This window comes from Solanum dulcamara, chromosome 9 (genome assembly GCF_947179165.1).
Source record: "Solanum dulcamara chromosome 9, daSolDulc1.2, whole genome shotgun sequence".
NCBI classification, from domain to species: domain Eukaryota; kingdom Viridiplantae; phylum Streptophyta; class Magnoliopsida; order Solanales; family Solanaceae; genus Solanum; species Solanum dulcamara.
The window spans coordinates 12,606,359-12,678,447 of NC_077245.1; the positions used below are offsets into that span (position 1 = coordinate 12,606,359).

At 31.7% G+C, this 72,089-nt stretch overlaps 4 protein-coding genes across 6 annotated transcripts; 1 reads left to right on the forward strand and 3 right to left on the reverse strand.

The window, feature by feature from the left end:
* Window positions 1-9,643: 9,643 nt before the first annotated feature.
* On the forward strand, window positions 9,644-12,968 carry LOC129902971 (uncharacterized). The gene is made up of 4 exons (XM_055978440.1): window positions 9,644-9,975; window positions 10,094-10,209; window positions 10,542-10,937; window positions 12,626-12,968. Exons 1-4 carry the CDS (start codon window positions 9,837-9,839, stop codon window positions 12,686-12,688), a joined length of 714 nt encoding a protein of 237 aa, XP_055834415.1. The 5' UTR covers window positions 9,644-9,836; the 3' UTR covers window positions 12,689-12,968.
* Window positions 12,969-14,174: 1,206 nt separating this feature from the next.
* Window positions 14,175-15,378, reverse strand: LOC129903316 (uncharacterized). Its single transcript, XM_055978838.1, has 2 exons — window positions 15,189-15,378; window positions 14,175-15,101 (listed from the first exon to the last, which is right to left on the reverse strand). Exons 1-2 carry the CDS (start codon window positions 15,331-15,333, stop codon window positions 14,353-14,355), a joined length of 894 nt encoding a protein of 297 aa, XP_055834813.1. The 5' UTR covers window positions 15,334-15,378; the 3' UTR covers window positions 14,175-14,352.
* A 6,292-nt stretch (window positions 15,379-21,670) lies between these two features.
* Window positions 21,671-23,548, reverse strand: LOC129903860 (protein ROH1-like). The gene has a single exon (XM_055979376.1). It carries the CDS (start codon window positions 23,153-23,155, stop codon window positions 21,989-21,991), a length of 1,167 nt encoding a protein of 388 aa, XP_055835351.1. The 5' UTR covers window positions 23,156-23,548; the 3' UTR covers window positions 21,671-21,988.
* Window positions 23,549-44,058: 20,510 nt separating this feature from the next.
* Window positions 44,059-54,974, reverse strand: LOC129903727 (uncharacterized). Of its 3 annotated transcripts, XM_055979269.1 has the most exons (13): window positions 54,725-54,972; window positions 54,571-54,636; window positions 53,832-53,897; window positions 53,679-53,754; window positions 53,131-53,208; window positions 52,585-52,682; window positions 51,920-51,993; window positions 48,366-48,453; window positions 48,138-48,295; window positions 47,737-47,779; window positions 47,334-47,399; window positions 44,691-44,768; window positions 44,059-44,466 (listed from the first exon to the last, which is right to left on the reverse strand). In XM_055979269.1, the coding sequence occupies exons 1-13, from the start codon at window positions 54,824-54,826 to the stop codon at window positions 44,371-44,373; spliced, it is 1,089 nt and encodes a 362-aa protein (XP_055835244.1). In that variant the 5' UTR covers window positions 54,827-54,972; the 3' UTR covers window positions 44,059-44,370. The 3 variants fall into 3 exon arrangements, with proteins under 3 accessions (XP_055835244.1, XP_055835245.1, XP_055835246.1); XM_055979270.1 differs by lacking the exon at window positions 47,334-47,399 and having other exon boundaries at window positions 54,725-54,974; XM_055979271.1 differs by lacking the exons at window positions 44,059-44,466; window positions 44,691-44,768; window positions 47,334-47,399 and adding an exon at window positions 47,406-47,639 and having other exon boundaries at window positions 54,725-54,974.
* Between the last annotated feature and the right edge of the window lie 17,115 nt (window positions 54,975-72,089).

Below are 72,089 nucleotides of genomic sequence, written 5' to 3' on the forward strand. Positions count from 1 at the left end.
AGACGAGTAAAAGTCCCGAAAGTGGACCGAACATATATATACAACAACTGGCTAGTCTTAAAAAAAAGCAAAGAAGGGTCATCCATACTGAAGGAGACAGAAATGATCCAAAAACGCCAACTGCTCACCCTAGTCACCAAAGTTTACTACAACAGGTTCGATCTATCCACAACGGTAGCTGGTGCTCGGTCCTGTATCACAAAAGTAGATACAGAGTGTAGTATGAGTACCAAGACAACAGGTACCCAGTAGGCATCATAGGTCGATTGAGCAGAAAAGGTGAAAACAATATGAAAAAGAGGAATATGCCTAAATAGGAATCAATATAAGCATCTAAAGTGAAAATAGTACTATCTACGAGAGCTACAACTAACTATACCCAACTGGGCTCCCATAAGTCCAGCAGGTACACTCGTGCACAAGTTAAATAAAAATCCGGATGAACCCCCATAAGCTCGCCGAGTACATAGAATAGCTATAACTACCAAGGCTGGGAACCAAGAATCTGCGATGTCAGGAACTGAAGTAATGTATCATTTCCAAACCCAGAATCTCCAAGAGTCAACGAACTAGGGATGCCTTAGGGGTGAGGCGGGACTGGACCCAGATGTTCACCCGAATGTCTAACGTGGTCAAGGCCGGGACTGGATACCCGGATGCTCTCCTTAATACATCAGTGCGGTCGAGGTCGGGATTGGGTACCCGAATGCTCGCCGTAACACATCAATATTATCGAGGTCAGGACTTGGTACCCAGATGCTCGTCATACTAGCAAGCCGACAGAGGTCGGGGCTGGGTACCCAGATGCTCTCCGATAATTCAGAACTGGGTAATCGAATGCTCACAGATAATTCATCCCCTAGTACCGAATATTCTTCTTTCCAAATAGACAATAACAGTTTCGAGAATCTCCACCCCAATATGTCAACTCATATGCCGTTAAAACTTGAACCGGAGCCGAAGCCAAATGATCAAGAAATCTAGTATTGTCGATGCATCATGAAATTATGGTTATACCGATTTATGGATGAGGGTGTTATTAAGAGCAAGAGTATCACCTAGCTAAGGCCAAACTACCAGGCAGTAGCCCGTTCACCATTCTACAAGAATCAAAGTCCACCGAAGCGACGCGGGGGCATCTAAAGAAAGTTTACATCCTATACTAAGGCCAACATACTCCAAAGTATCAACAACATGATCATTCAACTCTTCTTACAATACTAACAAATAACGACAAGATACACATGCTTCTAAATACCCGAAAAACTCGATAAAAAGCCTAAAACATGATTTCTCACACCTAAGATATACAATTAAACTAACCAACCTAAATTCCAACTATTTCAACATGTTTTCACACATTCCAGCTCAATATAAAGAAATATAAATCATAGCCTAGTGTTTAATTGTATATCTTAGGTGTTAGAAATCATACTTTAGGCTTTTTATCGAGTTTTTTGGGTATTTGGAAGTATGTGTATCTTATCGTTATTTGTTAGTATTGTAAGAAGAGTTGAATGAGTATGTTGTTGATACTGTGGAGTATGTTGGCCTTAGTATAGGATGTAAACTTTCTTTAGATGCCCCGGCATCGCTCCGATTGACTTAAATTCTTGTAGAATGGTATAGCGAGCTAATGCTTGGTAGTTTGACATTAGCTATGCGATACCCTTGCTCTTAATAAAACCCCTCATCCATAAATGGGTATAACCATGACTTTGAGAACCGTCGGCAATATTAGATTTTGTGATTGTTTGGCTTCGACTTCGATTCAAGTTTTGACGGCATATGAGTTGACACATTAGGGTGGAGATTCTCAAAACTGTTGCTGTCTAGTTGGAAATAAGAATATTCGGTACCGGGGAATGAATTATCTGTAAGCATCTAGGTACCCAGTTCTGGCCTCCGTTCTGAATTATCGGAGAGCATCCGGGTACCCAACCCTGGCCTCTATCGGCTTACTAGTATGACAAGCATCTGGATACCCAATCCTGGCTTCGATCATATTGATGTGTTACGACGAGTATCCGGGTACCCAGTCCCAACTCGATCACACCAATTATTATGGCGAGCATCAAGGTACCCAGTCCCGGCCTTGACCACGTTAGACATTTGAGCGAGCATCTGGGTCCCAGTCGTAGCCTCGACCCCTAAGGCACCCCTAGTTCGTTCACTCTTGGAGATTTTGGGTTTAGAAATGATACAGTACTTCAGTTCCTGACATCGCAGATTCTTTGTTCCCAGCCTTGATAGTTGTAGCTATTTTGTGTACTCAGTGAGATTATGGGGCTTCGTTCGGGTTTTTATTAACTTGCACACGAGTGTTCCTGCTGGAATTATGGGGGCCCAGTTGGGTATAGTTAATTTTAGTTCTCGTAGATAGTACTCTTTTCACTTTAGATGCTTATGTTGATTACTATTTAGGCATATTCCTCTTTTTCAGATTGTTTTCACCTTTTTCTGCTCAGTCGGCCTATAATGCCTACTAGGTATCTGTTGTCATGGTACTCATATTACACTCTGCATCTACTTTTGTGATGCAAGACCGAGCACCAGCTACCGTCTGGATAGATCGATCTTATTGCAGTCAGCTTCGGAGACTAGGTGAGCACTTGGCGTTTTTGGATCATTTTTGTCTCCTTCGGTATGGATGGACCGTCTTTTGCTTTTTCAAGACTATCCAATTGTTGTATATATATGTCTGGTCCATTTCGGGACTTGTACTCGTCTTTTATTTTGTAGCAGCTTTGTACTTGTGACTTCCAGGTTTTGATAGGGATCTTTAGTTGTTTATATCATGTTTTGGTTTACTTCCACTTATTCATTCTTCTTACTTTTATAATTCGCCACTCTTGTTAAGTTTTCATCCTCAAACCCATTACTTGACGTTCCGGATTTATGAATTGGCTTACCTACTAATGGGTTATAGTAGGTGTCATCATAACCTGAGAAAAATCGGATTGTGATAAGTTGGTATTAGAGCCCCAGGTTCGTTGGTCTCACTTGTACAGAGCTAATATCTAGTAGAGTCTCGCGGATGGGTGCAGAGACGTCCGTAACTTATCTTTGGGAGGCTACAGGATGTCATTAGAAATGTTCTCTATGTTGTATTATTTCATGTAGTATTGCATCTTATTGATTTTCTAAAATCTCATTTGTTCTACTCTTTTATAGGGATGGTTCGTATGGGCCGTACCACCGATCGTGATGACGCACCAAGGCCTGGCAGGCCTAGAGGCCGATCCCGTGGGATAGATAGAGGAGCAGCATCAGCTCCCGACTCGGAGATAGAGACAGAGCTGGTAGAGGAGCATCAGGATGCTCCTATTCCTACTCAGCCAGAGGGACCACCACCAGCAGCACAACCCCCACCAGTTATAACCCCAGCACTGCAAGCAGCGATTGTGCAGCTTCTCATAGTTATTAAGGTCGTACCACAGGCCCCGACCCCTATAGTGGGTATACCATCACCGCGGGATCCGCCCGCCCAGCCTGCACATGAGGTTCAGCCACCTCCACCAGTTGTTGCACCCCCGCCAGTAGTTTCGGAGTGTGTGATATCATTACAAGATCAGAAGATGTTAGGGATATTTCAGAGGTTGTCACCCTTAACATTTTCTAGAGCCATTGGCGAGGATGCCATGTAGTTCTGAGCTAAAGCTATATGTATCTGAGTTAAAATTATATGTATCTGCTTTGAATCAAAAAAATTGTATATGTTGTTGATAATCGAAAAAATTTGGAAGGGTTTCAATTTTTTTAAGGTGTTGTGATACATCAGATTCTCGAAAATAGTTATAATCGTGATCTCCTTAATTTATGATTTTCAGTTATATTTCATATTTAGATATATTTTATTTGGTGTATCTGGTTAACATGTATCTGAGGTACAAATTATGGTAGGATTGATAATATAGCAAACTCAGAGGAAGGGAGGTAATAAATTATCTCCTAAACTATTTGTGTTGTTTACCCTTTTATAAATGAGTGTCAAAATCAGCCCATAAGATCACAATCCGTTTAAATCCTTTATGTTTGAGTGGATTAATAAAGTGCTTATTTTATTAAGAAAAATAATACCTAATTTGACAAACATCTCTATAATATCTACTAAATTTCAATATATTTTAAAATGATTACATAATTTCTCGCTCTTTCTCCTCACCTTTTCCTCGCTCAACCTCTCCCTCTTTCTCTCTCCTTTTCTCCTCTTTTGGCTCCCCTTGCTCTCTTCCTCTTTCTCTGTCTCTCTCTCCTTTTTTTCTGCTACGTAATTAATACTAGATAGTCATTGAAGGAGCACTAGTTAAGGCATAACTATATTAGATACTTGTATCTGCATAATTATATCTTTATCTTCGTCTTTTTTTTAAGTATGTGTCTATACACAAATACACCAAATACATTACAAAATGATATCAAGTGAAAATCATTTTCACCCCTCAACTTTGCTTTTAAAATCAAAATCCCCCCCTCCCCCCCCCTCAATTTTGAACAATAATCAAACTCCCCCTTTATCCTAATTAAAATTTTAAAATGCCTATTATATTCTTTCATTATCAATTTTTTTTACTTCTTTAGAAATCATGATATTCTCATTTTTTAATTTAATGTAACAATTTTTCATAAAAGTATAAAAATTATTTTTTGGACAAAAAGGTGAAAAATACTAATTAAGTATATAAGTTAATGATGTTCTATAATGAAGTAAATTAGCATAATGAGAAAATTAATTTTATTAGTAATAACCAAAACTGTAATATTTATTTATACAAGTGAAAATAACAGAGAATAATAACTATACAAATATATTTCAATGTAGGAAATACAAATAATTAATTTCATTAAGGATAATTTTTTAAAGATTGTATTATTTAGATTTTAAGCTATTTTAGATTATAATTTATGTAATACTCCATCAATGTCAATCAAAACTTATTTATTTATGTAGAAGAGAATACCTACCGCCATTTATATTACTTGACTCTCATTCTAAAAATAGTTGTTTTAATTTACTTATGAAATTTAAGAAATTTTTAATATCTTTTTATTTCTACCCTTAGTATTAAATAACTGCATAAAATAGTAATAGTCAAATTTAAGGTTTCAAAATATTACTAATAATGTTAGTTTAATAAAATACACATCTAATTAATTTTTTTAAGGAGTGTCATATATATTAAGAAGAGTCAAGTAATATGAAATGCATGGAGTAAAATAGTGATTTTTTTTTAAAAAAATATACATATACATACATATACACACACTCAATGCTTACTATATTGAAATAACGGTCATAAGAATAATATTTAATTTTGTGATAAATACTTAAAAATGTTATTCTACTTAAAATGTTAAGAACTTAAAAAAAAGTTATAAATATCTATATTAAAAAGCAAATTATATATAATATAGAAAGATATTAAATAAATATAATATAACAAGAGTAAAATAAAGAAGGGAGTTTGATTATTGTTCGAAGTTGATGATGTTAATTTTAAAAGTAAAATTGAGTGCGAAAATGATTACATTGAATATATGAAAATGCCCATTCAAAACCAATCTATACGGCTATACCTATGCACATTTATACTTGATTTAATGCCTCACGCACTCAAGACAAGGGCTTTTATAACCAAAAGCCAAAACATATATACACCAAAGAATAGAGGACAAGTCATGTGTGCAGTGTGCCAAATCTTAAATTGCATGCGTAATCTCGTACTTCCCTGTTCCTGTCTTTGTTCCCTATTTTTATCTGATTTTTCTCTCAAAAAATAAAATCTTAGGTATCCACAACCCCTAAATTTGTTTAATAAATTTCATTTAAAAACATATTCTTATTGAATATCTGATTAAGTGTTATTATTACTTCTATTTCATATTTTGAAAAAGTTTTTACGTGTGTTCTTAAGTGTCATATTACATAGATAAGTACAAATATAAAAATATTGTTCCTCTGTTAATTATACATATTAACATCCATTGGAAAATGTATGAGGTTTTATGACTTATTCTTCAAATTAAAATGTGTATAATTAAAGAAGATAACATATTTTAAGTAGTTAACTTATCAACATAATGAGTGTTTGAGAATATGTGCAAAAAAAATTAAAATATTAAATTGAAAGTATCTAATAAAAATATTTTATCATGTGTTTATATATTTAAATATAATATATCATAATTTGAGCATTTAAATGAAATTTACAGTAAAACTATTTAAGAAGCTAGCTGTCAATATATTAAAGCCTAAAATCTATGTTTCTGTAATAAATTATAGGAGTATAACACAAATTAAATTAACAAAAGAAGCCCATATTCTGCCTCACTTATCTTCCTCCATTAAACCAAACAATTTAAAGTACGTATATTTCTGCCAAAAGAAATTGGAGACTTCAAAAGGTCCTAGGAGCAGTACATGTTTTTGTTTTGTAGTTATTTGTCTTGGTATATACTTAATTGACTTTTTATCCTTTTAATGTTTTTAGGCCCACAAAATTACACCCCCTCTGTATTAGTAAAACAAAGTTAAAATTAAAAGAATAGTATAATATATAATTAGTGGACATTACTAGAAACTAGCAAGTGTTTTAGAAGTAGTGCTATTGTCTCATGCGTGTGGCAGATAGAGGTTTGGATTTCTTTTCTGGACCTTATAATCCAGTCATATACCTATGTTTATAATTACTTTCTCACTGTGCTCTACATTTACGTACGTTTGACCTATTTTTTTTGACCTAGCTACTACACATTGAAAATCATTTTGGTCTAATAACTTTGTATACTATAATTTAGACGAGAGTGACTAACTCGAATGATAAACATCACACTTCTTATTTTTAATTTTAAGATTGAGAGTTCGAGTCATCAAAGGAACAAAACGTTTTTACTCACTATAATAAAAATAATTTTTAGCGGCAATAAATATGAATATTAATAAAGAATATTAAAAAATTTTAACGGCATTAGCTAATTGTCATTGAATCTAATATCGTTACAGACTGTAGAGACATTTACGAAAAAATATGAATTACTTTTAAAAAAATATATTTAATAATAAGTAAATTATTGTTATTATTAATTTTTGCTAAAGATAGTATAATAACTTGTCTATTTTGATAAATCAAAAAAAGAGTAATTGACATAGGCAATAATTAACACAGGTCAAATAATACCAAAGGGAGTACCATACTAAGCATTTGCTTGAAAGCATTAACAACCCACAACCTAGTAAAAAGGTAAAATAAACCTAGAACTCCACGAGCAAAGACTCAAATAATTACTCCCTCAACTCAACAGATTTATTATTGATTTGCACAATTTTTAAGAAATTATAAATATAAAGATAATTTTATAATATTACTCTTTGAATATAATAAATATAATAAAATAATAATAATTAATTAATAATAAAAATAAATTAAAAACTAATTTAAAATTATCTCTTAATTTCATAAATTAAACAAATATTATTAAATATTTATTTTTAATATAATGAATAAATATTATTGGATGGAGGAAGTATCATAAATTTAAAAGAATGTACTCAAAGTCTTAAACAAATGGAAATTGGGTTCCCCAGACCCCTATAATAACAAAATAATGGAGTAATAAATTCATAAGCACAAAAGCTAATCATTTTGAAATAATAAACCCCATCATCACCATCTATGCCAAAATCATCATAATTCCATGTTCCACTTTTCCTTAAAATAAAGAATCTTTCCGTTTGTTAAATTATTTATTTTCCGCAGACAAAATCATTATAACTTTTACCGTAAAAACATTAAAAGAAAAACATATTTGTTACTCTATTAACAGTGGAGATAATGGTAAAAAAAAAGAAGCAAATTTGAACTATACTATTTTTTTTATTTTTTTTTAGAGTTTCACACTTCAATCATTAATTGATTTCATTTGTACTTTGAACTATCACAAGTTGTTTCATTTTACTTAATTAAATGCTGAAATAACCATAAGAGTAAAGACAAATAATAAAGTAAAACGGTATAATCTTCGTTCTTATTTATATGATGAAGTTTGAACCATAAGAGTAAAGACAAATAATAAAATAAAGCGATATAATTATTATTTTTATTTATATGATGAAGTTTGACTTGATATGAATTTTAAGAAAAATATCGTCTAAAATAAGTCATAAACATTTGTGTGACTATAAATCATTTTATTAGGGGCAAAATGAAAATTTTAAAATTAAATTTTAACTAAATATAGCAATGTATCATTCCTTTTGAGATTAACCAAAAAGGAAAGTAAATCATATAAATTGGGATAAAATAAATTTTTATGCCATATGGCTAGGGTTGTACATGGACCGGGTTGGTTCGGATTTTTTACAAACCAAAACAAACCATTTGTGTCGGATTATTAAATCTATAAATCAAACCAAACCAATAAAAGTCGGATTTTTCGATATTAATTTTTCTCGAGTTTTTCGGGTTTTTTCAGATTTTTCGGATTTTTCATAGTATCTAATAAAAAACACAGAGCTGGACTTCTTAAAAAGAGCTCTAGTACAAAATATCAACATATAAGATGGAGTGTTTGAAGTTTTAACTTTATAATATAACTTTATAAGATGAACTTTTTTTGTATATTATTTAGATGAGCTTATAAAATCCAAATCTAAATGTAAGAAAGAAAACAAAAATTATGAAAAAAATTAAAAAAATATTTATAAATTACATTTTAATAAATATTTTTATGTATAACATAATTTAAAAGTAGTATATCTATAATCGGGTTGGTTTGGGTTCGGTTTGACTTTTTTTAGTTAAAACCAAACCAACCCTATAATGATCGGGTTTTTTTCCAAACACCAAACCAAGTCAAACCAAATCACTAATCGGGTTTTTTTTCGGTTTGGTTCGGTTTGATGCGGTTTATCGGTTTGCCCTAGTTCCAAGAACCTACTCTCAGTCTAGACGCTTCTTTAACCCATTTAATCCTCCTTACCCTCGTCTCCATCCCCGTCCCCGTCCCTGAGCGATGAGTGTGATAACAAATTTTAATTCTATTTAAAGGAGTTCAGTGAAGAAAGCAAAATTCTTGTTTGAGGGGTTACTTAAAATTTCTCATAATTTAGATGTGCATTCAATAAAATGTATTAAGTTTAAGGAGGCTTTAAACTATTAACTCATCATTTATATATATATATATGACAGTTTAGATAAAAAATGAAAATAACTTATAGTTAATCTAATCAACCTCGATATGTATTTCATATATAGATGGTGATAATTCAAATAGAAAAAAGAAATAACTAATAATTTAATTGTGAAACTTACGAAAAAAATAATTTAAATGTGTTTTTGATTATTAATTCTACACAAAGTTAATACATGTATTTTTTTTAATACACTCTATTTATTTGCTTTATTCATCAATATTAAAATTAACAATAGAAGAATCTTTTTAAAGTTTTATAATATTTATACTTTCAAAAGCATTATTTTAGGAGTACAATGAGGAACGTACATTTAATTAAAATTTTATAAATTAATAAATAATTTTAGATAAATATTTTTAGTATAGTAGATAAGTAATATGATACGGAGAGAGTAGCACATCCCCTACATTTTCAATCACAACACACATTTGTACAGAATTCAAAACAGGTCCCCGTGAAAAGCCCCAACACACTGACAACTCTCTTTAACACCTCTCTATTTTCTCCTCTTTCTTTGTGTACTCTCTTTTTCATCCATTAAATTGCCTTAAAAAGCTACTAAAGCTTACATTATTTGTTACTCTGTTTAATCCCTTTTCTTTCTTTGCTGTCCTCCACTTTGAATTTAGCACCAATTTTCAGTATGGGATTTGTCTCTATGTTTTGGGTGCTCATCTTCATTCTTGGAAGTGTAACATTTCAGCTGTCACAAAGTGCAACTGTATTAGTTGATGGAGTTTCACAATGGAAAAATCCAACAGTACAAATTGGTGATTCCATTAGTAAGTAGTCTTCTTTCTATTATGAACCATTTTCTGTTCTTGGTAGCTTTTTGACTTGACCATAATTTTTACTTGCATTTACCTTAGTTACTCATTTTTTCCATGTTCTTTTGTTCAGTTTTCCAGCATAAGTATGAGTACAATGTGTACATTTTCCAGAACCTGAATGCCTTCAATGTCTGCAATTTCACTCAAGCTACACTTCTTACTAAATCTGATTCCAAGTCCTACACTGTAAGTTCCTCTTTCACTTTCTGTTCATTTGTGTATGTTAAAAGTCTCTTCTTCTTTTTTTTTTGAAAATGCCACTAATTTCTTGAACATATCAAACTTCAATTTTGAAATTGAAAAGGATGTTAGGGAGTTCTTTCATTATCTCCATTATTTCAAGATTCAAGCTTGAATTTACTGAGTGTTAGTTTGTAAGACAAAGTCTCAAAATTCTTGTATATTCCTTCAATTTCTTCAATTTTTTTCAAGATTCACGTCTAGAATTCAAAAGGGTGTTCAAAAATCTGCAGAAAGATTTGATCTTTTTGATTATTTTTTTTCTGATGAATTTGCAGTGGCACCCATCAAGGCCAGGTGTTTTTTACTTCTCATTCAACAATGGGTCCAATGCAGCATGTTTACAAGGCCAAAAACTAGCAATTAAGGTATCTCTTTCAACTCCGGCGGCAAGTCCTGCCTCCTCGCCGGAACATCCACCGGCGGGATCTCCATCAGTGATATCCGGCGGCGTTGTTTCATCTTCTCCGGCATACCCATGGCCGTTTCAGCCACGGGAAGCCACTTCTCCGAGCCCTGCACCGAGTGCTCTGTTCCCTGCAAATGGGCCAATGGTGCCGGAAAAAGGAGGTGTAATTCCGTTTATTAACAGTAATCCGGCGGTTCCACTGCCCACCGGTGAAGTAGACTCTACCACTATCCGCCCTTTGCCAACTTCTCGTTCTAATCACCAGGTAATTCATCAAATTAATATTTTCACTTGGCTACAATTTATGTAATATTATTTGATCAGACACAGACTAAAGTAATATAACAACTTTAAAATTAAAATGTTTTTAATCATGAAAATATGATTTTTTTTGGATATGTCACGTAATTTAAACAGAAAAACTTAGATTTATTCCGTATAGTTTAATGATTTTTAAAATTCTTGATATTAAGAGATCAAGAATTCGGTTAAGTAGTGAGTCATCATGTAAAAAAAAAAAGTAAAAGGTAAAAGAAAGCAAAAGGAATAGTGGTAAAGTTGGCTTAGGATTTTCTTTTTGATGGAAGAAAGTGCTTCATTTGAATTTTGCGGTCCAGATAATATACTTTTTATAGAGGAAATTTTGGACTTTCTTCAGTATTTTATTTTCTATTTATATTTTTTAGGAAAAAATACTTCATATATTTGGTGTTGGAGACATTTAAACGATTATATAATTTTTCTTGAAAAGAGAAAAAGAAAAAACCTTGGACATGGACACCTTATTTTTGCACTCTGCGATTGTGTTTTTTTATCATTCCTTTTTTTGTTCTTTCATTTATTACTTTTATCCTCTTTTTTAACAATTTATTGTTTTTATCCTTTTGTATTCTTTATTAGAAATGACTTTTTTGCTGACATTTTTATTATTTATTTCCTTTTTTTTTATTTTGTTCCTATTTTTTTGTCTGTTTTATCTCTTAAAATTCTCCCCCCCCCCCTTTTTGAGTAGTTTATCTTCTATTTATATTTCTATTCTTTTTTTCTATTTTTGTCTTTATAAAAAAATTAGACTATAACAAAAAATTATTGAAAAAAAATACTAAAATTTAGTTTATTTATTAAATTCTAAATTAATAGAAATATATGTTTATAAATTAATTATCTTTTTTAAATGAAAACAAAATATATATCTAAAACATGACTCTATTTTTGTAATTTGTTTTATTGTAAAAGTTGTTAAAATTATATAAAAATTAAAATAGGAAAACTAAGCTTAAACTCTATTTGTTCATGTTGTAGAAAAAAAATCAATTTCTTTTTTTCATTTGAACAAATGGATATGTCCATATGATATCTTGTCAGAATATTATATATATATCATAGAAGATTGAATAATGCTTTTTAATGTGGGAATAAATTTGTAATATATGATAATACCCTATCATTAAATGATATATATCTTGTGGTATCGCATTGGATTGAGAAGTAACTTTTTCAAGAAATGAACTAGTATAGATACCATGTCAACATATAATATATTCATGTGGATCTGCCCCTAAGTACGATGTAGAAGTAAGTCTACTTATATTATCCTTTTTCATATCATTCGGAAAATTATAGTATGTTATTATTATTGTATTCTACTTATAACATATCTCAATGGGACAAAAATAAACCATTTGGTTCAAAACAAAGGCGAAAAAACATTTTTGGAGAAATATTACAATCATTTTATCAAACAGAAAAAGAGAGAGAGAGATCATTAGGAGATTGATTATTAGCAAGGAAAGTGAAAAGTGATACTTTTTCCCTAATAATGGAGGCTGATGATGATGGTGGTGCTGATTAGATTCACTATTAATTCTAATTTAATTCCTCATTAATGTTTTTAAGTACTTAATTAATTTAATTGTTTTCTAATTTGGGGCTTGTAATTTTTTGAAAATGCAGGTGGTGGGGTTTTCAGCAATTCAAAGAGGTGTGTGCTTTGCAATTTTCTTAATGCTGCTTTAGACAATGCAAAAAGAAAAAAGAGAAAAGTTTGCAATGTAAAAAGAGAAATTCCACTCTTGGGATGTAGTTTTGAATCTAAAGTAGCATTAAAAGGGGGTGATTATCATCATGATTAATAGTACTAGTACTAATATATCATGTAAAATATTGCTATCCTTTGACCCTACTTTGGAATCATTTATTAGCTTTTTCTTCTTTTAGTTTTAGTTTTGGCACCTTATCATTTTACTTCTTTCGATCTGTTTATGTTATCAATTACTACTACTTCCGTTTTAAATTATTTATCGTAATTTTAAAAAATAGTTATATTAAATTATTTCTTTTCTTAGAAGGTTGGGACTTATGGACTAGTACCCCTCGGTGCATTTTCAGTAAGCCTAACCTAAGAGATCATCTCAGGACTCGCATAATGTGAATAAATGAATTTTGGGTCTAACTCAATTTCAAAAATTAGCTCACTAGGGATAATGAAAAATAGATCTCGAACCTATTTTAACCTCGAAAAGTAACTTGTATAAGAAGATTGACAAAGCCCATATAAAGAAATCATTCATCCAATGTGAAACTCTTTGACACATAAAAAACGCTTTTAAAACACCGGTATTAATAAGGCCTAACAAGAATATGTTTGAAGATCCAAGATTGCTATCATCCTTGTAGTGAGCTAAAAGCCCAAGACCAAATGTTAAACTCTTCAAAATTTAATGTATAAAGCCCAATCACCAAGTTAAAAAGTTGATGGCATCTGTTCTTTAAGTACAATGTAGTGAGCTAAGGAGATATTTTAAGAAAAAACTACATGATTACACAAATATTTCTACCATAAATATTAATCCACTTGATAGTTTAAAATAATTACACATTGTCTCACTAACTAATAATTTTGTGCCAGATTTAAAGTTAGATACACTACTGCTTCAGATTTCAAGTCAGATACATGTATCAAAGATATAAGATACATTCCGAAATACAGATAGATAGGGAGAGAGGCGAGCGAGAGTGTCAGTGTATCACACTAGATACATGTATCTGGTATCTCAAATACATTCCAGATACATTCTAAAATACAAATATATAGGGAGAGAGGCGAGCGAGAGAGTCAGTGTATCCCAAATACATGCGAATCACACTAGATATATGTATTTAGGATACTAGATACATTTTGAAATATAAATACATAGGGAGACAAGCGAGCGGGAGAGTTAGTGTATCCTAAATACATGTGAATCACGCTTGGATATAGTGTATTTGGACCAAATTACACCTGCACGTATACGAGATAAATATATTCGAGTGCGGTAGATACATATATCTGGCAAAGTAAATGTGGTACGAAAGGTAATTTCAAAAATCAAAGTGAAGACACATAATTACGATCTAAACTAGTGAAATTTGTGTTGTTTGCTCATATTTTAAAGAGGATTGCAATTTGCAAGGCAGGCTAAAAAAAATAAGGTTTTAAAATATTAAAGGGACACACCTTAAGAAAAAGTGATACAAAGTGCTCATAATAATGATAGGCTTTTTTAGGCTCAATTACAAACTCATAACGACACAACAAATTGAACCTAGTAATCACGAAACTCTATTTTTACAATCAAATGAAAGAAGTAGAAAAAACGAGTTTTAGAAAATAACAACATTCATGCTATGTTGTTAGCCTTTTAACCTTTTCTTTTGTCAGATTGATTCTTAGTTCTGATGAGATGAATGACAAACACAACAAGTGATAATATTAAAGCTGATCCTGCAACAATAGGCACACAAATTTTTGAGCTCCTCTTAGGCACATTGTCATCTTCCTTTTTCCTTGATGTTTCACTAGCTTGATCATCTTTAGATTCATCCCTCGAACTCGATGATTCAGGTTTATCACCAACTACAGAATCTCTGCGATGCTCTCTTTTTTCTTGAATTGTATCGTTTCTATGGATGTTTGAGTCTACATTTGGCATTAATTCATCCTTAACAACGTGTTTTTCGACTACTTCACGTGGTTTTTCAAGGCTCTCTAATACATTCTCCACAATTTCTTTCTCCTTTTTTTGATTTTCCTCTGCTTTTGGCTTATCCATATCTTCTTTAAATGTGACTTTCTTAGGAATCTTGTCACCTACAAGTGGCAAATCTTCATGCTCCTTCACTTCAACTAACTCAATTCCAAGAATCCCTTTTACTTTCTTTGGCATTTTAACAGTCAATATGGATTTATCCTCATCAAATCTAGCCTCAATTTTATCCAAGATAACCCCATCTGGAATCTTGAAAGCCTTACTAAATTTTCTAATTTCTACATCTTTCTTGATCACATTCCACCCTACCATCACAGTTTCTTGAACCGATTTTTCACCCCTTATCACGATTATAGTCCCTTCCTTATTAATATCAACCTTTATGTTATCTTTCATATAACCTATATACAGAGTTTTTCCATATTAGAAGTACAAATGAACATGAAAATGAAAAAAATTACAATGTGTTAGATGAAGTAGAAATTGACCTTTCAAATGGACAGTAAGGATGAACATTGAGTCTGTTTCTATAGACTGGTAAAGAGGGCCACCTCTGTCTTTTGCAAATTGGAATTCTGTAGAGGAGAATTCATCTGCAGGTCTTGTTAGTTTGAGTCCCATTTCCATTTCCATTTTTTCGCTACAACAACTTTGATTTTGCAAGATTTTATTTAAGTCCAAAACAATGCAAATGCATATTATGCTAACATAAACATGAGAGAAAAAGAACATATACTTTGCTTCATGACAAATTATACTTTGATTCAAGGATTATAACTTGTGATAGATGAAAGTTTGTTTTAAAAGTTTTGTCAAAGTTTGATATTAACACGTGAAATTATTGAAAACAACGATAACACACTCAGTGTAATCTCGTAAATGGAGTCTGGAAAGGATGTGCTATGTCTTGTGGGATAGGCAAGCAAAAAGAAAAAAAGGCCTTGTTAAATATTTTATGGAATATATGCACATTGCTTTGGGTCACAAAGCTGAAAGATATATATCGAAGCAATCAAGATATGCAAGCAAATTAATTAAGCTTTCCACAAAATATGTAAATTACATTAAATAGTGCGCATATCTATATATATCACACACAAATTTTCATTTTACAGATATACATGAGATACACGGATCTCATGAGGATATACACTCATGAAATTGTTTTCAACCTCAAGTTTTCAGTTTTAAAACTAGCTCAGAAATTGTCACAAAATTAACATTCAAGATAGCTCCTTAACATGTTTCAAACGAAACTTGATATCAACCGATAAAAATAAACACATTACGCAGATAAAAAAAATAAAATGGAACCAAACTTCAATGGTCTTTAATAATATTTTCAAATTTTTCTTCAAACTCGAGCAATATTTTCAATGATATATTCATATTTTGAAGTTTTAGATTTCATAGTCATGATTTCAATGCTTTTAGGGGTGGGTTGGGGGAGAGGAGTAATTGATGAAGACTGAATATGATGGCAGATTGAGGGTGACTATATGATGCCAATTTTAAGACAAACTGGGATACAATATGCCAAGAAAACAAGAAATTTTTATACTATATAGTTGTTCATCAAATTAATAGCCAATAAATATATATCTTTTTTGACTAATGAGTGTAATTATTTTTGGCGGAGCGATCAAATGTGTAAAAATCCACCCACCCCACCCCCACACAAAGTGACATATGCATGCCAATTTGTCATCAAGACACACTGGCAATGCTATTGGACTTGCACATTTATCCTTAATTGGATTTGACATGCAATATAATGTTGCACACTTTCTTTAACACCAACTTTTTAATAAAACTTGTGGATACTATAAATTGAAGAATGAAGTGATAGGTAACCAACTTAGAAGTTATATCAAATATCAATAAATGACAAGACTATGGGAGTCAGTTTTGATCCATTAGGTTAGCTCAGACTTGGACATTGGTTTCCAAATCCATGTGATGTGCTTGTGTTGGATTTAACTGACTCTCATATGCTCTTGGGCCATCAATATTGTCTGTTCGACCGAGCTTTCGAGAAGGTAAAAAGTGTTTATTTTATAATAAGCGAAACAAAGTAAAAAGATTTTTCATATTGGATAATTTTTGAATCGTGAATAATAAAAAATAAAAATAAAATTGAAGAGAAAGACTGTCACCATCATAGTACTAAAGAGGGAGAAAAAAAACTAACTTTTGGTAATTAAAGCATAATAAAAACTGGTTGCAGAGTTGAAGGGGGAGGGACCTTTTCTCATTTTGGCCTCTCATATACTTTTGGTAGGTATAGAAAATGACAATTCACATTTATTGTAAGTTGGTATATACTTTTATATATCATTGCCCTAAAGGGTGGTTTGATAGAACGCATTAGAGAAAATAATATACATATTATTGATATTATTTAATCTCTTTTTTGGTAGAGTTTTCAATTTCCCGATATATATTAATTATCGTTAGACGTATTAGAGAAACTAATATATATATTATCAATATTATTTTAAAAAAATTTGGTAGAGTTTTCAATTTATCGATATGTATTAGTTATATATATATATATATCTTATTCAGTACAATTGTTATATATAGCAAATCATGACATTGATAAACAATATAGGATATTATTTTTATTCTAATACATCATATTTATTTAATACAACATAACAAGCCAAGCAATTGATGAAAAATAATATTGACATAATTAATTCAGTATTACTTATACACCCTATGTAATACTATTATTACACGCCCTACTAAATGACCCCTAAATGACTTGTCACCATAATAGCCTCTATAACATTAACCATAACAATAATACAATGTTTCTTTATGTTTGGTCAATTATATTGAGAAAGTTAATACTAATGCAACTTTTACAACTAAATCTCTATCTTTTTCTTGATGTAATTTGTCACGTAAAAATATGAATGTTGAATTGTCAAATGAATGAGTAATTGGTATGATACTTTGAATAAAAATAATTTCAAACCAAACATTTCGAATTCTTCTTGTTGGATTACATGCACGAGTTTGTACTTATGTGTAACTATATAATTTATCCCAGTAATTTTGATGATTAGAATTGTTTTGTTTTCTTTCATATCTGGTGCATCTAAAAAATATTTAAAATAATATAAATATCTTATGCTAGCATGTTTTAGTAGTAGTATATATGATGCTCATTCAAATAATAATGACAAAAACACTTCAATCTTAATAGTTCAAAGAGGAAACATTCTTTCAAATAATAATGACAAAAACACTTCTTATTAAAAGAGAAAATATTCAGAGAAATATATGTAGTCTCTTTAACTCTTGCTCTAAAAGGAAATTAAATGGATAAGAAACTTGTGTACATAAATTGAGATCAGACAAATTATTTTTGGGATTAGAATTACAACTTTAATGTTTACACTTCTACCAATTAGGTGCAAATTAAAGTCAAACCATCAACTCAGAAAAAAATATGGAAAAAACATTAAACAATTTTTAAAATAAAGAATTAAAAAAAAACCCAGTCATCGCCACAATGCTTTAGATGTTGCCAATTAGGCAACCCTCAAAAATTAAGAAATTTTACGTTCAATTTTATAAGAATTAATTTGACCAAAATCATATCAAAAGCTATGTATTATTTTATACTCTAAATAATAGGGAGGATGTGCCAACGAATTGAAGACCTTTTGGAATTTAATAAAGGATTCAATGATGTCACGGGGAGAAAAATAATAATAATATAATGTCTCTGGCGTGATTCAATCTATTGTAAATTTTGCAACTTGCAAGTAGCAGTTGAAATGTCCACATGACATTTCTATGAAACTAAAACTTTTTGGCTACTTGTTAGTAATTATGTGTTTTATCTAAATGTTTCTACCTTTTTTATAATTCAAGAAATAGACATTTGAAAACCTTATCTAATCTTACTTGACAAATACAACTCTATTTGAGGGATATAATTATTCATTTTACATGTTTTAAGAACACTTTTGATCTTTTTCCGTTATAGGTATGAATTCTAAATAATCGAGTTACTGAGTTTCAAAATAAAGAACACCAACAAATTCTCACAACTTACTATCTAATTGGTTATAAGGTTTGTGATGAGCTAGACTAGTTATATAGTAAAATTGAAATATTTATCCATTTTTTATTTATTCTAGAAGGAAAATAATTATGATAGCTCATTTATACATGTGTTGGCAATCAATCCCACAATGAGGATGCATGCACTAGTTGTTGGTATTTCGTGCAAGGTAGTTTGGTTAGGTTTCCAATTTTTCTTATACGTATACTAACTTTTGTATTCTAGTCATTCTTTATTAAATTAAGAAGAAAGAGTTTTCAAAAATGGATGAGTTTTCATTCAAAATAAGCTTTTCAAAATAATTGAAATTCAACAATAATAGCATATTCAGAATAATCCCATAAAATAGAGCCTATACTTAACCTCTACTTCAGAAATAGATAGATATATTATTTTCGATATACCATCGACTCAAGGGCAAAATAGTCTAAAACAATATAAATTATAGAAACTAAAAGAAGAGACACAAAATCTGGCATTGAGTTCAATATGGTTAAAACTTAAAATAAAGGAATAATGTCAAAAAGCAATAATTTGGTAGTTACTTCATTTTGTCCTATAGATAGAAGCCATTAATAAAGAACTTCTCCTAGATATTGGAAAAAATATTGAGGTCCACTTTCTTTGTTGCCTTTCATAATTATACATTCAGCCAGCTAATATGTATATATATTTATTTTGGCAATTAAAGCACACCTTCAAAGGACTTGTAGATTCATTCAAGGAAGGCCTCAAATATCTCTCACCACTTAGTGGCCTCTCATTATCCTATTGGTAGCTACTAGTATGTTGCATAATGTCAAATCTTGATTTTTGAACTTATTGATGATGTTAACAAACATGCCAGCCATGATCCAGTTCTCAAAATGAGCAATTAGCTGGCCACAAAGATATCAAAATCTAGAAGGGGTTTGGGGTTGGGGGTAGGGGGAGTTGAGTTCATTTTCTACCATGTTCTCAATGCTTTGACAAATTAAGCAAACATGTGAGATTAAGTTTTTTTTAAGATGGCCCTTTGTTTGTTTACTATGGTATTTGGATCATATCATCAAACTAACGGCCAGATCATGGTTGTTGGAAAAAGTTTCAGTTTTATGACTATATAGTGTAGGAAGGCGTGAAGGATGCGGATTAGGGTAGAACGTTGGTAATTTTGTTATCCATTCATATTATTAGTCATTGTATTGCTTCTGTAGTTTATTTTTGTCCTTCGATTTTTGTTACTATCTGTTGTTTTTGTACCTTGATAATCATATTATTTTGTTGTAGTTTCTGTTCTGTTACTATCTGTTGTTTTTGTTATTATCTGTTATTTCTTTTACTTCCAATACTTTCTTTTCGAAAATAATTTTCCTTGAACCGAGGATTTATCAGAAAATAGTCTCTATAGCTCGAGGTAAGATATGCGTACACCTCCCCCCCAAACTCCAAGGATATGTTGTTGTAGTGTATACAATTTTTATAATAAAAGGGTGATTTACAAGAAACAAATAACTTTGCATACCAAGTCTGATATAATTATTTGGATAATTGAATCATAACCTGTTTCCAGCACCCATTGTTCTTGACCCAAATTACACTATATTTTCATATTAAAAACTATTAGTAAATACTACTTTCCTCCATTCCACATTAAGTGAATTTTTGAGAGACTTTTCATTGTTCAAAATAATTGAATTGTTCAAGGTTCAAGATAGATGTTTGAAACTTTTTTCATATTTGCCCTTTCATTTATTGAGGTTTTATATTTTCTAGTAAATAAATCACACTACTTACAAAGTTATATTTATGATTTTATAAAGGACAATAATAACAGATATGATTCAAATTATGTCTTTTAATGTTTTTCTTAATATGAGGATCCCTGATCTTCCCAACTGTGAAAGATGGTTTCACTAATTGCCAATTTACATAGTGTACTTTTTAAGAGTTTTAACAGACCTAATATCCCTTTTAAGAATATGATTTTTCACACTAATCCCTTCCAACAAAATAGAAAAGTTGCTCTAACTTATGCACATGAATTGAAACAAAGAACAAGAAAAGAAAGTAATGTTAGTCTTACCAGACACATTTATTCACACAAAAGAATTAGCAAACGTGGCTTCCATAAATGAAAACATTGTCCAAGTCAACAAGAAAGCCAGAGTTTTGACCAAAATCACAATTGTTTAAGATTTTCATGAAAGATGAGAAAATGTAGAAAACAACTGCAAACTCAGAGAAACTATTGTCAAACAAACCTTTTAATAATAATACTAACTCATTAATCAAATAGACACACACTCCATGACAAAGCCAGCTCTAATGTCAGAACAAAAACAAAATTGAACCAACAAAGGCAACTCCAAAAGTATCAATGTATTGGGATTGCAAAAGAATTGTCTTTGATTTACGATATAATGAGACTGAATATAAAAATGACCATTCCAGAGGATGAGTGGTCAAGTGATGAACAGAGAAACAACCCTATAAAATAGAAAATGACAAACCATAAGGAAAAAAACTATTTGGAGAAAATGTCCAAACTGAACAGTCAACAATGACATTCCTTTATACTGTAAAATAACTCAATTCACTAAGCTTCATAAGAGGAGAAGGGAGAAAGTCATAAAATATAAACTTGGCATTATCATTGACATGCTTAAAAGAAAATGTCAAACAAGATGATAGAAACAGAGTGACAATGAATGATTTTAACACCTTTATCCCAGAAAAATTGTAATTAAATGGCAACAACAATGACAGTGTAATTCCACGAATGGTTTCTGGTGTATAGGCAGACTTACCCTATCTTGTGAAGTTAGAGACTATTCCGAAATGTACCAAATATATAGCAAGGTTGCAAGCAACAATAACTAAAAGAAACTGAAAAAGGAAACTCAGTTAAAGAGTTAAAAAGCAAACTTAACTCAGAAGTGATTATACAATCCCAAACAAGATGAATATCACCAAAAATGGACCAAAGATCCATTTTTTCCCCCTAATTTCTTTACATATATGAAGTGAAAATATACGATTTTTACCTCTTTAAAATACTTATTTTTCTGGCACATTGCAGCACCATTAACCAGTCTTCTCCCTCCTCTTCTCATCTAAAAAAGAAAGTCCAAAAAAGAAAAGAACAAAAGGGGAAAATCTATATATCATATTATCCTCATATTCTAAATAGATGGCTTCCCAGCAATGCAACATAATAGTTTGTCACTCATGATTTCCTCGTCCAATAGAGTCGAGGCCTTCAGTCCTGCTCCGAACGATCCTATGGAAAACTTCTCTGACCTGGCGCTCTAAAGGGTCTAATCCATTCTTTAGACCATCATAGACAAGCCCAAGTTCATGAACTCTTTGCTTCACTTCTCCATCTTTTTCCTCTGTGATTGGGAAGTGAACGGTATCGATCAATTCGTTCATGTGGTGAGCGCATTTCTCCATCTCATGAATCTCCTTCAACAATCCACAAGCATTTCTACGATCCCTCTTCTTTGATTCATCTAAAATCCTTTCGTGGAGGGATAGGATTGGGACGGCCCAAACGAATTGCCTAGCGACATAAAAATGTGTCTGCAGGCCACGGTCCTGGCAAGGTATTGCAGCCACAAGTGCCCACATTACAAAGTATAACACATAACTCATGGTGAAAACAGCCAAGGCTAATCCATTGGTAGCAATTATTTCATTACTTTTTGGAGCAACTAAATTGTTACCAATTGCTTGGAGCTGTCTAGCAGCAGACCAATTCCTAGAAACACTCCACGACAACGATCTAAAATGCCCTAAAGACTTATGATCATTCTGAGTATTGTTTCGCCCAAAGGACCTGTTTCTATGGGCAACAGATGTATTAGACTCCTTCTCATCAAGCATACCAATTGCAAAATCAATCAAGGCCTTCTTGGCACGGCGAAATTGACCTTCACCAACACACCTCTGATTTTCCAATGCACAAAGAACAATCTCCAACTGCTTTTGCCACTGCTTGATCTGCTCAATTCCATCCCTTATCGCGTTACAAACATCCAACCCCTTCACACTCCTATCGAAATATTCAGTAACGTAACGGTCCATTGGAGGTTTGTTAAAGTTAGCAGTGTTGTTGAACAAAATGGACCTGAATTGCTCCTGACAACAGAGGAACACATCCAACAGCTTACGGATCCACGGAACGGAAAGCAGTTGATCAGAATCAACAGAAGCCAATTCATTGAAACGTTCAGCTACTTGTTTTTGGTAAGCTTCAAGTTCCAGCTCTTGGCTAGTGGCTTCATGAGCAGATTCCATGGAATGCACCTGATCACGGCGCATACTCAAAAGAGACCTTCCAAAATTTGTGAAAGATGCAGATGCCCCTTGATAATCTGTAACTGGCATTTCTAAGATTACTTTTTCTTTTCACATGAAACAGTCGAAAAAAAATCAGGAAAAAATTCAAATCCCAAAAGACGGCAGATGAAAAAGAAAACCTTAAATTAAAATCCCCAAAGCACAAACCAAATAGAAATGAAACAATCCCAGGTCAAAAGATTCAAACTTTAAGAAAATTAGAGCTAACCCACTGAAAATAGGATCAAGAATTGCTGGAAATGACAAAGAAAATGGGCACAACAGAAGAAAAATCCCAATATTCTTGAAAAAGGTCGATTAAAATAAAAAACAGATGGCTAACACAGAATCAAGAATTTGAGTGGACAAGGGAGAGAAGAGACATGTAAGAAGACAAAGTCACAAAGGCAAAGAAAGAGGATGTTTTTGGGAACCCTAACAGGAGGAAAACGCCCTTATATTGTGGTCGATTTGGACCGCGTATATGGGTTTGTTGGAAAATTTAAAAACAAAAACGATGAAAGAGAAATTTCAATGATTGTAAAAATTGTAAATTATCAAAAAGGTACTTCCACCAAATTTAATGGAAAAATAAAATCAAAACTATTGTTAATTAAAGAGCTCGTTTGGATGATTATTTGACAAGCTTTTAAGTGTAAAAATTATTATAAAATATTAAGTTAGTGAATGCTCCATATAATAAATCTTCCCACTTAATGGTTAATGGCCAATTTCTTTTGGGTTTTTCGTTATCTTTTCAGCTATACTTTGGTTATAAATAGTCTTTTTACAGTGTGTAATAAAACACACACAGATACTCAATTCTCTCAACTCTCTTTTTTTTTACTCAATTCTCTCAACTCTCTTTTTTTTACTATCTCTCTTTCTTATTAATTTGCGAAGTTAGTTTGTTTTATAACACGTTATTAGCACAAGTCTCCATCACTTTGAGCTATTTTTAAAAGGTAACAAAAGGGTAAGAATTTTATTTATTTAAAATATCTAATATCTCTAAATTTGAATTTAAGTCTCTTTATATATCTGAAAAAGGCTACTCATCATGGGCACTAGATACCGAAATATACCTAGAATTGATGGGTCTGGCAGACACCATCAAGGATGACAATAAGACATCTAGTCAAGACCGTACCAAAATCATGATATTTCTCCGCCACCATCTTGACGAGGGATTAAAATTACAGTATCTCACATTAAAAGACCCCCTTAAAATGTAGAAAAATCTAAAAAAAAAAGATATGACCACTTGAAGTTGGTCATCCTTCCACAGGCACGTCATGATTGGCTCAATTTGAAACTAATGAATTTTAAAAATATAACTGAAAATAATTTTGTCTTGTTTAGAATTATAGCACAGTTAAATTTATGCGGAGAAGAAATCACTGAGCAAGACAAACTTGAAAAAACATACTCCACATTTCCACCCGCGAATATGCTCCTGCAGCAGCAATATCGCGAAAAGAATTTTAAAAAATATTCTGAATTACTTTCTCACTTTCCTATTGCTGAACAGCATAACGAACTGTTAATGAAAAATTATGATAGTCGGCCTGTTGGTTCTTTGCCACTCTCTGAAGTGAATCAGGCAAATTATAACCAACGAAAATGAGGTCATGGCCCCAGTCGTGGTCGAATAAAAAACTATAATCATGATGCTCGTCTGGCATCGAGAAATGATGAGCAATACAAAAAAAGAGTGAAAAGCAAGAAGTTATACCAAAGAAAAATTCAGAAAGTATATATCATAGATGTGGAGGTATGGGGCACTGGTCACAGACTTGCCGATCATCTAAACGTCTAGTTCAGCTATATCAGGCATCCTTGAAGAGAGCAGAAAATAATCCAGAGACAAACTTTATCTGTGAAGACAATATTGAGCCTATGCATTTGGATGTAGCTAGTTTCTTCAATTTCCCAGAAAGAAATATGAATATTGATAAGCCTAATAATATTTAAATAATTTTCTTTTCATTTGTCTGTACTAAATAATATGTTTATATTTTTCTAATTCATGTAAATAAATAAAATTTGTATAATGAGTCATGTTTTAATTATAATGTTTACTTTATTTCTTTTTGAAGAAAAATATGAATATGCCTCATATTTTGTTTGAATCAATGATCAATCACGATGATATTTATGTCAATGATAGTGGAATGACTCATGCCATTTTTAAAGACGAGAAATATTTTTCCTACTTGCTTAAAAGAAAAGCAAATGTTACTATAATTTTTGATAATTCAAAAATGATTGAACGCTCCAAAAGAGCTACTATATTTTTAAATAAGGGGACAAAAATTATTCTAGAAGATGTATTGTTCTCTTCTAAATCCCCAAGAAACTTGTTAAGTTTTAAAGATATCCGCAAAAACGGATATCATGTTGAGATACTAAATGAAATGAATATTGACTATCTTGGTATAACCAAGAGTGTCTCCAGCTAAAAATATATTTTGAAAAAATTATCAACTTTATCATCTGACCTATATTATGCAGAAATTAGTGCAATTGAAGCACATTTGATCATAAACCAGAAGTTTACTGATCTAAATACATTTGTGCTATGGCATGATCGTCGGTTTGCAGATTGTCGGTTTGATAAAATAATTTTTCTGCAATTAGGGAGAGAGAAAACAAAACTCAGAAGTGAAAGAGAAATTACATGGAAAGTTTAATCACAATCTCATTTTGACCCACGTACCCGCACATGTGAGCAGGAGGTTCAGAAGATCATCCACTTACAGAAAATAGCAAATCAAATGTCAAATGCATTTACTGATTTGAAACGGATAACTAAGTCACATATCCCTGCAGTGAATGCGTCTATCTGGATTGATATCCTAAAAGGATCATCTACTAGTATCATAGCTTCTGAATCTCAAACACGCCTGAAGCGTGGTAGACCATTGGTTCAAAGGATAAAAATCCTAAAAAGAGAAGTATGGAAAATAATAAAGATGATACTACAAAAGAACCTCCTGTAGAAGGTCAAGATTTGAGTAATCCTGATATTCTTGAAGAAATCAGTGAACTCGAAACTCAAGTGAATGAAGAACTTTCAATAAGTTCTACCGGTGATGAGATAAATTTAGATCAATCAAAAATTACAATAGATAATGTTTTTGCATATAATGTTGCACTTAACCTCATGCAAGATAGTGAAAGTCTTGAGCCTAAATCCGTCAAAGAATGTCGACGTAGATGTGATTGGCCAGAATGACAAAAGGTAATTCAATCACTTGCTAAACGTGAGGTTTTGGACATGTAGTCCAAACCCCTAAAGGAGTAAAATCAGTTTGCTATAAATTGATTTTTGTTCAAAAACAAAATGAGATAAATAAAATTGTAGGATAGAAGGCACGCCTTGTTGCACAAGGATTCTCTCAAAGACCCGGATCAACTATGAAGAAACATATTCACCTGTTATAGATGAAATAACTTTTCGATATCTCATCAATTTAGCTATATATAAAAAATTTGAAATACATCTAATGGATGTAATTACAGCTTACCTTTATGATTCACTTGATAATGAAATTTACATGAAAATTCAGAAGGATTAAAACTGCCTCAAGCATGTACTAAGTCTCGGGAGATGTACTCAATCAAATTGTAAAGATCATTATATGGTATGAAACAATCAGGGCGTGTGTAGTATAATCGCCTTAGTGAGTACTAGATAAATGAAGGTTATATAAATGATGTCATTTGTCTCTGTATTTTTAATAAAAAACAGAATCAGAGTTTGTTATACTCGTCGTTTCTGTTGATGACATAAATCTTATTGAAGCCCCTAAAGAGGTTCAAAAGGCGATTGAATATCTAAAGAAAGAATTTGACATGAAGGATCTTGAAAAGACAAAACTTTGTCTGGGTCTGCAAATTGAACATTAAGCAGATGGAGTTTTTGTCCACTAATCTGCCTATACTGAAAAAATCTTAAAACAATTTTACATAGACAAACTACATCCATTAAGTACTCCAATGGTTGTTCGATCACTTGAAGTAGATAAAGATCCATCTCGACCTCCAAAAGAGAATGAAGAACTTCTTGGTCCTAAAGTACCATATCTTAGTGCTATTTGTGCACTTATGTATCTTGCTAACGCAACTAGGCCTGATATAACATTGGCGGTTAATTTGCTGGCAAGGTATAGTTCATCCCCAACGCGAAGACATTGAAACGGTATCAAGCATATTTTGCAATACCTAAAGGGTACCATTAATATGAGTTTGTTTTATACTAACAAATGTTATGCAGCCTTATTAGTTATGCAAATGCATGTTATTTATCAAACTCACATAAACCCAGAACTCAAACAGGCTATCTATTATATACGGAGGAACTGCTATATTATGGCGATCTACAAAGCAGTCTATTGTTGCTACTTCCTCAAATCATGCTGAAATAATAGCAATTCATGAAGAAAATAGAGAATGTATGTGGTTGATATCGATGATACAGTTCATCAAAGAAAGATGCATCCTGAAAAATAATGTCAAAATAACCACAGTAATATTCGAAGACAATGTCGCGTGCATAGCTCAATTGAAAGGTAGATTCATAAAAGGAGACAGAACGAAACATATTTCACCAAAATTATTCTTCACACATAATCTCCAGAAGAATTGTGATATTGATGTACAATAAGTTCGTTCGAGTGATAATCTTGCAGATTTATTCACAAAAGCATTACTAACATCACTTTTGAGAAGCTAAGGTATAAGATTGGAATGCCTCGTCTCCAAAATATCAAATGAAGTTTTCATCAGGGGGAGTAAAATACGCGTTGTACTCTTTTTTCCTTAACCAAGGTTTTGTCCTATTGGGTTTTCCTGGTAAGGTTTTGAATGAGACAACAATTAAGCCGTATGATTAGATATGTGCACTCTTTTTTCTTCACTAGGCTTTTTTCCACTGGATTTTTTCTAGTAAGATTTTAACGAGGTACAACACCTATGGATGTTCAGGATAACGATATATATTTTTTCTTTCACTAGAATTTTTCTTTTACATTAACATAAAAAGGGGAGTATTATAAAATACTAAGATAGTGGATGCTCCATATAACAAATGGGCCCCACTTAATGCTTATCTTCTTAGCTGCACTTTGGTTATAAATAACCCTTTTGTAGTGTGTAATGAAACACACACAGGTACTCAATTCTCTCAACTCTCTCTTTTTCTCTTACTATCTTGCTAAGTTAGTTTATTTTATAACAAAAATATTTTTTTAAGCATTGAAACTAATATTATAAATAAACAATTGTGGTTACTTTGATGATTTGTATGTGTCTTTTTTGTTTAAATAAAAAAGTGATCTAATTAAATATAAGCAACTATTATGTTTGATAAAAAAAGCATATGAACTATTTCTGTTAAAATATTTTTAATAAAAAATATAAAATTTAAAAATATCTTTGTTAAAAAGGAAAAAGAAATGAGAAATGATGGATATAAGGTGAAGTTGAAAAGTCATAAGATATGCCGATTGAGCTTATAAGTATTTTGGTTACTTTTTTAATCGCTTATAAATAAATTAACAAAATGTTTACAAATTATTTTGATAAATTTATAAGCTTCGCCAAATATTGTCTAAGTTAGTGTTTGATCATATATTTTGAATTAGATATAAAAAAATTATATTTAAATATTTATTTGATCATAAAATTTATTTAGATTTTAAAATTTTGATATTTAAATATTTTTTAAATTCCCAAATGGCTCAGACAAGTTTTTGAATATCTGAAAAATCCACTCACAAAATTGCAATTTTTTTTTTAGTAAAAATGCATGTTCACATACAACTTCAAAATCAGAAAATCAAATTTTTAATTTTAATTTTAATTTCAAAATATATGATTAAACGGAAGCTTAAGTATTATTAATTAGGCTGTAAATAAAAATTTTGGTTTAAATTTAGCTTAACACGTACTATCACACGCAAGGGACGCGTATCATCTTCAATTAAGATGGGCCAATGAAGAACGTGTAACATAAATTTCAAAAAGAAGAATCTATGATATTGACTTTTATCCATTGGATTTACTTTATTTGTTTGATCTGAGGGTGTAAAATAAATAAAATATCTACTAACTATTATTTAGCTGACAGAGTCTTGTGAAACATATGATAGGATCAAAGATAATAGAAATTAGTTAGTCATACGTTTCATAATTAAAATATTTTAAAATGTTGAAAAAGATGCAGTATCAAAAAAATATTTAATCTTTAAATGTCATTATCTTAAAACGAGAGGAGTATTCTTCCACTCCGTTTTAATTATCGTACTTACTAAAAATAACATATTTAAAATAGTTTTTATTTTAAAAATCAAGACATATTCATGCTGTGCAATTTTAACTATCATTTTGGCTCAAAATAGTCGCTTTAACTAATTTAAAATTAACGTTCAAAATTATTTTCAACTATATCCTTTTATATATATATGTAAGAAATACCTCCTCCAGCCCGACGTCCCATATTAAGTGATATTTTTACTATTTCATTTTGATTTAAATAAGTGGTGTTTTACATAATAAAAAAATATTAATTATTTTCTTTCAAATTTACCACTATTTAGTCAAGTGATTTTGTGCAACCAAAAAACAATATTAAATAGGTACTACTCCCTCAGTACCAACCTATGCGACACATGTTTCTTTTAAAATTTATCTCAAAAAGGGTCACATTTTTATAATTGAAAATACTTAGCTCTAAAAAATTTACTTTTATTCTTAAAAAAATTATTTAGAGTCAAATAAATATCTAAGGTTTATTTTAAATCACATATTTTAAAAGTCATTTATTTTTTCTTAAACTCTATATCAAGTCAAATGATGTTACATAAATTTGGACTGACGGAGTATTTAATAAAAATAAATTGGTAAAAAATATTTCTCACTTTTTAGAAATGACAAATTTCTTAAGTAATGTGCTCAAACTAGAAGCATCACTTAATATAGGTTGGAGGGAATATTTCTTTTTAATATTGTTCAATTACGAGTAATAAATAAGAACAACTTAATAAATTATACCTTATATTTTTTTTAATGTGCATGAAGAAGACTATAATAACAATTAAAATGGGACAAAGAGAGTAATTAATTGAGTATTAGTATTAAATTAAATTAAAGAATAAATAAAAACAATTTGATAATTTAATCAAATTATTTTTAAAAAATTTAATATTTTTGAGAGAGTATTAAATAAACATGAATGAATGTGTATAAAATATATGGAGATTGGTAAATTAGTTGCTACTATATGATCATAGAGCGTGTCTTTCTAGAAAAATTGGCGGTGTTAATAATAATAATTCTAAGTATGCGACTCAACGTCATCATCTTACCTTACATTAATTAAGAAACTACGTAACTAAATATATTCTAATAGTGACATGTTTGGCATCTAATTGGAAAAAAATAAATGTTGATTATCTTACGTCTCAAATGAGACAAAGTCTTACGTAGCCATCATTTAATTGAGGTAAAAATCAAAATTATTTTTTAAATCAAGAAATAAGAGTGTTTAATTTATAATTATTAACAAAATTGAATCTAATACCTTAAAGAATATTCATCTCTAATAGAGTAGCAGATTGTTCCTTCAAATTCAATTAGTTATTCTGCCTCAGACTTGATAAATTAGTGAATAAATATTTTTTAGTGAATAATTCATTCCTTTTAAATCCCATAAAGGACAACGAAAAAAAAGAAGAAAAAGTCGTCGTGGATGCACAAGCTGGAGACCAAGTAAATCCATTAGGGTGATTTGTTTTATTTCCCAATTAACATGACTTGCAAAATTCGTTTTAATAGAAGGTCAATGATTAATTATTCAAAACAATTGTAAAATTCATCTGAAATGGTAAATATGATAAATGCGTAAAGATGAAATTTTAAAAATGCTTCTTGGTAATTTTTTCTTCAAATTTAATTGCATAAGTAATTGAGGTAGTAAGTCATAAAGCAACGATAACATATAAAGTGTACTCCCACGCGGGATAATTTCAATAAGATTGAGGGCCTAAAGTCAAACTTCATATAGAGGTCCTTGATTGTTTTTTCTAGTTGACATATATAAATTGAATAACAATAAACATACTCAGTTAATTCTACAAGTAAGGTTTGGAGAGACTAGATGTACGCAAACCTAATAAAGTAAGAATGTAAAAAAATGTAAATTTTTTATGAGAAAATATAATATAAAGTTAAAATAATAAAATTCGGTTCAAAATTTGAGAAATTGATATAATAATATAGAAATAATATTGCGTTGAATTTGATAAGTTGATAATATAATATTGAAATAGTGTTGACTTGTTGCAACAGTACATAAATAAATTGAATAACAATAACATACAACTTATCCTACAAGTGAGGTCCGGAGAGAAGCTAGATGTACCTGGACTTTATGAATTAAGGATGTAAAAAATTTAAATTTAATAGTATATGAGATTATTTTCAACAATATATATATAGAGATTACATATGCAGAAAAAAGTGGGGGCCCAAAAAAATGGGGGCTTTAGTGTCCTAATAGTCGAGCCGGCCCTAATCCCACAGGAGGAGTCCGGAGAAAATAGTGTGTATGCAGACCTTATTACTATCTTGATACACATATATGATGTTTCCAATAGACCCCCGACTCTAAGAAAAAATATTTCAACGTAATTTGGAAAAAGAAAATAACGGAAATGAACAAGTTACGACAAAATATACTAAGGGCCTGTTTGGAAAGCCACCCTGAAAATTGGATTTGGATTGAGTGTACTTACACTGTCTGACCTGTTTGGTTGGCCAGGTAATTACTTGGTCAGCAGATAATTTGGTGTAATTGGCAAGATATAATTACACTCTCCAATTCATAGGGGAGACTGTGAATTGCTGGTAATTACATGGTATAATTACAAGGTGATTACTTTTGCATTTCTTTCTTTTATTTTTTTCATTTTAATTTATTTTTTATTTCTATTATTTTAAATTCTTTTTATTTTTATTATTCTAATATTTTTTTAAAATATATTTTATAATATTTATTTTTCATTTTGATTTCATTCCCAACATTTACTTCATGTGATTTCATGCAATTTTTCATATTATCTTTTTATTTATTTATTCTACGTTTATTTTCTTCACTAGCATGATTTTATTAGTATTCTAATTTTTAAATTAAAGTTGAATTCATTTTTGAATAAAGTTATAAACTTACAATTTTTTTCCTTTTAAATCATATTTATGTACATTATGTTGAAATTTGACATAAGCGTATTATGTTAATTTAATTTTTTGAATTTAGAACTTATGTTATATTTTTACTTTCATTTTTTTTAGTAGTATTGACTTAATATTTCACATTACAAGCCATTTATTTTTTAATTAGATTTGATAGATTATCTTTTTGTCAATTATTTTAATAACTTTACTATGGCATTATATTTATAATATTTAATATTTTTGTCAAACATGCATTTCATGATGTTCGTATAAATCTTGTATTTTTAGTTTTTATGATTAATTTAATTAAAATATAATAATTTATAAAATATAAATTAATTTTTTATAATATTAGTTAAGAACATATGTTTACTAATTAATATATTTTCAAAAGACAATATATATCTTAAATATTTAATTTAATATTATTTATAAATATTCTTATTTGTCTAATATAAATTTTTAATTTTAGATAATTAACTTTTGTTTTTAAAAAATCTAATATAATCTTGTAATAACACTTGTGCAATTACATTGTGGCAAACAAACATGTCAGAATAATTACTAAGCCGTGTAATTACTAGCGTGGTAATTACCATCCTATTAATTACACCAATTTCAATTACCAGATGACTTTCCAAACAGACCCTAAAGAAAGTGTGACAAAATATTCTGAAGAGGATATACCCATATAATCGAAGTACAAGAAATAATAAATAGTACTAAACAGGAATCGAAAAACAAGAAACTACAAGTGTAAGACTACGACTACTGGTATGGAATAGGGATAAGCGAAACAATAACCCTCAATTACATATGTATTAACCTTCTATCCTAAACGACGTCCTCCATAATCTCCTATCTAAGATCATATACTTGGTAAATAAAAGTTGTGTCATGTTCTATCTAATCACCTCTTCTCAATACTTTTTCGACCTACCTCTAGTTCTCCTAAAACCATCCACAATCAACTTCTCACGTCTCCACAATGGGACATCTGTGCATCTCTTAGATCTTCACATTTCTGGACCATCTCAATGTCACTTTCCTCATTTTGTCCTTTGTCGAGGCCAATCTCATCTTATCTTGAATATCTTTATTTCTAATCTTAAATCTTCTAGTATGCCACACATCCATCTCAACATCCTTATTTCCTAGAGTTTCATCTTTTGAACATGATAGTTCTACACTAGCCAACAAGAGGTCTCAAGCCATTTTAAAAAATATATTAATCCATTCAATAATATATAGTAAGTTGGTTTGTCTTTTAGGTTTCTTCCTCGGCAACCCCTCAAGGTTCATTTAGTTATCTTACGCCTTTTACTTGTTCAGACATGATGCTTTTTCTTATTATTATCTACCGTCCTTTTTTCCCCTCAAGTTATCAAGCGTACATCACCACTAGAAGTAGCATTCAAATTAAAAGGAAATTTTGTGATGAAGAAAAGGACTTATTGCAGTATAATATTTGATAGCATATTTGTAGGAAAATAATTACTTTATATATTTGGTAGCATATTAAGGAGATATTTAATTTCTTTATTTCAATATTGTATCACATATATATTCTCTCTTAGGAAATGAATAAGGGGAATCAAGATTGTACAGTTCTTTTCATGATATCTGAGCCAAAAAAATTTTCTTCATCATAAATTTCTATGGTTGGTGACGACGTACCTCTTCCACCACCATCAAATACCGCTGTCGTGGGTCAGCAATTTACTTCCGATCAATGGAAGGCTATTACGAGATTTTTTGATAATGTTATAATTCTAGAAAATCGCTTGAATGATAAGTTTGATGTTTCTTCTTGGATTATTGACACCGGTGCTACTCATTATATTATCGGTGAGAAATTTTGATTGTTTGATGTTCATACTGTTGATTATCCTGTTGGTTTGCCTAATGATGAAAAGGTGTTTGCTTCTTTGGAAGGTTTCGTTCGACTGTTAGATAAAATCACCTTACATCATGTCTTTTATGTGCCTTATTTACGTTGCAACTTATTCTCTTTCCCCTTAACTTACTGATAATTTACGCTTATTGTCTCTTTTAATTTTTATATGTGTGCTATTCAGGACCCACTGAAGGAACTGATTGGAATGAGAGTTAGGAGGGACGGACTGTACTATTTTAGCAAACTGGACGTGGTGCAACATGTGTCTACTATCATGGCAGCGTCAGTATTGGAATTGTGGCATCGACGATTGGGGCATCCTTCTAAGAGAATAGTTAAGTTGCTTCCTCATGTTAGTAGTGATAAGAGTAGTTTAGCAAAGAATTGTGAAGTGTGTTTTTGTGCTAAGCATCCTAGAGACAAATTTCCTTTAACTGATAATAAAGCGTCTAGAATATTTGAGAAGATATATTGTGATTTGTGGAGTCCATATCGACATGTTTTGTCGTGTGGAGCTCTTTATTTTCTAACAATTATTGATGATTTTTCCCGAGCTATTTGGATCTACTTATTGGTTGATAAAACAAAAGTGTTTTAGATGTTTATGGCTTTTGTTGCTATGGTTGATTGATAATTTAATCAAACAATTAAAGTTGTACAATGTGATAATGGTATTGAATTTAATTGTTTGATCGATTATTTTTTCGCCACTAATATTCTGTTCCAAACCTCTTGTATGGGTACTCCGCAACAGAATGAGAGAGTAGAGAGAAAGCATAAACATGTGTTGATTGTTGCGAGGGCTATAAGATTTCAGGCTAATTTGCCTATTTTTTTCTGGGGTGAATGTGTTCTTGCTGCATCTCATCTCATAAATCTTACCCCCACACCTAATTTACAAAATAAAATACCTTTTGAAATCTTATTCAATAAACCTCATTCTTTCGATGTTATTCATACCTTTGGGTGTTTGTGTTTTGCTCATAATAAAAAAACTCAGAGTGACAAATTTGCTAATCAAAGCAGAAAATGTTTGTTTGTGGGATATCCGTTTAGTAAGAAAGGTTGGCGGTTATTTGATTTTGATACGAAGGATTTTTTGTCTCTCGTGATGTGAAGTTTATAGAGGATGTGTTTCCTTTTGCTTGTCCGGATGATCTTCATATTTCGTCTAATATTTTTGATGTGGTGTTGAAATCAATGGTGATTTTATGGTGTACGAGGATGACTTAGGGGTAAAGTTGATAGTTCGGAGATTGCCGGGCAGCAGCCGCAAGTAACAGCCCAACTAGCGCCTGCGAGAAGCCAGGACGAACTGCAGCCAGTGGCCACTGTCCATCCCGCTGGGAACCCAGCGCCCGCTGGCAGCGAGAAGAGTAGCAACACCATACTCCAGCCACAGATGTGGAAGGTGGATTGGGGCATGATTTTCGGGAGAAATTTCTCTCTGTTTTGCTTCGTGATCATGTGACATACTCAGTTTTTGCTAATAGTCCGTTTCCTACTACTCCGATTAACAATCAATCCTCAGGTACTTTCTATTCTTTGGCACACTATATTAATTGTGATAATTTCTCTGTAAATTATCGTAAGTTTCTTTCAGCTATTATTTCGGGGAAGGATCCTAAGACCTTCAAAGAAGCCATGAAATCATAGGATGGAGATATTCAATGAAAAAAGAGATATGTGCATTGGAAGACAATGGTATATGGACTTTGGAACATCTTTCTTCGGGTAAGAAAGCACTTGGTAATCAGTGGGTGTGCAAGACCAAGTTTTTGTCAAATAGAGATGTGGAACGGCTCAAATCGCGCTTGGTTGTGTTGGAAAATAATCAACAAGCAGGGATTGACTACAATGATACTTTTGCTCCGATCGCCAAGATGACTACTATTCGAACCTTCCTAGCGATTGCAGCATCCAAAAATAAGAAACTTCACGAAATGGATGTTCATAACGCCTTTTTACATGGTAACCTTGATGAGGAGGTGTATATGAAGCTCTTTCCCGGATTTGAAAGTCCAGATCCTACGTTGGTGTGTCGTTTGTGCAAATCGTTGTATGGGTTGAAACAAGCCCCTAGATGTTGGTTTGCAAAATTGGTGACTGCTTTGAAAAGGTACGATTTTCTACCATCTTATTCTGATTATTCTCTTTTTACATTTACTAAAGAGAATATTTAGATTAATATCTTGGTTTATGTTGATGATCTTATTGTTTCTGGGAATGATTCTGTTGCACTTGCAACTTTCAAAGCCTATTTGAGTGATTGTTTCAAAATGAAAGACCTTGGGTCTCTAAAAAAAATTGGGTATTGAAGTAACTCGTAGTTAATCAGGGTTGTTTTTGTGTCAATGCAAGTATACTCTTGATATTGTCTCTGAAGCAGGGTTGTTAGGTGCAAAGCCAAGTGGGTTCCCTATTGAGCAAAATCGTAAACTTAGTCTTGCAAATGGATATTTATTGTCGGATCTGGAGGTCTACCACAAATTTATCGGGCGTTTAATTTATTTGGGTGTCACTCGACTGGACTTGGTGTACTCTATTCATATTTTATCTCAATTCATGCAAGAACCCCAAATTGAACATTGAGAAGCGGTCTTACGAGTGGTCCGTTATTTGAAAGGCACTCCAGGACAGGGTATTTTGTTACGTGCCGATAGTGAGTTGACTTTGCAGGAATGGTGTGATTCTGATTGGGCGGCTTGTCCGCTTACTCGTCATTCGTTGACAGATTGGCTAGTATTTCTAGGTCAATCTCCTATCTCTTAGAAGACAAATAAGCAACACACAGTTTTTAGATCTTCTGCAGAAGCTGAATATAGGTCCATTGCTGTAGTCACTTGTGAGTTGAAGTGGCTGAAAGGTTTGTTGTTGAGTTTAGGTATACAACATTCCAAGGCGATCAAATTGTTTTGTGATAGTCAGTCCGCTTTGCACATTGCAAAAAATCCATTTTTTCATGAACGAACAAAGCACATTGAGGTAGATTGTCACTTTGTTCGTGATGTAATTAATGAAAGTTTGATTTCTCCGTCGCACGTTTCAACATCTTCACAAGTGGCAGACATTTTTACCAAAGCTCTCGGCAAAACTCAGTTTGACTTCTTGCTTTTCAAGTTGGGCATTTTTGATTCCCATGCTCCAACTTGAGGGGGGTATTGCAGTATAATATTTGGTAGCATATTTATAGGGAAATAATTATCATATAATTCTTTATATATTTGGTAGCATATTTGTAGGAAAATAATTACCATATAATTTTTTATATATTTGATAGTATATTAAGAAGATATTTAGTTCTCTTATTTCATTATTGTATCACATATATATTTTCCCTTAAAAAATAAATAAAGAAGAGTCAAGATTGTACATTTCTTTTCGGGACTTAATCCATTTCTTTTAATTCCCAAATGCGACAAGGAAAAAGAAGAATAAGAGGTCGTCGTGTGTGAAAAATACTACCCTAGTGAAAAATGCACAAGCAGGAGACAAGTATATAATACAACCATAGTGAAAAATACTTACGTCACATGTTTGTCAAATCAAATAAATGCACAACTTATATTTTACGTAAAATATTTTTATTAAATTAATTGTACACGCGGTCTATATTACACCCATCTCTACGTAATATTTTTTATTTTTTAGTTTCAAGTTTTTTAAAATTTAAATTTGTATATTTACGTAAAAAAAATTCTAAGTTACGATAATTAACAATATAAATATTTTTTTAAAATAATAATAATATATATATATATATATATATATTAGAGAGAGTAATTATTAAAACGTAAAATAAAATAAATTTGCTAAATAACACTGAAATGAGTAGCTATATTTATTTTGTGTAAGTGTTGTCAGTTGTCAAAGGGATATAGAGATATGTCTTGTTTGACGCGTAAGGTGGACTGGACTGGGTCCGCTAGACTTTTCTAGAGTAAAACTTCAAATTCTTGTCTTTTTGAGTTTGATAATGTCAAATGCAATTCTATGTAGTTTATATAATCACGGGCGGAGCTAGAATAAGAGTTACGAATTTAGTCGAATTCAATTGATTTGATTTAAGTTTTATATTTATTTTAGGAAGTGTAATGAATATATATAAATTATTAATTTAGAATAAATAACTTTAATGGACTAAGATCTTGAATTCATAAATTTTAAATTCTGATTAGGCACATGCATATAGTGTACTTTTACCTCATATAAATAGCTTTATTTATTAGGTCAAGTGAACAAATACAAGATTTTGAAATTATTGTCCAGTATTTATTTATTTTGTAAATTTACTCATTTGGGGAATAATTTTAGACATAAGGGATTGAAGTTGTAAAGATTTTTGTATGAAGTTGTAAGAATTATGTTTCTATTAGTGTGATTAAAATGTTCGGACATTTTTGCATTCACTTCAGTCAAATATGAATAAAGTGTTTAGACATTTTTGTCTAATATTTGGCCTAACAATCTTAAAATACTTCAATTTTTTTTTGTCTAAAGTAGCATAGTTCATGTTTGAAATTGTTTTAAAAAAATGTATTGTAATGATTGATATGTTGTACTAGTGATTTTCCTGTTGTTCAGCCTAACAGTCCTAAAAACTAAAAAAAAAAAAAAAAGACTGAACTTGGTAGTCCATATTTGAAGTTGGTTTAAAAAATATGCTGCAAAGTATAGCTTTATATATGATGTTTGGCCTAACATTGCCAAACTTAGACATGTTAATTTATGTGAAGTATAGCTTGATAATCCCAAATTTCAGATATTTTTGCATGAAGTCTAGCTAGGTAGTCTGAAAATTTAGATATTTTTCATCTTAAGTTTGTTTGTCAGTCCCAAATTTAATTTATCTCTTTTCAACCTAAACTTAATAAAAAGAAAAATAAACAAAAAATTATGGATATCGGCTGTATAATTAGTCATATAAATCCCTGTTAACCAACACCGAGTAAAACTTTTGAAGTGAAAGAAGAAGAAGATAGTTTTCCCTGAAATTCACCTAAATCAAATAATCCTATTAAACTTTGTTACAAAATTAGTTATAGATTAAATAAGGGTGTCCAAATAAAATATCCCATAATTTTTTTCTGATGTATTCGAAATCAGGGCCGAGATTGTTAATACAGATTTGAAATTAAAATTTTGTTTTAATTTGGATTTTTTAAATTGTATTTTTTTTCTTATAAACATGAAAATCTCATAATTTATGAAAACTATCAAAAAATTTCCTACTCTTATACAATTTTAACAAATAAGCAAATAATAATCCATAAGTAAGATATTGAAATATCCTAATGCACCAAATTAATAAATCACATATCTCCATGCTTTTAATAAATAAATATTACAATTGCATGTTATTTACAAACTATCAAATACACATAATTTTATAAAGATTTATTGATCCAATAAATTAACAATATTAGTAACTAGTTATTCTTTGATTAAAAAACTCTCACATAATAAGGACAATTTCTTCACATCAAGAATGGTTTTTTTTTTTTGCAAACTTTAAAATTATGAATCTTTTTAATTAAATAAAAATCAATAGGTCAAGTTTATATTTTTTTAAAAAATTAAAATCACAATTTAAAATTTCAAGTCCTACTTTTTGAAGAATTTAGAATATGAAATTATGATTTGAAATTAAAATTAAAATTTTGTTCAGATTTCATAAACAAACTGATTTAAAATCAAAAACTTTAAAATCATTCTCCCAAATTCCATGGCCAAACGCCTGCTTATTATTAAACAACCTCTTATTCATATTACCTGTTTTTAAAAGTAATATTAGTACATCCTTAGAGAGATAAAAAAACTGAAAAAAGACATAAACACATACCTTTTTTCTAAGAAAATCTGAAAAGATCCCCAAATTAACTGAAATCGATTACTTAATGATACACCTTTTTTTTCTCTTAACATAATGATCTCATAATCCAAGATGAAATCTAGCAATGGGACTTAACAAAATCACTTTTATCTTTTCCTACTTCAACAAAACAGAATAGTTTCACCTATCTTATTCTTTTTATAAATGTAGTGTTCGAATTAATTTGCGCTCATCTCGACTAATTTCATGACATATCTATACCACCTCCAATTAAATATTAGATAACTTTTTCACTAAAATTAGAACTAATAAAAATAAATCACGTATTTGCTTTTAATTCTAACGAGTTCATCAACCCTTCTTCACATTTCATCACTGTACAAATTAAGATATATGAAAGATCCACGTCTTATTAATCACATCGAAACAAAGAATTGATTGTATCGGAAGAAATTTATATTATAAATATCATGAATTATATTATATAGTTAGTAGGTTTCGGGTCTTCTCGAAGATATGCTTAATAATTAAGTTCATCGTGCAACGCAAAAATATATAAAATATTTTAATGGTTGAGGATATTAGAAAAATCTATCACCATCACAAAAGATAATATGGTAGAATGTCATAAGAATTTGTGAATAATTGAACTATCAAGTTGTTGTCCTAATTAAATAAATAAAATGAGTACATTAAATGGCCAACTTAGATGGGGACAAGTTATAATATTGTGGTGTTCGGTCCTCTCGACTGTTTTGATATATCATAATTAATTATTATATAGGGTTATCTCATAAACCTAAGAAGCATGGAATCAAACATAATAATAATAAAATATAATAAGATTAAAAAAGATTATAGCATTTTTACTAAGAGGATATATCACTATATGTAAATATTTGATTATGTTGGACCAAAAATGACATATATGGTGTATATATAATATAAAACATGTGTTTAGTTTAAATGGATAAAAGTTTGTTTTTAGTTTTAAATTTGTCTTTTTCTTAAATACGTTGAGAGAAAGCATCGAAGAAAGGCAAATGTATTATTTTGTTATTTCATTTTGGATTAGTAATCTCGAAATTATTGTCCCACATAAAGCTAGTATGGTATAGAAATAGATATAATTATGGTATAAATAATTTTAAAATACCAAATTGTACCAAATATGGGACAAAACAATTCCATAATTTACTCAAAGTTATAATTCTCTTATTCTACGACCTTAATATTTGAAGAAGTAAATATATTTTCTTATATATAAATATAATTACTTTCTGTTCTTTGATTTGCTCTATTTTATTTGGGTTGCTTTCGTTATTTACTTTGCTATAACGCTTTGTATTTCTTATCCGATCTGACTTCTTTTTATGATTTTACTGAGCCGAGGATCTTTCGAAAATAGCTATCCTACCTTGGTAGGAGTCAGATCTGCGTACATTTTACCTTCCCCAAATTCTACATTGTGGAATTTCACTGGATTGTTGTTGTTGTATATATCAATATTGTCGCAACAAGATTAGTCCTTTAATTTTGATATATTAGTTGTTTAGAAGTATTTGTCTATAGGGTAGTTTTGACGGTTTTTTTTCCTCCAGAAAATCAACTAATCAAATGTCGAAAATCAATCAAAACAGGAGTTAATTGATTAATAATTAACTAGTAATATCCATCCAAAAAAAAGTGCCAAAACTTGTGCTTCAAGTTTTACCTTTTCCAAAAGTTTGCTTTATACTCATATACTGCCTCTATTTTTAAACCACCTTTTAGGGGATTGAAAAGTATGATAATTAAGTGAACTTTTGGACATGAAAATTAAATATTACTCCCTGCGAATAATTTAGTTTAATTTGACACAAAATTTAAAAAAATAAAAAAGATTTTTAATTTTTTTGATCCTAAATTAATATTATGTTAAATGTATCAAAATACTCTTTAATCTTGTGGCCTTAAACATGCCACGTGGAAAATTGAAATTAAAGTTTTACTAAAAAAGAAAATGAATCATTTCTTTTGAAACAGATTAAAAAAGAAATGAAGTCATTCTTTTTTAAATGGGGGGACTGGGGAGTATTAACTTTATTGTTCTGTCTTATAAGTAGTATTACTGCCTTCATCTTATACTGGTTGATCATTATAGTAAAAATAGTTATCTCATATTAGTTGTCCACCTTACTAAATCAAGAAAGTATTAATTAAGTTTTTTTTTTCTATATTACACTTGCAATTAATTATTTTCGAAAGTGTTCATATTTGTTTGTAAAATTTTTAAAAAGATTTTTAAGGAGTGAATTAGTAAAATTATCTTCTTATTTATGATTTCTTAAGCATCGTACAAAATGAAAAATGATCAACTAATATGAAAAGTTGGAAGTATTTTTTTCATTTATTTTTACTTGGCCGTGATTAATTTGATAAACTTCTTAAGAAGTAATTAATAAAATGATAAGTATTTTGAAAAATGCATTGAAAAATGAATAGTACTTAACAACTAGGATAAAATAAGTATAAAATTATAAATTATTTCTTAATTTTTAAAATTAAATAAATAAAAATAGATATATATTTTTAATTATTTTTTTGCTCTCTGATTTCTGTTATTATCTATTACTTTCTGCACTTTGATTACTCTATTTTATTTGTGTCGCTTTCGCTATTTGCTTTCCCATATCGCTTTGAACTTCTTAGTCATATCTGACTGACCTATTTTTATGCTTTCATTGAGCCGAGGATCTTTCGAAAACAGCCGTTCTACCTTAATAGGAGTAAGGTCTGCGTACACTCTACCCTCTCCAGACCTCACATTGTGAGATTTCACTGAGTTGTTATTGTTCTTATATATATTTTTAATACGGTGAAATAGACTAAAGAAGTCATTAAAAGTTGAGCTATTATTAAATTTAGATTTAGACGAAAATTTGAAGAAGGAAGGAGCACAAACCATGTGATTTTGCAAAGTCCCATAGCTCTAGGGTCCAGGGTCTAAAAAATTAGGTTATAGTTCACTATCATAAAACCCCTTGATTGCAACTTGCATTTATTTGAATAGTGAAACATAATAAACAAATTAATTAATTAAGTGAGCTATTCATTTTCTTATAATTTTAATGTTCAGATCAATTTGCACACATCTTGATTTAAATAGAATACTTGTTCTCTCTCATGACATCAACATAGATACTAAGTAGAATTCTAGCTTGGATAAATAGGAAAAAATTACCAACAAAATTTTGAAATCTAACAATTTTTACTTTATTAACCACTAAGTCATACCTTTACGTACTAAGTTATCCATTTATTTTAAAAGTAGCATTTTCATTTCCCTATTTTTTTCCTTCTTTTTGGTAGTTAGGGTTTTGGAGTGGTGAGGTGAGGTGGTACAATTCCATAGGCATTGGAGGGGTTGGTCTAGATAAAGCTAGGTCCATATTAAGTATTGGCCAAAAAATATAAATTTTTTGGGTGGGACCCACCCCCCACAACCCACCTAGCTTATTGGAACTCTAAATTCTTCATAGCGTCCAAAAAATAATTGAGAAGAAATAAATTACTTAATTTCAAGTTGATCTTGTCTCCTCAATGCTTACATATCTTGACCTTTGACCTTTGAAAGATTAATCTAAAAATTGACTTGCTCAATCTGCAGAAAATTTGATCCAAACAATTGAAACTATTACATTTCTATCCAATTCCACATATTAGTCATTTTGATTAGTTTTTCTCAAAATATTTGAAATTGTAAAAAGTAAAAAGTCATTTATTACTTCATTTTAAGTAAGACATGTAAGAAAGAAATGTTTATTAAGATTATTGTGTCTCTTACTTAAGTGTGCAAAATAATCAAAAAAAAAAGTAGAGGAGGAAATGCAAATAGCCCTTTTAAGAACCTCCTACTTAAAAAATATTTCACATTCATATATTGATTTAAAGTTTAACCGTCTCATAATCATATTCAAATTTGTTGGTTCTACAAGCCAAATCTCAAGCCCAAATATCTTAATGGGCATATAATTGCAAATGCAGTAATATCACCAAAAAGCAACGCTCTCATTGTAAGATAAGCAAATACTTGTATGCTAAATTTGATTTTCGTTTTGAGGGTGAATTTGACTTTTCAGGACAAGTTCAAGGTGTATTTGATGTCTTTTCTCTCTATATATTTCAGGAAAAACCACCACAACATGATAATGTAAAGTATAAATATCATTACACCAATAATAATTCTAGGGCGTATGCCTTGGGACTCGCCCCAAAAACGAATTTGAAAACATTAGTTGCAGCAGGGACATCTAGTCATTTTGGCAGGTGTAATGTGTTCACTCCATGTATATCAGCCACAAATATGCTACCTGAGTCGGACCAACCCCCCAAGAGATCCCTGTCTGAACACTGTCAAAATAACATGTTAAAAACAATTAGATGAAATAAATGGAGGTGGAATAACAAGGACAAGTTTCATAGGACGCTGGCATGTTAGATCTCATACAAAAGTAAATTTTCTCATCATTGCTGATCCATTTCCATTGAAGGAATTGAATTGGTGGTGGTATTTGTACCAAACTAGCCAAGCAGAGTAGGATAATTTGTATAATACGTTTAAACCTTGCTCATACCTTACTAAATCCGAGCCAATTAGAATCTCCTCGATAAGAAAATATTTTCTTGCTATCTCGCCATCGTCCACAGACAACCTGTGAAGAAGTATATATCAAATCTGCTATTAAACAACAGAGTCATAGGAAGTATATAGGTTATCTAATCCTTGCAGGTCATACCTGCAGACTGCAGTTCAAATTAATGGCTCTCTCAAGTATCCCAAGAAAAGGAGAAAATGAAAAGGGTATAAAGAAACACTAGAATTATGGCTATTATGAGGAACAAATATCCAAATGCACTATGTATAGCATGAAGTTCAAATGAAAGTCTAGATCAATGATTTCAGCTCCTGAGAAAAGTAGAGAAGATTCTGAAAAGGAAATAATAGAAAATAGTAAGTCTATCTATATAATATATTCCGGTGAAGAAACGCTTAGTCTTGATAATGCAGATGCAGTGGGTCAAGAAGCGGAAAACAATGTACCCTGCTCCTCTTCCCCTTGAATTCTAGCTGCACTAGAAATTACTCCTGAGAAACCATCGATGTGGTACATGACCATAAATTATCGAGTAATAGAACCATTGATGTGCTTCGATATCACATTATTTTGTTGTCATACTGTTCATTCCTATGTATGTTGGATACTGCTCTTTATTTCACATTATTTCGTTGTTGTTACTGCCCTTATTTCTGTATCCCCTTGGGCAATACCCAACATACATATGCACGATATGCATAATAAAGAGCAGTATCCAAACTTCTTTATTTCCAAAACTGCTTGCATATGCTTTATTTTAAGTCGAGGGTCTATCGGAAACAACCTATATATCTCTATGAGGCAGAGGTAAGGTTACATTGTAACCTTCCCAGAGCCCACTTGTGGGTAGGGGTGGGCGTTCGGTATTCGGTTCGGTATTTTCAAAGTTCGGGTTCGGTAATTCGGTAATCGGTAATTCAAAGTATATACCAAATACCGAACTTTCAAACTTCGGTTCGGTAATTCGGTAATCGGTAAATAAAACTTCGGTTCGGTACGGTATTCGGTAATACCATATTTTTTTAATAGTTAATATACAATAAAAATTTATCCGCATTTAATATTTACATTAACCTAAAGAATACATATCTTAACTTACATTTTTATTACTACACCATAATCAAGTAATATATGCATTTTAACTTGCCGAATATCGAAATCGAAATTGCTTGTAAGCCACATTCTACGGAGGAGAAATGATACATCGTAAACAAAGAGAAAATAATTTATGAATCGATACAGAATAAAAAAAAATATTACCATGTAATAAAAATAATGAAAAAGAGTGAAAACAAAAATCTCTAATATATCATACATAATTTTTATACATATATTTTTCTTTGAATTATCCAAAAACTCTACATCACTGCACTAATTATTAATTAGTTCCTGCAAAGATATGAACGAGTTGGAATATTTCGTTTTCAATGTAACTACCAAACAATTTATGTAGATAACTAACGTGGAAATCATGCAAAGTGAAATTAGAATTCTTAATCAATTGCATAAATTTGAAATTAGAATTTATAATTTTTACATGTACATGAATTAAATTTTAGCAGTTATCCATAATGTACGTGTAAGTGTGCATATAATGATATAATATACGGTAAACGTGAGAAAGTTGAAATGAAAATGGTAAGGGAAATGAAAAAATGAGATAGTTTCCTCTTATTATACTCTTATTTTTTGGTAATTTTTTTTCAGTTTTTTTGTAAAAAAAAAAATAAAAAAAAAAAAAAAATTAAAAAGTTCGGTATTCGGGAAATCCCGAATACCGAAACCAAAATCCCGAATACCGAAATCGAAATACCGAAATATCAATTTCGGTACCGAATACCGAACCGAAATACCGAATTACCGAATACCGAAATACCGAAATAGCCGGTTCGGTTCGGTAATTCGGTTTTCGATATTTTATGCCCAGCCCTACTTGTGGGTATATACTGGGTGTGTTGTTCTTGTTGTTGTACACAATGTCTTTCTAGCCCTCGAGACTACACAAAATAGATGACAGTATCATTTCAGGGAGCAATAGACTGGCGGGAGGTCACTATGTTGAGAATGATGTTTCAAAATTTGCAATAGTTATGGCCATGTTAAAGGAGAAAAAGAAGAAAAAAATCTGCAGAAGAAAACAACTAGAATAAAAAGAACAAGGTACCATGTACAGTTTGCTTTATGCTTTTACATTTTGAGAAGGTTAAGATTTGCTTGATGCTTTTACTATGAACACAAAATGGAGTAATAACATTTTAATCATGGCAGATAGAACATGCAACCAACCATATGGGGAGATATTGACTTACAACCTTTATATCAACTTTAGAGCTTTAGATCCCTGGATAAGAAGGAAGAGAGAAAATTTCTAATTTTGGTATAAGTTGTCACTTTTGGATTTTAACAGGAAGCACTATGTTTCAAGAAAATGAGGTTACAAGTTGGATTAATGAAAAAAGATTATGAACATTTTTCAAGGATTGTCTAGTAGCTGTGTTGAAATTTGATCTAATGGCTACTACGTTCTACGGAAGGGAGGATATGTGTTGTAGTAAAGATGAAACTCAGATTTTCTATTTAAGATTCATGAAAACTATGAAAGGTTAGTTGTGAAATAGTCACCTCATAGTCAACTCCTTGTACATAGACATATTCAGGATCAACAGAAGAGAAAGCAAGTCCAGTTATCTGTAGCAGCATGAGACATTATAGCAATTATAACACAAAGCATAGATATAATGAAGAATCACGACAGAGAAGATGCACAGGAAGGATATGGAAAAATAACCCAAAAAGAATGTTACTTGAGATTGAGGTACCAAAAAAGAGATGAAATAAAACTTTGACCAGACAACTTCATTCAATTGTGGCCTCACTTGAGATAAGGATACTATTGGCTGGACTTCTTTTTAGAGATTCCTTTGATACCTTATTGATAGAAATCAACTACTAAGATATTAATAAATGTGTGTATATGTGTGTGTGAGAGAGAGGGGGGAGGGAGGAGGGGGGAGGACAAGATTACCTCATACTTAGAGCAGTTAAGCCATCTCGACACTGCTGTCCACCTGCAATAGAAATGTATATATATATCAGTGTGTTGGGGAAATAAATCAACCCTCTCACACAACCAAACCTGCCGGGAACTATGTTTCCCATCAGGACTCTGAAGCAAACATAGAAAGCTGAGAAAATTATAGATTTCAATATAATTTGAAAGTGTGAACATATTCTAGTGCTAGAACTGGCAATATTCCTTTCAAAAGAATGCACAAGACAAGAAATATATGAGATAACAGACAAGATCAAATTACTTAACATAGTATATTCCAAGTTATGTGAAATTTCATGAAGTACACATGCGCACTGTAAGATAAACACTAAAACAACCACTAAAAGCAAAGTAAAGCCTTATGAGGAGATAACCTGCGAGGATCATAGACAGTTACAGTGCGATCAGCTCCACCTGCCGCAATAGTACCTTTTGAAGAATCACAGACTGCATACAAGTTATCTCCTACAGATCCACAGATTCGATGCACACAACCACCCTTTTCTTTCATTCGCAAGTCCCATATTGTCAGCTGCAGCAAGTATGGAGTGCAGAGAATGAAAAGGATCAGCAAAGAAAATAAAAAAACATAGAAACATTACCTGGCAACCTTCTCCAACTGCTAATACAGAACTTCCACCGCCTAAAGCCAAATTTTGCATGAAGATAAGTGAAGATGGATTCCATAATCTGCAATGTGATTTTCTTCCTCGAATAAATTTCTCAAAGATATTTAAGCCAAACAAAAAAAGAGAGTTCACAAATTAAATTATTTGTCATCTGAAAGACCATGTGTGTCAAAAATGCAATCTAAGATCTTAGATACCAAAGCTTCTACATACTGCAACCTGCAAACAACCAACTCATGCTCACTAACTTAGGTACCAACATGAATATTTGCTTTCATAGGGAGACATTATCGAAAATGCTACCGCGATGGGAAAGGGCCATGAGTATAAGATTCAGTCTGTGTAGAGTTCCGATCTCCTCAGAAGCATCAGTCATTTCCCTCTGTAAAACTGGGATAAAGTTCAGCCAAAACATCTCGATTCAAAATAAATTCATGAGGCCATGTAAACCATAAAATAAATGCTGATATTGTGTTTCCAATTGCTGTGCCTCTTTTCTTAGACCCTTCAGCTGTTCAGATCCAAATAGTGCCTTGACTGAGGAAACATTACCCAAATTCGATTCACCAATTTTTTTTCCAAATATTAACAAGCAGAAATACTCTAGTAATATGGAAATATCCCGTTCTGTGAACATAGTAGCTAAATAATCCCAACGTGTTACATAAGGCAAATATTGTATAATTGTTCGGTTTCCCGCAATTTTCTCCATCCCTCTATGTAAAACTCCAAAAATGTTCAGGAATAAATTCGAGAGTTGACAAGCAATTCGATAGTGGATAAAAAGAGACCCTGTATCTTCAATACTTTCTTCAAAATAAAAAAAAGGATCTGCAGCAGCCCACAGGTATTAATGCCTCTTTTCTTCGATAAAAAAGAACAATACCTCTTTTCTGAAGATTTTGACGTGCAACTGCATCATGGGCCACAAACGCTAGGATAAAAGGATTTCTGCTTTAAAAATCTCTCCAAGACCGCTGTTTCCCATTTTCTGGACAAGTAACTAGAGTTCTGTAGAAGACTGTGACATGTAAAGATACCATTTTTGCCTGTTCCCAGACAACAGGCTCTTCAGCTCAATTGAATAGTGCAGGAACTCAAGAAATTGTCTTCTGTATTTTCTAGCAAAACTAAAGAGATCAGGGTATAGGTCTTTCACAGGGGGATGCCTCATCCATGCATTATGCCAAAAATAGAGATTTCTTGTATCTCCGACTTTGAAGTTGGTTTCCACAAACCAGAGCTTCTCACTGTTTCCTGAAGTGCTTCCGAATACCAAATCCACAGGTTCAGAGGTCAACTTTGTGCACCATAGATCTTTTTGACCAAATTTAGCAACAACTACCTTCCTCCAGAAAGCATTTTCCTCGTGGTTAAATCTCCATGTCACTTGGGCTTTTATTTTATGCTCTTAAGATTCCTAATGCCTGGATCCCATCTTCCTTGCTAGGTGTAAATATTTTTGACCTGTCTAGATAGAATTACTTTTCTCTTTGTTCCCTTCCCATAAGAAATTTCTTCTAGCCCTGTCTTCCTCTATCCATGCTGGCATAGCAATAAAGATGTTGCATAGTTTGGGGGAGCATCCATCACGCTGTTTATTAAAGTCAGTCTCCCACATAATATAAGGATTCCCTTTTCAATTTGACAGCTTCTTCTCCACCTTTTCAATCACTCCACTACAGATGTTTGCTCATTTTAAGGCTACACCAAAGATGTATGCCTAAGTACATAGTTAGTTAAAGATCCAATATTACTTCCCAAATTAACAGCCAGTTCTCAAGCTTCTGGACTTCAGGAAAGAGGGAACTTTGTCCAGATTCATATCAAGTCTAGAGAAGGCCAAAACCAAAGATAGATAATTCTATATACTCAACCTGTCTACTATCTGTATCACATATTATGAGAATGTCATCAGCAAATATTAGGTAAGGTGATAGATTGCCAAAGAATTGACACTTCCTCTCTCAATGTCAAGTGCATGGCTTTCTTTAGCATCAAACTAGTATCATCCACTGTCATTATAACAAAGAAAGGTGACGAGGATCACCTTGTCTTAACCCTCTGTCTGTATAGAACAAACCCTCTGAAGAGCCATTGGTAAGCAGAAATGCAACTGATGCAGTTTATCCATTTCAGTAAGTGCCATTTCTCTTATCAGAGCAGAAAATTCCAATTAATATGATTGAAAGCTTTTTCTATATCAGGTTTGATGATTACCCCAGCCTTACTTGCCTCCTTCTCTCCTCGTTTGGTCGGGAACGAGTTATCCCACCATGTATATGGGATAACTTATCCCATCACTATGGTATAAATGGTGGGATAAGTTATCCAACTTGCCAACCAAACAAGACACCAAAATTTTATCCCTGGACTTTTTTTAATCCCAAACTATTTATGTTTATCCCTTGCACCAAACGACCCCTAAGCGTTCATTTGTGATTCAGGCAGTATTTACAATCTATAGACTCCCTTTTTATGAATGTTGTTTGTGTATCAGCCATGAGCTTCTTCAGAACGATGAATTGTGGAAGCTCCCCAGTAGGTTGACAGGCTTAAAATCCTCAAGTTTTTCAATCTCATTATTCTTAGGTATCATCATGCAAATGTACGAGAGATGAAGCTTTTCTCGATTTTTTAAAATTTGTGGATTGCATGCAGAAGCTCTCCCCTAATTATGGCAGAATGATGTCGTGAGAATATTAGCGCTAGGGGCTTATACCTTTGCATTTTAATTGCTTCGTCCTCCTCCTATTCACTAGAAAATCTTCGAAACCAATTCCCTTCTTCCTCGTAAATTTTGGGGATATCTTCTGTCCAAAGGAGAGTCTATTAGACAGGTTCCTTATATAGATTGACTCATATCTCTTTTTTTATGGCTTCCTGATCTTCAGGCAATCCTCCATCAATCAATAATCCATCTGTTTCTATCACCTTGTGGAAGCCACACGCACCAAAACTTCTGCCACAAGTTATTTCTTCCAACCTGGCTAGATTTTGCAGTTCCAGTTGTGTCTTTACGAAAACAGTAATTTAATCCACAAAACCAAGGTTTGCAGAAACGACTATTCATTTCAATGTTATCTCCTCCTCTTAAAGTCTGATTTGTTTATATCTGTCTTTTTTTGAAAATTGGTAAGGTTGTATTCTTCAGCATTAAGGATACGCTGGCTACCTCCAAAAAGGGAATTTGTTTATATCTGTCATTAGTACTTAAATCAGCATCTGGCAATAGTTTACTGGTTTTCTTTTCTATTTTTTATCAGCAACATTGCCTAAAAGGCCCAAGGTAACAGAAAAGCTTTCATGGTAGTAGTAGTCTAGCAATGCCTCCAAGAAAGAATAAAACAAGTCCAGGCTATCCAGAAAGGATATATGAATGCTAGATGTATGATTTTTTGTAACATGCTTCTGTACATATAAACAATTTCTCAAAACTGGAAAGCATAGTAACAAAGATAGAATGAAAAGTTTGAGATGATAATGTAAGCAATCTACCTGTCACCGAAGCAAAGATAAGTACTTACGGACGTAATGTGCGGACATGAATATCTTGGTCATAGACATCAATGGTTTTAGAGAAACTGTGAGCCACGGCTGCCTGAGGTAAAAGGCCAGAAAATACTGAAATTTAGGCAGAAGGCAAGAAATATGCCACAAATGAAACATTTACTCTTAAAAAGAGGGGAAAAAACAGGAAATGAAAGTGCAGAAGAACAAAAGCAACCGTCTAATTTTCCTTCCAAGGTTCAAATCATCAACTTAAAAGTGCTTAGAGTTACTGTTACAAGTTCCAGAAGAAAAAAGAAGGTGCTTTAGAGTTCATTTGAATAGCCAATATGATATCAAGAATAACACACTGTTCTAATCAGGTACATTGACCAACAAGTTCTTGTAGCTTAGTAAGCTAGTGTCACATGGAGCAAAAAAAAAAAGGCAATGCTACATTCAAAGATGAGGAGATTCTGATGCCAGTCAATGCCATCATTTTAAATTTCTCAGTAAACGGTAGAGGTTGAAAAAGGCAGACTAGTCTATCTGGAGAATTCTCAGGCAAAGGACACAAGCTACATTGAAGCACGATGGAAAATACACAACAAGAAAAGGATTTCAAACTAGTCAGCTGACAAGGACAACACATCAGCATTAATGATTACAGATTCCAACCTAGGAGACATATGAGATGAAATACCATGGACCATTGAGTGGGATTGAAGCACAGGCCTGCCCAGCTACCTTCTCCAACACTGTAATCTCGAGGAGAGACAGAATATGTAAGCCTGTTGATATCTAGAATATGAGGAATTCATCAAGCTGTAACCCAAGTATCATGATAGAATAAATGTGGGAATAACTCATCAGCAAAAGTCATGGGTGGTCCACGTCAATAAAATTACACAATTTCTCTTAGATCTACTTTAATTAGCAAAAGCATCAGTTTCTCAAATCAAGTTGATAAACTATTTCACTTATATGCCAAGTAATAGTAAACATAGCATCTTTACTGAAGATTCTTTAGTTAAATTATAAGTAGCAAAACCAAACTATTAAGTGAGCACATCGGACCCCATAATTGGTAAATTTAGTTATTAATTAACAGCTGCCTTACGCCTATATCGATGGAGAAAATTTAGGTTTAACAGAAGGTAAACCAAAATATCAACTCTGAGATTCTGCTAATTTTTAACAGAATCCCTCACCGTAAAGCTAAGTAATGAAAAAGAAATGGGAAAGATACCGTCGCCACTGGCATCCAATCTAGAGACAATAAGGTGACCATAAGAATCCACGCTTCCCAGAATTGAGCAACCAGAGCCTGTAGAGAGCTAGACAGAGCATTAAGTTGTTGAAAGGTAAAGAGTAGCTGCTTCAAATACGTAAAAGAAATTATTTGTAAACTAATGGACTGTAGTAGCAATAAGCACCGTGCAGCCAAAAAAAAATAGTGAAGTTAGTAGAGGAATAATAGCAGCAAGTTCTTAAAGAAATAGAGGTAGAAAAGACCGCAGCATGATGCAATACCAACTTACGTAAGAAAAACTACAACAACAATTTTACAATTCAAAGATATGATATAACAGGCCATATCTTTTTCTCTTTTCTAATTTCCCCTTCTGTCACTATTTCTATATTATCTCTCTCTCTCTCTCTCATTCCTTAGGAAGATTATTTCAGAATAAGAGAATAATAACAAGAAGCTTTTCAGAATATTGCAAAGGGCTGCCAAAATTAAAAATGCCAGGCAACTCAAGGAAAACAGATATGCAACATGTCTCCATATCTTACTTTCAGTTTCAGCTAGCACTATACTTTGGATTTCTGATCGATGCGGGCAGTGATTGACCACTGAAGCCTCTAGAACCTTCACATCAAAAATATTAGTAAGCTACTTCACAATTTACATCTTTCATCATGATAGAAGAAATGTCGAGTTTACACCTCACATTGTTCAGGAATTAGAAGGTCCTCCTTGCCTAGATTGAGCAATGAATTTTCCATTGGAATCTGTACAGTGAAAATGAAAATAAAAATGAACTACCGTTGCTTCTTAATCCAACATGTTTATCAACACATTTAGTAAAGGTTAGCCAGCTAATAGCCTTCAAGCATGTTTGTGAAGTCAATATGAATTCATCATCATTTATAGACCAGATAAGTACAACAATTATAACTGAGGAAGAAGTGGTGTAACTACATGATAACAATATACAGCTCCAATCCAACAGGGCTTATCTCTGTCTCACTATCACTTCTAATTTACCTTCACAAACGAAAAGTGGAAATGGGTGGGTATGTTCATCTTAGACATGCAAGTGATGAAATTATAATCACTGTAAAGAGAATTTCAACTGCTTTCTCTTAAATGGGGCAAGCAAGAGAATAGTTGCAACTCAATTTATCTTACTGGAATTCAACAGACAAATCAAACGGACTAGCGAAAGTATGTTCCAGTGAGGACCTCAATAAAGATTAGGAGAAGAAAAACTGTAACCTGAATAATAATACATCATTATATGCATGTATAGTATATTGCCATTACCTTTTCATTTCCACTGTTTCTTTCTCTATACTACTTTCTACTGTTACTTCTTTGAGTTGAGGTTTCTATCAAAAATACCAAGTTGTGATTTTTGACAAGCACTAATTCAAAATTCTTGCCATTTTGAAAAGAACTTACAAGAAGTCTGTAAATGCGGGAAGCAGAAGCAATGTAGACCCAACAAGAAGAATTATCATCATTGATCTGATCTCAAAACAAAAAGAAAGGAAAAGAGTTAAATTGAATTGGGTATGGAAAAAAATTGGATTTAGGGGAAAGGGAATTAACGGACATGAAGGGCAAGACGAGTAGACTGAAGGTTGCCAGGAGATGGGTGCTCTATAAGAGTCGAAGGAACCGCTGCTTTCTTCAAACACTTTGCCTTCAACTCCATGAGTTTCAATTCTTCTCCTCCTCCTTCAACTTCAATAATTATGGATACTTGTTTTGCTTTCCCTTTTCTGCCGGCTTGCTGTAAGTTTTTGAAACAAAAACCCCAACAGTTCTAATCCAACCCCAATAAACCTAACACTATACTTACATGCTACTTACCTATTATTTCATAATTGTATTGTTGTAATTTAAAAAATAAAATATAAAGTAGACCTATTATAAAATAAAAAATTAATCTCATAAGGTTGTTGTCACGAAAGTCCATAATCTCATTGTTGCTCATTACATAATCTCATAGGGTCGCTGTCAGGAAAGTCTATAGAATTTGTGAAGAGCCTTAGGAGGACAAAGATTAATATAGCTTGTGTTCAGGAGACTAGATGGGTAGGCACCAAAGCTCGAAATGTGGACGGGTTTAAATTATGATATTCAAGAAGCTCTAGAGATAGGAATGGAGTAGGTATCCTAGTTGACACGGATCTTAGAGAGTGTGTGGTGGAGGTAAAGAGGATCAGCGATAGGATGATGTTGATTAAGCTAGTTATAGGCAGACTTATTGTGAACGTTGTTAGTGCAGATGCGCCTCATGTTGGCCTAGATGAAGAAGTCAAAAGACTCTTTTGGGAGGGTTTGGATGAGGTAGTGAGGAGTATACCGAGTATCGAAAAGATTTTTATTGGTGGAGATTTCAATGGTCATATCGGTACAACTTCAAATGATTTTGATGATGTCCATGGAGGCCTTGGTTTTGGAGTGAGAAATGGCAGCGGGGTATCTCTTCTGGAGTTTGTCAAAGCCTTTGAGTTGGTTATCGCTAAATCGTGTTTTCTGAAGAGGGAAAATCAATTGGTTACCTTTAGTAGCACGATAACTAGGACTCAGATTGACTACTTACTCCTCCAGAAGGGTGATAGAGACTTTTGTAAGGATTGCAAGGTTATTCCGAGTGAAAATATTACTACCCAACATAAGTTTTTGGTAATGGACTTGGAGATTAAGAGGGATAGGAGAAAGAAGACCCTTTATGACCGGCCGAGGATTAGATGGGGGGCCTAATTCCCGTTCTTTCTCGGGAGATAGGGGAGAAGTTGACGGGCTCAGGGGCCTGGAGCAATAGTGGTGATGCGAATGACATGTGGGACATGACAGCTGGTTGCATTAGAAAAGCATCTACCGAGGTTCTAGGGGTATCGAGAGGTATATTCGGTGGTCGCCAAGGAGATTGGTGGTGGAATGAAGAAGTACAAGGCAAAGTGAAAGCCAAGAAGGTTGCTTATACGAAATGGATGAAGTGTGTGGATGAGGAGGAGAAGAGTAGGCTTAAAGATATCTATAAAAAAAGAAGACGGAAGTGAAGTCAGCAGTCACCAGTGCTAAGACGACAACTTTTGAACGCTTATATGTAGAGTTACGAGAAAAAGGTGGAGATAAGAGATTGTATAGGCTTATCAAAGTGAGAGAGATAAAATCCCGCGATCTGGATCTAGTAAAGTGCATCAAGGACGAGGAAGGTGAAGTGTTAGTGGATGACGCCTCCATCAAGCAAAGGTGGCAGGCTTACTTACACAGTTTCTTAAATGAAAAAGGAGACAGTGACATTGTACTGGGTGATTTAGCGCACTCTCAAAGTCTTCGAGACTTTGGGTACTGCAGGTGTTTTAGGATTGAGGGGGTTAGACGAGCTACTAGCAGGATGAGGAAGGGGAAAGCTATCGGGACCGATAAGATTCCGGTGGACTTTTAGAAGAGCACTGACAAGGCAGGTGTGGAATGGTTGACTAAGTTGTTTAATGTTATTTTGAAGATTGTCAAGATGCCCGATGAATGGAGATGGAGCACTATGGTTCCACTATACAAGAATAAGGGTGATATCCAAAACTGTAATAATTATAGGAGGATCAAATTGTTAAGCCACACTATGAAGATTTGGGAGAGAGTAGTGGAGATGAAGGTGAGGAGAGGAGTGTCTATCTCAGAGAATTAATTCGGATTCTTATCGGGGCAATCGACTACTGAAGCAATCCATCTTATGCGAAGACTGGTGGAGAAATTTAGACAAAGAAAAAGGGATCTTCATATGGTATTCATTAATATTGAAAAGGTTTATGAAAAAGTTCCGAGGGATGTTCTCTGAAGGTGCCTGGAGGCTAAAGGTGTTCCGTTGGTGTATATTAGAGCGATAAAGGACATGTATGATGGATCCAAGACTCGAGTTAGGAGAATGGGAGGTGACTCGGAGCATTTTCCTATTGAGATGGGACTACATCAGGGATTTGTACTGAGTCCTTTCATTTTTCCCTTGTGATAGATAAGCTGACACGGTCTATTCAAGAGGAGGTTCCATGGTGTATGTTATTTGCGGACGGCATAGTTTTGATTGATGAGACTTGGGAGAGAGTTAATGATAGGTTGGAGGTTTGGAGACATACTCTGGAGTCGAAAGGATTTAGATTAAGCAGGACCAAAACTGAATACTTAAAGTACAAATTCAGTGGTGCGATGGATGAAGAGGGCATAGAAGTGATGCTTGCCACTCAGCCTATCCCCAAGACTGGAAGCTTTAAATACCTTGGATCCATCAACCAGAACAGTAGGGACATCGAAAAGGATGTCACGCATCGCATTGGGGCAGCGTGGTTGAAATTGAGGCTAGCCTCTAGAGTCTTGTGTGACAAGAAAGTACCATATAAACTTAAAGGTAAGTTCTATAGAATGGTGGTTAGACCGGTGTTGTTATACGGAGTGGAGTGCTAGCCGGTAAAAAAATCTCATGTCTAGAAGATGCATGTTGCGGAGATGAGAAAGCTGAGATGGATATGTGGACACACTAGTAGTGATAAGATTAGGAATGAGGTCATTCGGGAGAAGGTGGGAGTGACCTCTATGGCAGACAAGATGAGAGAAGCGAGACTGAGATGGTTTGGACGTGTGCAGAGAAGGGGTATCGATGCCCCAGTTAGAAGGTACGGCGATTGGATTTGGGGGCTATGCGGAGAGGTAGGGGTAGACCAAAAAAATATTGGGAAGAGGTGATTAGATAAGATATGACACTACTCCATATCAACGAGGACATGACCTTAGATAGAAAATAGTGGAGGTCGTGAATTATGGTAGAAGGCTAGTAGAGGTAGAATGGTATCTTGCTATTTGTCGATTTAGGGTGGTTGTAGGTCTAGGCATGCCATTAGAGTTGCGGTGTTTTGTTTTGTTTTGATTACCATATTACATTTTTATCATTATTGTCCTGGTCTTGTAAAATTTGCATCATTTTTTTTATCAATATGCTCTCTCTATCTCTCCCTATATATATATATATATATTTACTTATTTATTTTTACTTATACCTGAGAGTGTGTCTTTTGAGCCGAGGTTCTTTCGGAAACAGTCTCTCTATCTCTATGAGGTAGTGGTAAGGTCTGCGTACACCCTACCATCCCCAAACCCCACTTGTAGGATCCCATTGGGTATGTTGTTGTTGTTGTCATCTTTTCTAATACATATGGGTTCAAAATTTTAATGTATATAGTTGTTTTTATTTTTTAAATTAATGTATAATGCTTTTATTTCAATATTATGATACATTACATTTAGGCTGAACTAGGGCTGGGCATAAAATACCGAAAACCGAATTACCGAACCGAACCGTCTATTTCGGTATTTTGGTATTCGGTATTCGATAATTCGATTTCGGTACCAAAAGTCCACAATTTCGATATTCGGTTTCGGTATTTATTTTTTTCCCATTCGGTATTTCGGTAAATCCCGAATACCGTAATTAATATGACTAGATAACTAACTAGTCCACTATTAATAGTCTATTATATGTCTGTTGGGCCTAATTTCTTAGTAATTAGTTTAGGGCAGCCCAAATCCCTCACCAATAACCCAACAGCCCAGTCCATTAGTCCAATTGTCCAACAAGGCTAGGGTTTTTATTTCTGTTTCTTAGTTCCTCTTCAGCTCTTCTTCTCAGTTCTCGGACTTCTCTCGTTCTTCACTTCTTCTTCTTCAGTTCTTCACTTAATCACTTCTTCAGTTCTTCTTCACTTCTTCTCAGTTTCTCACTTCTCAGTTCTCGTCGTCAACTCGTCATCAGTCATCACTCACTTCTCAGAAAGCAAAAGCTTTTTTGGTTATGGCTGAATCTTCTTCAACAAAATTGGTATAAGAAATTAGTGGCTTTGGAGTTTATCGGGAAGAGGTTCTGAAGGCGAAACGGTTGTACGAGTCTACCTGGATATCACGAGATTGAACTTTGGAGTGATAGATCAGCATGTTCGGGCCAAATCTTCTAAGGTAACTTACCTTCTTTGTCCAAATTTTCTAAGGTGCCTTATCTTATTTTTAAGATTATGAAACCTCTACTATTGATTTCTTTTGAGACAGAAAAATCTTAAACACAAAAATCAATTTTCAAAAAGGTTAGGTTTCTAACCTTTTAATTCAGTTAAAACTTAAAAATCATGGGCTTTTGGCTTTTGGGCGTAGATGAAGTGAGAAAAAGTATGTGATTCTAGACTTCTAGTTACTTGATAGATTGTTTAAGTATAGGGAAATTTTGGACTGTGTTCTGACTTCTGATAGCATTTGTTGTTAGAAACTTGACTTTTAGAAGAGTTTTATTTATGCATTTTTCCTATTCTGTGTTCACAAGGAAAAGAAGCTAAGTGGTGTAAGTATAAGTTAATGGAAAAATCATATAGCAGCATTCTTGGTTCTCTATTTTTCAGTTTGTAACTTTAATGTATTGAATACTGCATTTTCCAGTGTATGTATTGTGCTATGATAGGAAGAATGAGATTGAATCTACATTACCTGATCAAAGTATCCTTCTTTGTTGCTTTGTTTCTTGCTTCCTTTCTTTCAAATGAAAATGATTGTTAATTTATGTCTTATAACATTTGTATTCTCTTCAGTGTCTTATAACATTTGTATTCTCTTCAATTTGACATATTTTAAATTTTTTTTAGCTATGGATGATATTGACTTGCATTGTTCAAGCTAAAAAACAGTAAAAGCAAATTTTGGACTCTATTTCCTCTGCTGCTACTGTTTCTGACTTCTGATTTTGGAGCAGCTTCAGGTGGTGTTGTTGTTGTGTGTAGTATGCTGCTGCTGCAGGTAGTGTTGCAGCTTATGTTGTTTGTTGTTGTTGTGTGTTGCAGCTGAATCATTTTGTTGTTGTTGTTGCATGTTGTATGCTGTTGCAGGTGCTGTTGACTGTTGTTGTGTTGCTCCTGCCAATTATTGGCTTATTGCTGCTGCAGTGCAGCCTGCAGGTGTTATTGTTGCTGGTTGTTGCTTGTTTTGGTGGCTGTTGTAGGGACCTGCTACAGGAGGTGGTGGTGTTGTGTGTAGTGTGCTGCTGCTGGGTGTAGTGTTGCAGCTTATTGCAACTTATGTTGTTAGTTGTTGTGTGTAGCTGTTGTTGCATGTTGTAGCTGTTGCTGCATGTTGTATGCTGTTGCAGGTGCTGTTGACTGTTGTTGCTCCTGCCAATTATTGGCTTATTGTTGCTGCAGTGCAGCCTGCAGCCTGCAGGTGTTGTAGTTTGCTGCTGTTTGGTGTTGTAGTGTGCTGCTGCTTGGTGTTGTAGTGTGTGTAGGGAGCTGCTGCAGGTGTTATAGTGTGCTGCTGCTTGGTGTATTGTTGCAGCTTATGTTGTATTGTTGTTAGTTGTTGTGTGTTGCAGCTGAAGGCTGAAGCACTTTGTTGTTGTTGCCTGTTGTTGCCTTTTAGTTTTAGGTTTTATTTTAAGATGGTTTGTGGCTACTTATCTTGTATAAAAAGTGCTTGCATTTGTATTGATCTTATAAGATGCAGAAATTTGGGTATTACCAAATACCGTACCGAATCGAATTTTTATTTACCGATTACCGAATTACCGAACCGAAGTTTGAAAGTTCGGTATTTGGTATATACTTTGAATTACCGATTACCGAATTATCGAATCTAAATTTTGAAAATACCGAACCGAATACCGAACGCCCACTCCTAGGCTGAACCATTGGTGGCCCCTTAAAGTTGGCACCAACTTTTACTTAGACACCTCAACTAGGCTATTTTCATTTTAGACACCTCATGTCAGATTTTGTTGTGTCATTTTGACATTTTTTTTACAATCAGCAAAAATATATAAGGAGTGTGTTACACATGCGACTGACGTGTAAAGTGACAAATCAAATGACGACACTTGTCATTTGTGTATAAAATAATTAATTTTAAGAAAAATAAAAAGTAGCCAATGGATCGATGAAACATAGCATCTTTACCCACATAAAAAAATTTAACCAATTAAAAAAACTACTTATTTTGGAGCCTTCTGTTGTCTTTTCTCCAAAATACCTATTTTGCAAAAACGCAGCCCCCCCTCCCCATCCCCCCTTAAGCTTCTCAGTCATATACCAAACACAGTTCACAAGACATAAAATTTCAACTTGAACATATAACATCATCTGATATTTATAATATCTGTAAAAATATCAAATCTTGAAATTAAAACTCTTGCATAAAATTTTAATTTGAATCAATTCAAATAGAAGCAATCCATCAAATCATTTCTTACAAAATAATAAATTTCAGAGAAGAACAAAGCTAAACCATGAATTCGGATTCTTTCAAACCAATAACAAAGCAGCAAAATTGAATTGAAATCATCAAAATTAACTAGAAAAAAAAAGAAGAACTTACGATGAAGCAAAATGTGAAAGCCAATAAAGGAAGAGGCATGAAAAAGGAGAGAAAAAGGGGTCTTAGGAAAGTTGAAGGAACCAAAAATCAAATCTATTCTCGTATGCAAACATTACATTCCTTCGAGAAAGAATCTCATGATTATTTTTATATTTAAATTTTGAAATAGGTCTCTTCCTACATTTTTAAAACATTCACCATGGATGAAGTTAAGCTTGGGAAAATGGTAGTTGGAAAATGAGGAAGAAGATGAAAAAAATAATGAAAAATTGACTAAATAAACTTTTCACGCACGCATAACGAGTGTATTACACTCTCTATGTCATGTAAGCAAGAGGTGTTAAAATGACACAGCAAAATTTTAATGAAGTGTCTAAAATGAACAAAGTCTAGTTAAGATGTCTAAGTGAAAATTGGTGCTAACTTTAAGAGGCGATCGATGGGTTCATCCTTACATTTAAATTGTGTTTTCGAGATGGATATCATGATACATTATTATTTATGTATCTTGTTTAAATTGGTAAATACTATATTTCTACTCGATACATTAAATAAGTAATTCATGTACATATCAACTATGCATATTGCTTTAGCTATAGAACATTAGGATTTATGTATCAAATGTACTTATTGTGTAATGTGCACAGACACATAAACTTCTAATTTGAATAAGTCTGAACAAAAATTAAAGAGTGTAGATACATAACAAAAATCAATACATGGTAAATTATACAATTTGTAATAATTATGTATTAAATAAATAATTAAAGGCATGAGACACACAAGTTTAGATATGAAAATAGATTAGAACTCATATGTATCAAAAAAAGATTAATAAAAAAAATCAACTAGTTGCTCTATCAATATTATGTCATATACATAACTATGAATATAATACAAACTGATATTGTTATAAAAACATTAGTGTTTATGTGTCAAACAATAACATCTAATATGTCTACAGATATATAATTTTCTAGTTAAATAAATATGAGTATATGTATTTAATAGTAAAAAATAACAAAATTGTGTGATACAAAACAAGATACATACTAATTTGTGTTTCAATAAATTAAGATTATGTATAAAAACTAATAATACTTCTCTAAAAGTAATTAACCATATTTCAAAGGTCATGACTATTTTCTTTTGCTTTAGCAGTATAATCATCAACAATCTGAGTCCATTCTTAGATTAATTAATTTTGTAAATTTATCAACATATTCATTTATTATACATCTATTTCACCTTTAATATTTTAATGTCATTTAGTAAAGAATATAAATATGATAGATAATAAATATTTTATCGAATATAAAAAAATAACTGCAATATAATAAAGAAGAATAATAATGCGAAGCTTCAGAATATGCAATAATACTAGAAGAATGAACGATATAAAGTTAGAATCGACGACGGTAATCCTCGTTGTGTTGTTATGTTAGTGTTATTAACTTCGCTTTATTTTCTTAATTATTTAACTTTTCGTATTTATATTGAAAGTAGAACCATAAACCTTAGTTTATTGTCTGTGATTAACTAACTGAGTTGGATGTATAAATCTGATGTGGATAAATCTTTGCCGTTATTTTTTCATGTTCTCTACAATTAATATTTTCTTTTGAAGACAATTTGTTTTTCTTGAGAATACTAAGCCAATAATATTGTAGAAATTATTTATGTAATAATCAGTAATAATAAATATATTATAAAATATTTAATAATCATGATATTATTATGCATTGCTATTAATTAAGAGAATACTATAAAGTAGAGTTAATTACTCTAAATCTGCATTTTGGCCTTTTAATAATTAATATTTGTATTATTAATATACATATTCTAATTCCACATATCAAGTTCGAAATGAAAAGAATACAAAAAGAAAAAAATGCGGAGGAAGTGGGTGGCGAAATCCAAATGATACATAATTAGGATTAACACATGAAATTCATGAGTTTCAAATTTGTCAGAAAAAAATTCATAGTTATTTTAGTTATTACTACTAAATAAGTCAAATTTACTGCTAAACTATGTTTTTTTGCTTCAATACTCGAAGTATATTTTCCATACAAACAAATTGTTAAACTTCATTTTTTAAAATATGTTTTGCGCATAGAATGTCATAGATAAATAATTTATTTATTTTTGTACATTTTCGTTAATTCATGAATAGGATCAAATGAGTCATTAACTCTGAAACATGAGGTAAATAATTTAAATACGGTCTCCAAATCTCTCTCTCACTCTCTTTATATATATATATAGTGTAAAAATCCATATAAATGTTATTTAAATCTTTTGCCTTTTAATAGTGAAAGTTGAAGGAGTTGAGAGAAAGGAGCAGAAGAATTTGAATATTTTGTTTGATCTCTTTAGCACGTTTTTTAAATCCTAAGAAGGTTGATAGAAATTATATATTAAAATACAAATTGATTTTGATAGTGTTTCAATTGTTCATTACCCAACTTAAAATCATTTTATGCTTAAAATAAACCTCAACACATAATTAAATTTGTTTGAATAAAATTATTTTAAGCAGCTTGACAACTTATTAATAAAAAAATAAAATTTGACTGCTAGGTCAATATCATTCATTTGTTCTCAATTTTGTATTACGCTTCTCATGCAATATATTATTATCTCCAAATTCTTTCTAATTTATAAATTTTAACCTCTTTAATTGAATTTTACAATAATAACGAGAAATACAAGTGTCACTAACTCAAGTTAACAAACAACATTAATATTAATAGAGAGTTTTGTGCACTAATTTAAACAAGTGGTTCACATTTAACCTGTTTTTTTTACTCAAGATCATATTTGACAATTGCCCAATCAAAAGTTTTTTTAACTAAAAATTATTTTTTTAAAGCACGAATATGTACACTAGCTGATTGATAACTTTGACACATCTCTATTAATGAGAAAATGATTAAGAATGAAGGTTAACCAAGCAAGAAAACAGTAAACAGTTAAAAAATAAATCAATGTTCAATCACGCACACAAAAGGGGCATTTTCTGTTGTGAATATTTGAGGAAAAAAACTGAAAAGCCCTCAGATCTCATAGCTTCAAAATCACAGACGACTTAAATAGTGATGGAAGTCATCAGAAGCCTTTCAGACGTCACCATAAACAGCAGCGGCCAGTGCAAGTGTGCTTTATACGTGTAATGTTAAGGGAGAGAAGGAAAGGGAGAAAGCATGACGGGTGCCGCTGTTATTCAGGTGATGCATAAAGGCAACTGATGAATATACAACCATCACAGCCGCTCAATATATATAGATTTTCCATCATCGGGCTTTTTCAAATCAAAAATCGCACAAGAAAATAAAAACAACGAGAAGATTGAAATTAACAAACTAGAAAACGAAAATCAAATTCAAATTAGAGATAAATAAAATCATAAAGTTTACGAATAGAAAGTAATTGGAAATACAAGTGTTTCTCCCAACGGCTGCTGTGTTGCCACAGAATGAGACGGAGAAACTAAAATTAGGGTTTTTCATCACACTCCCAACTTTATTATATAGACGCTACTAATGGGCTTTAGGTTCTCTTTAGCTAAACTTATTGGGCTGCCATCCAACAAGTGTTTTGAATTGAGGAATTTAATTAGGAAAAATTACCCTTTTACACATATTCTAATACCATATTTACTTGTATTTCCTATTATATAAAAAAAATTCCAAAATCCCTCTTTTTCCTTTAACTCTCTCTCTCCATCACTGATACATCACTCTTCCTCCCTAAATCCTCGCCCTAATTCGCTCCTCTTCATCAGTTTTTGAGATTTTGAATTTATGAGTACATCTGTTACTCAATTTCAAAGCTCTAACTAAGATATATTTTAATTTTTCCTTATATGGAATCTCACTTCATCCTCATTCAATCTGATTTCTCCTAAAATTTGTATCGTTTGATTTCTTCTGTAAATCTTTCAAAAATCTTCTAAAGTTGATATCATTTGCTTTCTTCTGTAAATCTTTCTGTTTTTGTAACTCATATCTTCAATGATACATATGGAATCCGTTCATGGTCTCAAACAGTCGAATAAAAATCAAGGAATTCTTGTTTCACTTGGTTCTGATTCATCTTGGGAAGGTTACGACGATGTTAGATCCAAACATCGTAACGATCCAGCAGTGATGGATAAGCTACGTGAGAAATTGAAGTCGAAAGCTCCAGTTAAACATGCACCCAAAGAACTAGACAACAAGATTGAATGGGTTACAACACGCCCTAATCTCCCAAAGGTATGGGTTCAATTAAGGTTTTTTTTAATGAAGTTTTTATGAAGGTTTTTTGATTCTGATACATATCGTTTATATATCAGCTTATCATGTATCAAGCGCTAACTTTTCTGATACATAGTGTGTTTTTTAAATGTCATTTTTTGGAGATTTACTACTTCTGATACATCGTGTTTAAGTGTCAGTTTCTATTGTATCAAGTTTTAATGATTCTGATACATCTACATTTATGTATCAGATTATAATTTATAAAGTCTTACTGCTTCTGATACATCTTCTGTATGTATCAGAATCTCATGTATCAAATATTTTAATGCATATGATACATCGTATTTATGTATAAAGTTCAAGTTGTATTTAACCATTTTTCATGTCAATGCAGGGAATGAAATATGTCATCAAGAAGATCCCGTTCCACCCATTGAGATTCGGCACGGCATATAGGGCTAATTTTCTTGATGATTTTGAATCATCAATAGGTGAAAAAGGTATAAAGTTATCTAGGATGGAATTTCTATTCCAACTACTGGACTACATGCCGAATTCTTCCGTTCAAGATATGCCACACTATTGTGGAATTTTGATTGTCGGAAGGCCAAGGATGGTTATGTTAGCGATAACGATGATCCTAAAAAATTTAAGAGAAATTTCATATCTTCTAGTCAAAGAGAACCGATGGACGTCGAGTAATTATTTTTTTTAAATTTTATATTAGAAGAATGTACAATTACCAGACTTTTAAGTTTTTCTCATATATGAAACTCTAATATAAGATGAAAGTTTATATATCATATTATCAAGTATCAAACATGACTGCTTCTTGATTCTGATACATACTATTAATGTATCATATTCTAATGTATAAAACTTGACTGGTTCTGATACATATTGTTAATGTATCATATTCTAATGTATAAAACTTGACTGCTTCTGATACATACTGTTAATGTATCATATTCTAATTTATCAAACTTGACTGCTTCTGATACATACTGTTAATGTATCATATTCTAATTTATCAAACTTGACTGCTTCTGATACATACTGTTAATGTATCATATTCTAATTTATCAAACTTGACTGTTTCTGATACATACTGTTAATGTATCAGATTTTAATTTATCAAACTTGAATTCTTCTGATATTGTATATGTATCAGCATCTCATGTATCAAGATTTAGTGATTCTGATACATCTTATTTATGTATCAGAATCTCATTTATCAGCTTTAATGAATCTGATTCATCTTGATTATATATCAGATTATCATGTATCAATATTTAATGTTTCTGATACGTCTTGTCTATGTATCAACACCTCACGTATCAACCTTTAGTGTGTCTGATACATCTTGTTTATGTATTAAATTCTCATGTATCAAAATTTAATGATTCTGATACATCATGTTTATGTATCAGATTCTGATACATCTCATGATTCTGATTGATTTTTTTTTCTGCACGGATGCTCTGTTTTTAGAATTTTCCTTGATCTTCATAACTGTTTTGTTCTTAAAAAGATTCTTTAACTTATTTAGCATTATAATTGATTGAAACAATCAATCATAACTTAAATTTCGTTACTATTCATAAATAACTCACAAGCATTAATTATTTTACACCCAAAAACTGATGTATCAGAAAGGTGAGTAATGTATCAGAAATTTTTAAAAAAAGGAAAATTGGGTAATTTAAGAAAAATGAGGGATACATTGTAATTGGGCTTTTTCACTATGGGATTTAGGTAAAGTTTACAATTTATAATGAATAAGAACTTTAAAATATAAGTAAAGACTTGAAACATAAGTAGACGTCTTTCTTAACTACTGTTTGCCTAATTATGTTTTATAGTCATAGTTTCAGTTGCTATGTTAATTTTCGTTTGTATATCTCACTGTATTACACAAATTGAACTTTCAAAAAGATTGTATATACAAATACAAATTTGCGTTAGTAATTTGTATATGACCCCTAAATTCGCTTTGTATACAATTACAAAAGAAAATACAAATTTTACTTTAGAGATCTGTTTATACAACAACAACAATAACCCAGTAAAATCCCACAACGTAAGCTTCTAAATTCGCTTCCAAATATGTATATGAACCCCCAAATTTGAATAATAGCAAATTTCATTAAACTGTATCCATGATGTGTAATTATGTAAAACTGTAACTATATTAAATAATAAACTACTAATGTTTGTCAATTTGCATAATTTTCCCATAATACAACTCTTTAAAATAATTTTAGAAAATTTCATAATTCTAAATATCTCATTATAGAACTTCAAAGTAGGGATTATGCCAATCAAAATGTAATCTAAATAAATATATGATATTGGACGCATCGGATGAAATTGATATGCATAGATATGTTGGATACATTACAGAGGTGACATTCACTTTCCAAAACCACTTTTAATATGTGGAATTTAAAATTTTCTTTAAAAAAAATTATATATCAACTTGTGTGAGTCACTTTCTTTGTCATGTATGCATGAAATATCCAAATGGTACATTTTGACGTGGGTTGAAGAGTCTAAGGGGAAGAAACTTGAATTAAAGTTCCAAAATAAAAATTGATCACAAGTTTAAGGGTTTATCTATGTATTTGCCCTATTTTTTTCTTTGTTTATTTAACTAGCTAAAATAATTCTTTTTAGCCAATCGATTAAATATATAATTTATCCTATACTATGCTAGTATGTCAATATCTCATTACTCAATTGTACATCAATTTTTATTTACAATTTCAATATACGATGAATATGTGCGAACAAACTTTATACATACATTATATAGTGTATTAAATATATTATATATGGTGTAATATCTAACCTATTAGTCGAAGGAAACCTTTTAGGAAATGATTAATTTTATTTGAAATGTAGTCATTAGTCAATTTGTTTAGGCTAAATTTAAGGCATATAGAAACTTGTCAGGATATGATTGATTGTATTTGAGTTATAAACTTGTAGTGATCGGTTAGGCTTAGATTTAGGAATGATATAAAATTTTGGGATTCTCATTTAATATAGGTGAAATAACTTTCCTAGAAAGATTAGATATTTTAAAGATGAATATTCATTAATTATACTTCCTCTATTCCATATTAATTGAATTTTTAAGATAATACACACATATTAAGAAAAGTATTCAAAGACAAAATTTGAACCATATTTTCCTCTATTACCCTTTTATTTAATAAGCTTCATAAAGATGATTAAATGTGAAATCATAAATACAAATAGTTCCTTATTGGAGTATAATTTTGTAAGTAGTATAGTTTAACTCCTAAAAAATTACAAAACCTCATTAATGGAAAGGGTAAACATGAAAAAAGATTCAAACATTTCTCTTAAACTTTGAACAATTCAACTATTTTGAATAATAAAAAAAACACTAGAAAATCAGTTAATATGAAATAGAGGGAGTATAAAATAAAAATAAATTATATTGTATGAAATGTGAACCAATATAAATAGGGAAAATTACGTGAATAAACAAACATATACTAGTTAATTAGTTAACATATCTATAGATTAGCTAATTTACAATCCGCCACTAGCATTTAGTGTTAATTACGGTTCGAGTTTGTATAATTCAAAATTTGTATAACTTTTATATAATGTAATTTTGTATAATATAATTTGTATTACTGTTTAAAGTTCAGATATTTGTGTTTGTATAAATTCTTTATTTCGAGTTTATACAAAAATAGTTCAATTATCCACGAATCATACAAACCTGCTGTAATCATTTAAAATTTATTAAATATAAATTTATAAATGATTTAAATTATATTAAATTCAAGATATATTAGTCCAAATAAATATTATGAATTAATATAATTGAATCAATTATTTAAATCAAGTAAACATGGATTTAATTAAAGTCTAATTTTATTAGGCTAGTCCATTGATCTAGGCTAGGGCTGAACACGAAAAATTGAAAAAACCGAACCAAACCGATAATCAAACCAAACCGGAAAAAAACCCGACATTTATTTGGTTTGATTTGGTTTGGTTTTTAAATTTAAAAACCGACTATGTTTGGTTTGGTTTTGGTTTCAAGTCTAAAAAAAACCGAAAAAAATAAACCAAACTGACTTTATATATACATACTTTAAAAATTAAATTTGTATATATATGTGTGTGTATTTTAATTTTTTTATGAAAAAAATACAATTTATATTAAATTTTTATATTCTTGATCTTGGCCATGCTTTTGAATTATACTAGATTTGGTCAAAATATTTTGATGGAATTCTAATGAAATGAGTCCATCTTGCATGGTTGGACCCAAAGTAAAAATAAACAAAATGTGGACTTCATATCATCATTGCTAAGAATAATTATGCTCCTGAGTTTAGTTTTAGGAGTGACTATTCTTGGCAATACTATTTCAAATAAGTTTAAATTCAAATAGTGACTAGTGTCTACAAGGTGATTTAAAAACCGACCAAAACCGAAAAAACCGAATAGTAAAAACCGATATAGTTTGGTTTGGTTTGGTTTGACAATTTGAATAACCGACTCAATTGGTTTGGTTATTTTTTAAATAAAAACCGATCCAAACCGAACCGTGAGCACCCCTAATCTAGGCTATAAATGATGAGGCCACTTTGTTAAGCTTAATATCATCTCATCCTAGAGGCCCATTTTGATGTCACGTGTCAAGTGTTGTGTCATGCCAAGTCAAACAAATAAGCCAATAGGATCATGCCACGTGTCAAAATGACAAGCCCATTCGCTAAAGTCCATTATGCCATGCCACTTAAATCTGATTGGCTGAAGGGAAACTTGTTTTCATCATAACTCCTCCATCCTACAACTATAAATAGGGGTCCTCATAATTCAGAAAAGACACCAGAATTCTAACAAGAAGCTAGAGAGAGCTCGTGGATCAAACGTCGCAGATTTCTCTACAAGCTACAAGTTCAAGATCGAGTTCATCAAGTTCAAGAACAACTCAAGATCAAGACAACCAGATTTAAGAACAAGTCCAAAAGCCCTTGAATTCAAGTACAAGTCAAGATCGAGTTCAAGAACAAGTGAAGATCAAGATCGTCAAATTCAAGAACAAGTGAAGTTCAAGATCAAATCAACAAACCAAGATCAAGACCACAAGATTCAAGATCAATACCAAAAGCCCTTGAATTGAAGTAACAAGTCAAGATCAAATCCATCAAGTTCAACCAAATTCAAGATCAAGCTCAAGAGCCCTTGAATTTATATTCGAAAAGACGAATCAGAGGATATATAGAGATTGTAACACTCATATTCAAAAATCAAATACTACGATTGTTGCGATATTTTTCATTCTTGATTATTATTTTCTCGACGTGAATTTTATTGTCTACACCCACAAATTATATAAATGAGACAGCTTAAACTATAGCTACATCCCGTAAATATGTAAATTATAGCTAAGAAGTCTAATTAATTTTATTATAGTGGTTATTTTACGAAATTTCCCATATAAATATGGAAAAATTCCTAAATACACAACTTATTTTACCATATTCTCTAAAATTTCCTACCATTTGAAAAAATTACAAAAATCCTTACTCTCTCCTATTCTCGAATACATCACTTTACGCGACCAGTCGGATAACTCATTTTACATGATGTATCGGTCGGATACATCACTTTACGCAATGTATCGGTCGGATACATCACTTTAATATTTTGGGATGTATCCGGATTTCACAAAATTTAAGAAATTTTTATAATTTTAAAAAAAGTAGAAATATAATATTATTAACTCTTAACATTATGGAATTTGTGGAATCCTCCCTATAAATATACCACCTATAAGTTAAATTGAAGAATTTGCCATACTGGGTCTAAATTTTAAATAGTAAAACTCATTGTATGAAAAGAAAAAAGAATTCGCCCTGTAGCCTATTTGTATGTTACGATCCAAAATTCCATTTAAGTCGCAAGGGCACCTAACATTTCCTATGTAAATCTCGTTTACTTATTAATCATTTAGCAAATATATATAATGCAGAAATTAGTGCAAAATAAAAAGATTAAATCCAAAATTAAACAACCTCAAAATTTGATGACGCTAGTACAAGAACATTTACGAATACAACACTGGTCTAAAAAGGTTATGCAATTATCTAGAAGGAAATAACACATAAAATTTGATTTTTTTTTAGAATTTAGTATCGTCGAAGAGAAAGAACCTCACCATGATGGCGATGATTTAGAAGGAAATAACACATAAAATACAATACACAATATTTTTTCTTACATACCCCAATTCTTAAAATACTATTTTCAAAGACATCTTCAAGAGAGTTGTCT

Coding starts and splice junctions, on each gene's coding strand:
- LOC129903727 (XM_055979269.1), bottom strand. CDS start 54,826: ATGGAGTTGAAGGCAAAGTGTTTGAAGAAAGCAGCGGTTCCTTCGACT. Junction 51,994..52,584: donor ATCCCACTCAATGGTCCATG/GTATTTCATCTC, acceptor CTTTTACCTCAG/GCAGCCGTGGCTCACAGTTT. Junction 44,769..47,333: donor TACAAGGAGTTGACTATGAG/GTGACTATTTCA, acceptor ACTTCTTCACAG/GTTGTCTGTGGACGATGGCG.
- LOC129902971 (XM_055978440.1), top strand. CDS start 9,837: ATGGGATTTGTCTCTATGTTTTGGGTGCTCATCTTCATTCTTGGAAGT. Junction 10,210..10,541: donor CTGATTCCAAGTCCTACACT/GTAAGTTCCTCT, acceptor ATGAATTTGCAG/TGGCACCCATCAAGGCCAGG. Junction 10,938..12,625: donor CTTCTCGTTCTAATCACCAG/GTAATTCATCAA, acceptor TTGAAAATGCAG/GTGGTGGGGTTTTCAGCAAT.
- LOC129903860 (XM_055979376.1), bottom strand. CDS start 23,155: ATGCCAGTTACAGATTATCAAGGGGCATCTGCATCTTTCACAAATTTT.
- LOC129903316 (XM_055978838.1), bottom strand. CDS start 15,333: ATGGAAATGGAAATGGGACTCAAACTAACAAGACCTGCAGATGAATTC. Junction 15,102..15,188: donor CCTTACTGTCCATTTGAAAG/GTCAATTTCTAC, acceptor CTCTGTATATAG/GTTATATGAAAGATAACATA.